The sequence below is a fragment of the Pinus tabuliformis genome, chromosome J, assembly GCF_031772625.1.
Source record: "Pinus tabuliformis cultivar Carrire ecotype Pingquan chromosome J, CPIR1, whole genome shotgun sequence".
Taxonomy (NCBI): domain Eukaryota; kingdom Viridiplantae; phylum Streptophyta; class Pinopsida; order Pinales; family Pinaceae; genus Pinus; species Pinus tabuliformis.
The window spans coordinates 1,332,327,589-1,332,397,911 of record NC_142295.1 but is presented as its reverse complement, the minus strand read 5'-3'; the positions used below and the strand labels follow the sequence as shown (position 1 = coordinate 1,332,397,911).

Here is a 70,323-nt window from a genome sequence, read left to right as displayed (position 1 = left end):
AACATCTTATCTAATGGTTTAGAGAAGTACACGGTGGCAATTAGGGGAGTTGATTTCAGAGGGAACACCTTACGGCATAAAAATTATTATTATGAATATTATATAAGTAAAATAAGCACCCTAGCTATTAAAGGGTAGAAAACAAAAATGTGTCTCGATAGAAAATTTTCGAATATTGACAAAAAAAAATGAAAGCATGTACAACTTGTCGGTGGGTGAAAAACGAAAAACGTATGGAAAAGGTGATTGTGAAGAGTTAGACCTCTCAATCTTGGTGTAGTCTGCTCTCTTCCAAGTATTGTTTTTTTTAGCAGTCTGCTCTCTTTATTTATCATATTTTTTATTTTTATTTTTATTTATTTATTTTTATTTATTTTTATTTTTTTTTCTGAAAAAAAAAAGATTGAAAATCATAAAAGCATTAATTTTCTACCTTTTATAAAGCCAGTAAAATAAACATCTGAAGAATAAAAAAGCATCTAAATTAGATTACAATATATGTTTATTTTTCAAATTATTTTTATTAATTTTAAATTTTAAAAAATAATAATTTTGTTTTTTAAAATTTAAAAAATTAATATTTTGTTAATATTATTGGATGAGGTTGAAATTTAAAATTAATTAATTATTATTATAATCTTAAAATTATTTTCAAAAACCTACCAATCAATATATAATAAGAAATTTATAATCTCTAAATTATTATAAAAACTCCACATATCAAACATATAATATCTGAGTTAAACAAGGTTGCCCTCTCTCCCCTACTCTATTTGGCATTTACGTCGACAAGATTGAAGGTTATTTAGAGGAAGCAGGATGTGCTGGCACGATCTTAGTTAGGATAGTCATCATCCTTCTTCTCTATGCTGACGATATTGTTCTTCTCGCAAGGTGCCCATCTAATCTTGATAAGCAACTTAGGTTTCTTAAGGATTTATGCTTTACCATGGGTATGACTGTTAACACTGACAAAACTAAAGTTATGATTATCAAATCCAAGAAGGACACTTACGCTAATTTTATGTATGACAATAATAACTTGGAGGAAGTGTATTCTTACAAGTACCTAGGAATTGATGTTCATCACAAGCTCAACTGGAACTATAGCATTGAGAAAAGGATTAATGTGGGGTGGAAAGCTTATTTTAGTCTTGAAAATAATTGTAAAACGACAAACCTCGTAATGTGGGATAAAAAGAAGTTCCTCTTTGAAACTTTAGCCACTCTTGTTATCTTATATGGATGTGAGGTTTGGGGTTACAACATCTCTAGAGAATCCTGGAAAAAGATTGAGCAAATCCATAAGCGTTTTATAACATATAACCTAAAAATTACAAGCAATACACCCTATCCTATTCTCCTTATAGAAGTAGGTCTTTCCCCTATTGAGATCCTAGCTATGACTAGGCTTTTGTTGTACAAGCACAAACTCAATAACATAGGAGATCATAGACTTCCTAAGCTAGCTTTAAATTCCAGCCAAAACTACCTAAGGCTCAAGCGGGGGTGGTATAAAGATAAGAGAGAATGATGCATTGCAAAACATTAATAACATTAAAAATATTGTTACTTTTAAGTTCAAAGAAAAAATGTGGTGTGAGAAAGATTTAGCAGCTAAAGGAAAATTAAGTTATTATAAGAAGGTCATCAACCCCACCCTAGAAGATCAAAAGTATCTCTCTGTTTTAACTAGCTCAAAGAAGAAAATTAATATATCGAAGATTAGAACAAACTCTCATGAGCTCCATTGTGAAACATGTCATTGGGCAATTCCTAAAACACCATGGATGGAAAGGATCTGCCATCTCTGCGAGAATAAGAACATCGAGGATGAAAACCACTTCCTCTTAGAGTGCCCCGCGTACAACCACATTAGATCTTAGTTTCATAATCTTTGTCGCAATACTGACCTTCCTAGCCTTTTAGGATGTCAAAATTATAGTGAGCTCAGGGGGCTTCTCTCCAAGATTTTAGAGCATAAGAATAAAATTTTAAATCAAACTAAATAATTTGTATTTTTAGATCCAATAAACCAAAGTTTAGTGTTAGTAGACGTTAACCATCATCATCATCAATAAACATATAATAAAAAATTATAAATTATTAAAAACTTAAAAATTACAAGCAACATGTCTTTTCAATAAAATTTAACTCAATAAACTTTAACTCAAGTAAAAAAAAAAGACCACCCTCATATTTACTCAAACTAAAACTAAAAATATATTTTTTTAATTTCACACATGTTCACCTATTTTCATTGGGTTGAAACTAGTCACATATTCCTTTTCTAATTTTAATTTCACAAACACTATCATCTATTTTCATTACCATGAAAGTAGTCACGTATTCCTTTTATATTTTACAAGCGCTTTCATATCTATTCATCAAGTCGTAACTATTTGTATATTTTCAAACATTATCTTTTCTTTCTTATTCTATGGAGTATGAAATTGTAACTAAATTATTAATTTGGTAAGTACTTTATCCTTTTACATAGGCTAAAACTAGACTCTTCGTTTTCGAATTTGGTTAGTGATATAGGTGTTTTTGGAATATCTTATCCATTACTTTTCTTTCTAATGAATGGTAAAAAAGATTAATTGGGACATCTTTAACTCTTATTATTATTATGGTTGTTATTTTTGTATATATTAAATTTACATTTTGAAATATAAGATTTAATTTTTTTATTTTGATTATTTAGATTGTATTTTTAAATATAAAAATGTATATAAAATTTTGGAAAATTTATGGGACGTTTTTTTTATATATTTAAGAACTTGAAATTATAATTAGGTCTTTCATTTAACACACTAGTTAAAAATCACTTTCAACTCAACCACGGATAGCATAAGGATGTCCAATCTTAACTAGACCATTGAGAGGCTAAAGGAGGGGATCCTTTTTCATAATAATAATAATAATACTTTAAAATATTATTGCATTAAATTTTAAGGAGAAGGGTGCTAAAGAGTTATAGAGAAAAGGAAACTAAGATATTATAAGGAGGTGATCAACTCAAGCCTAAAAAATTAAAAGTATCTCTATGCCTTTGACTAGTGTAAAGAAGAAAATATGCATGACTAAAATCAAAACAAATTCTCATGAGCTACATTCCAAAAATGTTATTAGATGAAAGTATCAATCATTTTTCACTTTAGTTGAATATGAAAAACATTTTCTCTTAAATTGTTAATCTTATACTGAGTTTAGATCTAAATTTCAAAATATTTTGACTCAACAAAACTATATTGATATTAGATCTTAGTGGACCAATACCATCATTTACATTATTACCATTTGAATTAAATATCATTAAAATTTAAATTTTCAAAAAATAATAATTTTTAAACTAATATAAAAAAATAATTTCATTTCATTTAAAATAATAAAATATACTAAATTTTTCCTTATTAATTAAAAAAATAAAGCAACAAGATAAGAAATATAAATTAATATTAATATTTAGTATAATTATTAATATATATTTAATTTTATTTATAATTAAAAAATATAATTTTTAATAATAATGTTTAATATAATTATTGAAAGAAATAAAGCAACCAGATAAGAAATATAAATTAATTTTAATATTTAGTATAATTATTAATATATATTTAATTTTATTTATAATTAAAAAATATAATTTTTTATAATAATGTTTAATATATTTATTGAAAGATTTTCTTGAATTTAATTAAGATTTGGTTTAATTATTTTAATTTATTTGGTTAGAATTTGTAGGATAATTTTTTATAATATTGTAATTTTTAGTTATTTAAAATGAGTTTTTAAATATATAAATAAATTTAATATTTTGAAAAATCTTCAAGATATTATTTACACAATTTAAATTTATTAATTTTATAAATTTCTATCACATTTTAAATAAAATTATCTTAAACTAAAAATTTAAAATTTTAATAAATGATATAAATATCTCAATAATAAGAGAATTATGATAACACTTACAAAGACTAATATATAGAATTCCATAACCCAAGACCCTTATGGAACAAAATAAACAATTTGAAATCTCCATTAATATATAAGATTAGATGGCAAAATGTAATCACTTAGTGACCACCAAACTAGTACCATTATACAATGTTAAGCATCTGCCAGGTCAAGTCACTACATGGAAGTTAGCATGCATCCTGTAAAATGGGGTTACAGAGAAATCTAAGGAACAGGGGTTGAAAATGTAATATTTAAGATGTCAAGAACTCAATGGAATGCTTTGAACGCTTTATTGAGCACTTAAATTCAATGGTAAATGCAATTCAGAGTCTTTGGCACTTTCCTTTACATAGGTTAGAACTACCTTTTGGGAAAACAGATCTCTGCATCCCTTGACGCCATTGAGGATTTTGATCTTTCGATTTAGGTTTTATTTTCAGTAGGTTTTGCCGTGGCCATCAGCGTGGTTTTTGGCATCAATTTTGCCACAGTGAGAGGGTTTCTCCTACTGCTGGCGAGGGTTTCTCCATTTTTACGGATCTTAGCTTCCACTACCTTTTGAAACACGGATCTCTGCGTCCCTTGACGCCATTGAGGATTTTGATCTTTTGGTTTAGGTTTTCTTTTCAGTAGGTTTTTCCACGGCTATCAGCGTTGTTTTTGGCACCGATTTTGCCACAGTGAGAGGGTTTCTCCTGCTGCTGTAGAGGGTTTCTCCTGCTTTTTGCAAATCAAATCTCTTTCTTTAAATTGCATTCTTCCGCAGGGGCATCGGCCTTGATCCAGATGACTCCCAGCTTCGCAAAGATAGTTGCTGGCTCAGTTCCATTCACCTCTGGGGGTCAAGCTCTTGCACATATCGTCAGTGAAGCCCCAACTCCCACTATCCAGGTGGTCCAGGCGTCACTCGATGAGGCTTTGAAGTTTTATGAAAGTGCCCTAATCTATCGATTCAATGGTTTTTGGTCGCGACTGATAACTCTCCACAGTTGGATCTCAGAGGTATGGAAGCCTGTCATTTCTGGTGAAATTAATATCTACCCTTATGTTAGAGGTTTCTTTATAGTAGATTTTGAAAACCCTGAAAGCAAACAATGCATTCTAGATTCCGGCCCCTGGTTTTGGGAAAACTCAGTGCTATTCATGAAGCCATGGAACCCATCATTCGATCCCTCAACAACAGTAATAACCTCAGCACCAGTTTGGGTGAGATTTCCAAACTTACCCTTGCATCTCTAGAATTTCTGCTCGGTAAAAGCCATTGGGAAATTTTACTACGGGTGCCCAAAAACAAAGGAATATGCTAGAACCACCTATGCACGCATCTGTGTGGAAATGGACTTCAGTGCTGAATTCCCAGCTGAAATAAACCTAACAAGTAAAGACTATGTGTGGAACCAGAAACTCGATTATGAAAGTGTCTTCTTCAAATGTCGATCCTGCTTTGAGACATGCCATCTAGCCAAAAATTGCCCGAAAGCCTCCCAGAAAAATTCTACTAGAAAGAATCACCACAGATCTACATAGTGGGAAGGAGCATAAAAAGAACATTACACTGTCATCAAGGAAGAATACTCTCCAGAAAACTCTGAATCGCAAGAAATCGGGCAAGAAAGAAACAACTCTCAAGACAAGCAGGGGGAAAGCCCTGCCCAACAGCAAAAAAGTGAACTCGACAATCACTCAAGCATCAACAATTATGAGGATTCGAATACCGTAAAAAATAAATCTTCATTTAACAGCAAAGCGAATCTCCTAGACCAAACTTCCTCTCCAACTATCTTCAAAAGGACGAACACAACAGATCGCGAAGCTAAGACACCAATGTCCTAAGAACCAGAAGAGATGAAGGAGATGCAAGATAAAGGAAGTTTGAAGACTTTAGAGAAAAAAAAGAAAGCTAGAGTACCAATCTCGCCAAGAAAGATGAGAAGCCAGACAATTGAGAACTAAGAAAATTATAGGTCCAATAGACCAATTTGGTCTCCGTGGACGTTAACCACCACCACCACCATCATCATCAACTAGACTCTTTCTTTTGGAATTTGGTTAGTGATATATCTATTAGTTATTAGTCTTTTTTCTAATGAATGTATTTCTTTATATTTTATTATTATTATTTTATCTACAACAAATTTGAAATTATTATCATTCTTCTATTAAATTTAAATTTGAAAAATACGATTTTATATCTTTAGTGAAATCATAATGTTTTATTATTTAGATTACATTTTTAAATATAAAAATGTATAACAGGTTTTGTGAAATTTATAAGGCATTCTTTTTTACATATTCAAGAGCTTTAAATTATAATTTAGGTTTTTTTTTACACATTAGCTAAAAACTACTTTCAACTCAACCATGGATGGCATAAGGATGTCCAATCTTAACTAGACCATTCAAAGAATAAAAGAAAGGATCATATTTCATAATAATAATAATATTTAAAATCTTATTACATCAAAATTTAAGGAGAAATTGTGGGGTGCTAAAGAGTTACAGAGAAAAGGAAACTAAGATATTATAAGGAGGTGATCAACTCAAATCTTGAAAATAAAAAGTATCTCTATGCCTTTGACTAGTGTAAAGAATAAAATATACATGGCTAAAATAAAAACAAATTCTCATGAGCTACGTTCCAAAAATTTTATTAGATAAAAGAATCGATCAGTTTTCTGACTTTAAGATGGTTGAATATGAAAAACACTTTCTCTTAGATTATTGATCTTATACTGAGTTTAAATCAACTTTCTTAATATTTTAACTCAACAAAACTATGTTAATATTAGATCTTTGTCCACCAACACCACCACTTACATTATTGTCATTTAAATTAAATATCATTAAAATTTAAATTTTTAAAAAATAATATTTTTAAACTAATAAAAAATAAAAAATCTTTTCATTTAAAATAATAAAATATACTAAAATTTTCCTTATATTAATTAAAAAATTAACTAGCCAAATAAGAAGTATAAGTAATGTCAATGCTCTTTTAAATATAACTTAATTTTAATATTTAGTATAATTAATAATATATATTTAATTTTATTTATAATTAAAAATACAAAAATTTATAATAATGTTTAATATATTTATTAAAAGGTTTTCTTGAATTTAATCAAGATTTAGTTTAATGATTTGAAATTTGATATTTATTTATTTGGAATTTGTAGTATATTTTTTTAGAGTGGTTTTTAGTGTGAATTTTTAGAAGCTTTTTTAAGGGTTTTTGGTTTAATTTCTATAAAATCGTGCAAAAACCATTTTAAATAACACAAATCAAGATTTCACCTCAAATTTCCCCACCATATTCGGACAAAAAAATCCAAAAATCACACCAAAAACAATTCCTATTTTTTTATAATATTATAATTTTAATTGTTTGAAATAAATTTTTAAATATATAAATAAATTTAACATTTTAAAAAATCTTTAAAATATTATTCTACACAACTTAAATTTATTAATTCTATAAATTTTATCCAATAAAATTAACTAAAAGACAACCAAAAAGAACTAACTACATACAAATTAGACTAGAACTTTGATAAAATTAACTAAAAAACTAACCATCACATATAAATTAGACTATAACTTTATCTGATGGTATAAATATCTCAATAATAACATAAATTGTGAGAACAATATTTTTTTTTCTCATTAAAACTATTCTATTATATACATAAACATAAAATAGTTACATCATTTCAAGACAGAAAGAACCAGTTGCCTGTAATGGCAACTTGGAACAGCTGATACTGCAATGTCCGAGGACTTAACCAGACCAAAAATCAACCAACCCTCGCAGGGGCGCCAGCAGAACAACAGATTAATCCCGCGCAGGGGAAACAAACACTTCCCAACCATAGAAAAAGATTCCAGAACCCAAGACCCAAACATAGACAGTTTTCCATCAGAACATAAACATAAAAACCAAAACATAATCAAAACAGCGAGAGAGGCCGAAAGTCCTAACAGATGTGCCGCAGAGACCTGGAACGAAGGCGCCGCTATTCTTCAGGTTCCTCCTCAACCACCCGGCACCACCCGTATTCCTCCACCTCCGCTGCAGTTGGAGCGGTTTCCATGTTGACATCTTCTCTTTTGCTGATCATCGCCTCCTGAGCCAGAGGGCGTTTTGAGACATTCTCTAGATCTGCAGTGGGCGTCTTCATGACTTTCTCTGAGCCGTCAGCTGGCTGCTTCCCCCGACTGTCTTGAGTATCACTGCAATCCAGGGATTCTTCGATGAAGAGAACCAACACATGGGTGCTGATCCAGGGGCAGTTCAAAGAACTGCTGAAATTGAAAATGGCAGAGCCGAAGGCGGGCGAGGAAGCAGAATCAGGAGCGCTTGAATCTAGGAATTGACTGGACTGAAGGGGGTTGGCTTCAAGGGTACGATGGCAATGGCAATGGCAGCAATGGGGAGAAGTATCATCTACAGGAGGGCGCGAAGACCCTCCACGGGAGGTGCCTCGACGGCTGAGCATTCGCTGTCGAGGCCTAACCATGATTGCAGGGTCCGAATGGATAAAGCGCAGAGCGAAATTGAAAATCAAACCAGTCCCGGGGAGACCACAAACAGACGGCGGATAGGCCCAGACGGAAAGACAGCCGCTTGGAGTTGCTCGCAGCTCTAGAGGTTGCATAAACATACCCTGAGGTTGAACCATGAACAGACCATAAACCGGCGCAGTGAAGCCCAACCCACCATTGCATTTATCATAAATGCCTGCTCCTCGAAACCCGTCCGCCATTACTGCAACCTCCATGCAAGCCAAGGCCCCGGACTCTGGCTTGCGTACAAGGGTGGACGGAGCATTTAAGCTCCTCTGGTAAATATCAAACAAAGCACTCCCGCGCGGCTGAAAACAGGCCTGCGCCCAAGTGTGTTCCTTGCGACTGTGCATGGCTGACATGTGGCCACATTTAAACGCGCATCCCATCCGTTCTATCACCCGCATACAGGGGAGCCGCATCATTTTGGACCAGACGAGTGCATTCCTGTGCCTGATCATGATTCGATATAATATCCAGATTTCCTGTGAGTAGATTATTCTCATTTTCCACCCCTATATTGGCCAGGAGGTCAACGACCTTGTTGCCTTCCCTTTTTATGTGATTGAAGGTGATGGCCCTGTTACTCTGGAGCGCTTGTTCTATGGCTTCCAGTCTTGCTTCGAGACTCCAACTGGTGGCTATTTTCCTTGCATGAGATCCATTTAGAAGATGCTTGGCCATATTTATAAGGATCTGGGAGTCTCCTTCCACCTCCAGGGGTTGGAAGTTGTGTTTCCATGAGAGAAGGAGTCCTTGCCATAGTCCCTCTAACTCAGCCGAGTTATTGGTATCCCACCCAATGTTTCCATAGTAGAGCAGCAGGGGTGTGCCTTCGTGATTCCTTAAAATTCCGCCAAAGCCTGCAATTCCAGGATTTCCTTTTGAGGCACCATCAAAGTTGAGCTTGAAGGTATGCTTTGGAGGGGCAGTCCAGGAGACCTTTTTTAGGTTGCTGCCTTTAGAAGGGCCTTTATTGTGAGATTCCTGAGGAAGATGCATTTGCCAGTTTTCTAAAATGGCTTTCTCATTGTCTAGAGTCGGAAAGTCCTCCTCAGTCCATGAGCGGAGCATCAACGTCTCTTTGAGATTCCCACAAAGCATGCTCCAGATACTATCTATCGGGGAGCATTGATCTTTGAATATGCGTTTGTTCCTTTCCTTCCATATGCTCCATAGGAGGAACCCGGGGATTATGTTCCATAAATGGTTGAGAATTTCACTTTTGTAAGGATTCTGTTGCCAATGACGTAAAGAGTTGGTTATGTCGTCCTCAAGTCTGCATCTTCTTTGACATCTGAAGCTTGCCTTTTCCCATAGCTGATTGGCTAAGGGGCAGGAGTCCAGGAGGAGTTGGAGAGTTTCCTCATGGGATTTGCAATTAATACAAATGGAGGGGCCATGAAAATTTTTGTGCCTAAGTTTATCCCATGTGAGGATTCTCTGATGTCCTACCAACCAAAGGAAGTAGGAGACTTTGGGCCAAGATCCTAACCCCCAGATTTTGCTCCAAATTGGGTCAGGGGGAGCAGGGTTATTGCACATGATTTTGTAGGCCTCAGATGTGGTGAAGGCGCCTTTAGGCTGGTACCCCCATCGTAGAATGTCTCTGCCTTCGTCATGTCTGATGCTTCTTTTGCGTAGCTCCCTTTCCAGCTCCTCAACGATTTGGTGATTTTCATTTGTGATTAACTGGTTACCCTGTTTCCACTTCCTGAAGCCTTGCTCTGTCTCCTGAGTCCAATATTGCCGAATCTTTTCTTGTTGCTGTTCCTCCCCAATGAAGTTCGGAGGTGGATTAAGAATGCGGCTGAGCTGTGGCATTTGGTTCCAGGCATCTGTCCAGAATCGTGCAGTTCTGCCATTTCTTACCTCCCAAAAACTATGCTGCTGTATCAACTGGAAGTGTTGTTTGGCCGTGTTCCAAATTAGCGAGCCTTTGTCATTGGGAGTGAACCTGATGAGCTCCTCCTGGGGTCTGTGATTGGTGTATTTGGCCGTCCAAATGGTGGCCCAAGGTTTTTCTGGGTTAGAGAGCCATTGCCACCAAATTTTTGCGCTCATGATGGCATTGCTGTGCGCGGGATCTCTCAGGCCAATGCCCCCTTTTTCTTTGGGCGTGCATACAGTGGTCCATTTTACCAGGGCCCATTTGCGGTTTGTAGCTGTGTTTCCCCAGAGGAATCCTTGCTAAAGATCCCTAATTCTTTTTAGAACCCATTTTGGCACCGCTAGGATTGAGAATAAGTAGAGCGGCATTGCCTGAAGAACTGACTTTATGAGCACTACACGACTGGCCAAGTTCAGAGCTCTGTGCGTCCAGAGGTTGAGGCGGGATTCGAGCTTCTCAATGAGAGTACGCCAGGAGGAATGCTTGATGGCTGAGGCAGAAAGGGGGGCTCCAAGGTATTTAGAGGGGAGAGTGGCAATGGGGAATCCCAGGATTCGAGCAACAACAGTCTTAACGACAGGAGGGGTGTGAAAGAAAAAGATCTGCGATTTGGAGCTATTGATGCTGGTTCCAGAGGCTTCAGAGAAGTCATTGAGCAGGGCTTTAAAGCAGGAGGCTTCCTGGACAGAAGGGTAGCCAAAGAGCATGGTGTCATCAACAAACTGCTGATGAGATATAGCTGGGGAGTGGTGAATGGAGAGACCTTTGAGCTGTTGAGAGAGGAGGGCTTGTTTAATGTGACGACCCAGGCCTTCAGCCATTAAAACAAAGAGGAAGGGGGAGAGGGGATCACCTTGCCTGATTCCTTGGGAGGGTTTGAAGGGGTGAGAAGGGATCCCGTTCACGAGAATGGAGAAGAAGGAGGAGGAGATAAGACTCATGATCCAATGGATCCACATGGGACAGAATCCAAAGGCAGTTAGCATTTGCTAAATGTAAGTCCAACTGAGCTTATCAAAAGCCTTAGAAAGATCAAGCTTTAGAATCATACCTGCCTGATTAGACTACTTGAGGGAGTCTCATGCAAGAGGATAATGCCATCCATGATCTGTCTCCCTTCCACATATCTAGATTGTTCCGGAGAGATGAGAAGTGGCAAGAGGGGCTTTAACCTGTTGGCGATAACTTTGGAGATAACTTTGTATATGACGTTGCAAAGAGAAATCGGCCTGAATTTGTCTGGGGTGATGGAATCCACCTCTTTTGGTATAAGGGAAATGAAAGTTGAATTGAGTGAGGGAAGCAGCCAATGAAGAGCTCTCGATTCCTCTACAACTTGCCAGACCTCCAATTTTATCAGCTCCCAGAAAGTGTGAAAGAAAGTTGTGGTGAAGCTGTCTGGGCCAGGGGCTTTTCCTTCCTTGAGCTGGGACATGGCCATATCCACCTCCTGAGTAAGTATAGGGCGAAGGAGAAGTTCATTGTGTTCCTCCGTGATTAACTTTGGCACATTATGTGTAATTCTATCTATTGCAGGTCGCCTGTCTACATCGGGCTCTAGATGAACTTGCTTGAAGTGATTTAGGAACTCCTCCTCAATTTCCTCATGTTGTTCTGCTTTTGCCCCTCCTTGTTTTTGAATGAAGGGGATGTTGTTGTGCATTCTTCATTGAACAGTGGTTCGGTGGAAGAATTTGGTGTTCCGTTCGCCCTCTTTCAGCCATCTGATCCTGGACTTTTGCTTCCAATATATCTCCTCCTGCTTTCTCCTCTCCTCCAGCTGGTTGTGGATGCGCTGCTCCTGCTCCAGGGTCCCCTCTGTGTGACCCCCTGTGCTTATTTTTTGCTGGAGTTCTGCCATTTCCTTATTTAAGTCATGTTGCGCCTTAAAGATGTTTCCAAAGGTCTCATTGTTCCAACGCTTTAGATGGTATTTTAAATATTTGAGTTTCTGTTGGAACTGGAACATCTTGGAGCCTTCTGGCAGAGTGAAGGTTGTCCAAGTTGTTTTGACAAAGTCTTTGAAAGTTGGATGGGTGAGCCAGAACTCTTCGAAGCGAAAGGGTCTTCTGGTGGAGTTGCCTGGTCGTTGCCACTGGAGGGCAATTGGCCAGTGATCCGAGCCTGAGTGGGGTAGAATGGCAGCAGTTATGTCTCCTCCTAAGTGAACCAAATTATCTGATATGAGGAAACAATCCAGTTTGGAAGCGATTTGATGCTTTCCTGCTCTTCGATTGCTCCAAGTGTAAGTGCCATTGCAAAAATGCAAGTCTATTAGAGAGGTGTTCTGGATGAAGTCTTTGAAGTGGGTGTTTTCCTGTTCCAATCTAGTTCTTCCCCCAATCTTTTCCTCCAACTTAGTGATCATGTTAAAATCTCCTCCAATAATCCATAGTGGATGCATTCTATTGTTATTCAGAGCTTCTATGGTGTTGATAAGAGCTATTTTGTTTCCTGCTTCCTGCGGGAAATAGACATTTGAGAGGTTTCCATGAATATTGGTGCCTAAGATGTGGAAGGCAGCCTGGATGAGGTGATGAGAAGCATGGAATTTTGAGAGAGTAAGCGCTTGTGTGTTCCATGCAATGGCCAGCCCCCCTGATGTTCCAGATGCATCCACTGCCACCGATTGACAACTTGGCCATGCTTTAAAGAGGATACTGCCTAGTGTAGAGCTGTTACACTTGGTTTCCTGGAGAAAGCATAGTTGCGACTTTTCCATTTTTATCATATTTTTTAACATTCTGAGTTTTCTTGGACTGTTGAGCCCCCTTAGGTTCCATGAAATGAGCTTCATGATTCACTATTAATAGAGGGTTTATAGTACTTCATCAATTTTGCATACCTGCTTGAGTCCACCAGGATTTTCCCTATTGCTATTCTTCGCTGGAGAACAATTCTTCTTCCCCTCTTTTTGGAGTCTTTTGGGGGAAGGCCTCCATCCCAATGACTTCCTGGCCGGATGCCTAGCTGTTGCTGCTGATAAGCCCGAGAGATGACCACTTCCAGTTTGTTGATCTGAAGCTCTCGGATACTGTCGTAGGCCTTCTTTTTGCATGCTAAATCTAGTTCTAAAATGTCTAGTCCGTGCAGATCTATACTTTCTGGTTCTTCATCCATCTGTTGCACCTGGTGTTGGAGAGGTAAATCCCCTCTACGGATAGAGGCGATCCCTACTAGCCCAGCAAGGGTCTAGCAACAATCAAACAATGCTGCTATGCATGTTCCTAATTACAATTAAACAAGAGTTAAGAGCACCTACTTGGATTCCAACGCTGTTGTTTGACGAAGAGATGCCGCCTTCGCTCCTTCGCTTTGGCTGGTCACGATCCTCCGCGATCTCCGCGGATAGATACCTGCACACACGAAGAGGAAACAAACACAAGTGTGAAATCTAATAAAAGTAACCATACATCAGTCAGAAAAGATGCAATTCACATTTAACCATCGCATAGACAAATGAGAATGGAACAATAATAGCAGTCATCTATTATTAATCAAACAGAGAAGAGTACAACCAAATGTTCTGACGTCGGTAACCTTCTCAGGAGGGGCCAGTCAGCAAGTGTCCCAAGCATTCACCTTTGGAAATGATTCTCCCAAGACAAGAAACTCTCTCTCTCTCACACAAGCAACACAAAACAACCTTCCCTAAGCAATCAATCACTTCCACACCTAGCACACCAAATACCTATAGTAGCAGCAATCTGAGCACTATAAGCTCTATACAATCCAAGCTATTCCAAACTAGCTGCTCATGGTAATGGTGGAAGTTTATATAGGAGAAGGAGCCTCCTAAAAGGGTGGAAGGATGAGCTTATCCTTAAGGGAAGTGGTTGCAAAGGGTCGAACAGTCATGCCATAGAAGGGAGTCGATACTCACAAAGCCAACAACCAAGCCTGGAGTTATCTGGAAGGCTGGCTGTTGGAACAAATTCGCCCAAACAGGATCAGCGCGGATTATAAGGTAACTGACGCGCTGACGTCGCGCCTCAATAACTGGGAAAGTCATGTCAGCGCGACCCAATACAAGGAGAAGTGCGCTGTCTCATGAAATGCGACTAGCGCGGAAAAGTGATTTGCTTCCGCGCTGGCAGCGCACGGAATACACTACGAGCCGCCAGTCATCGCGGATATTTTAGAAACAGACGCACTGATGAGGAAAACTTTGGAAAAATGGGTTTTGGGCCAGTTCAGAAGGCATGAACTTAATTACTGTGAATTCCTGACAGAGTAGGGTGACTGACAGGGAGACAGCGACAAATTACTGTGTAACAGATGCCCCCTAAAGCATGAAGACCGAGAGAGTGGGAGGGGTGAAATGCTTTACAACACTCGCCGAACTGGAACACCACCAGGAAGGACCGAATATCTCTGATAATCAAGTACATGCAGTCTAGGCATGGGCGCAGCCATCCGAAAGACATGCGAGAAGGTCTGTGGAATGGACGCAGCCACCCAGCTAAAGAGACCAAAATAATGATAAGGTATAGTCACAGCCATCCATGAAAACTCAGGTATGGGCGCAGCCATCCATCAATGAGTCATGTAATGATCATCCACAAAATCGCAACCTGGACCATAACAGACAGGGATCTAGGGTATTGCGCTCCGTCCCGACCCAAACAAAGTACAAGTTCAAGCATGTGAATACATGAGCTGGAGTCGAACATGCATGAACATCGTCTGATTACCAGTCAATAATGAAAACTGTTAACAAACGCGAGAGGTACCACCAATAATGACAATGGTCATCAAGGTACTATAGGTACAATCCGCGGCGTGCGAATCAATGAGCTGGTGTCGAACACCTGCAGAATCATCCGATCGGAGGCCAATGATGAAAGCCTCGCGTCGAACACGAAGAACCTGCCAGTGAGGCATGCAGGCTCTAAGGCACCTGAAGGGAGTCTCTAAGTCACCTTCCCGGATAATGAGCTGAAGTCGACAGGAAGTGACCTTGATCGAAGGTGGGCCATAATGTTTCCCACATCATCGACACGAGACAGAGGTAAAATGATTTGTGTGAGATAGCAGAGGAGGTTGTATTATTGCAGAGGTCAACTTCTCTTGAACATATCTGCGGCACTATAGCGGATTTGGCAGTATTTGACTTCAAATGAGCAAAGGGTATGGTGACGATGGCAATGAGCAGATGAGAGGTCAAATAGGATAACCCAAACCCACGGAGGTCAGTGAAAAACAAGATGAGATGAGCCCACCTAGACACGAAGCAGAGGAGTGCCATATTTAAGAGCGACATACTGCCGATGTAACAATTGTAGTTCCATTTTCCCCACCATTTCTGGCAGGTACCCCGGTTATTTTTGGATGACAAGCTTGACGGGGATATCATATGCTTGAAGAGTGTCATTTCGACAATGCCCGATGTCATCAAGTTTTTAACGATCCTGACAAAGGAAAAACTCGACGTCTTTTCTTGTTTAGAGAGTCTGAAAAGACAGCGGAAAAGGAGACTCCAGGGGGGTCCTTTTTCGTACAGTTGTGTCTCTCGAGCCCGAAAAAGTATAAAACTATGCTCGAAAGAACCGCCCGACCATTACAATCGAGGAGTAATTTTCGTAAATAGTGCTTTCGACCCGAAAAAGTAAAAAAGCGGTCGGAAACACGTCGTTTTAGCGCCAATAACGAGTGCGAAACGACAAACACCCGACAATCTTTTTAAGTTACACGGTCGGAAAAAGAGCTTAAAATGACCGCCTCTCGTTCCCTTTAACGAGCTGAAAGGAAGCTCGGCCATCTTTTCTTGTTTCATGTCGGAAAAGAGCTCAAAGACGACATTTTTTGGGACCAAGTGATTTTAGGATCATTACGATTTCACCGATTCGGAGGACCTGCACAATGAAAATACCCGCATAAATCCGTTCGACATGTTAAAATAATATTAAAACATGCATAAGACATTGACAGAAGTGTTAAATCCATGATAAAAGCATGACAAACACCCACATTTACTAAATCTATAGTTAATTGAGCCATTTTTACTATAAATAGGAGGGTAAATAGTCATTTTTACCATTGTTACCATATTGAGCCTCTGAGAACGTTGAGAAGCTGTGAAGTTGACGGAGCAAATTCTTCCCCGTGCGGACACCATTCGGCGAACGGCTTGATCTAGGTAGGTTCCCCTTGCCATGCGCTCCATTTTGATTATATTTAGCAAAATTTTAACGGTGGAATTCGCCCGTTTGGGCAAATTTTTTTAGTATGGGTGCGCTCTCGGTCAGCGCGGGTTTCCCGCTCGGGACCGCGCTGACCGATTTAAAATTACCAACTTTTGGGTCAGCGCAGAAAACCCGTGTTCTTCCGCGCTGACCCAATGAAAAAACAAAGGGGCGCCATTTTTAGCGCGACTGTTTTTAAAACAGTCGCGCTGGCGCGGAAAAATATGAATTTTAATAAATTGAATGTAAATTTTTCCACCAACAGCAATCTAATATTTTTTCATGGCTTTGCAGGGCACAATGACTTTCGTGTGGCAAGAGAGAGCTCACGATAACGAGGATATAGTTGCATATGGGCTTGCCGAATGCCGGAACGCAATGCGGGCATGCGGTTTCTTAAAGTTCTTCCTAACTCCGCGCCTGAGGGCGCAACCTGACTTGCTGGAGTTCCTGATCAGAGCTTGGAACCCGGTAGATGGGAAATTCACCATCCGCGGGCAAGATATCGAGTTTGATGCCTCGGATATCTATTTTTTGACTGGTTTGTCGCGCCGGGGCCAGAGACCCATCCTGGAGGGGCCGCGACCCAGCGGCGAGACTCTAGACCAGTTGATGGCTAGGGTATGCCCAGGAGCTGAAAAGACACGGAGTGGGAAGGTAGCTATCCCGACAGTGCGGGACATGCCTCTCCGCACGATACTCTTCCTGGTGACACGGGCAGCGGATTCTTTGGCCAACCATGAGGCCTCGAAGAACCAACTGCTTTTAGCTCTGGAGTGCCTCCAGCCTACCATCTTTGACTGGGCGACTGCTGTGACTGCTAGCATGAAGAGGCAACTAAGCAACTGCCGTCACGGTGAGACGAAGCAGTTCGCCTATGGGTCACTCCTTCTTCCGCTCATGCTGGAGCGGGTGCCAGTTCTACAGCTACAGACCATCGCTGTGGATCCACCTAGAGGTCCGCGGGAGACGAGGGCCAGTCGATGGGCCCGGGTCATGCCACGTGGAGGTGGTGGTCGCCCAGTATCTTGGGGAGTGTACTTCAGAGAGTGGCTGGAGCGCCAGGTTGTCATTGTGGAGGACTGGCCGTATGCCGGCATGGACTTCCGCAATGATCCAGACATGCCACTACCCGCAGGAGAGCATTGGGATGATGGAGGTATGTCACTTGATCTTATTTTAACATTTTTTAATGTTTTTGATTTTTCATGTACATGTCTTAATGAATGTCACTGTATGCAGATGTGGGACCTGTGAGACCTGTGGGCCTAGCCCTAACGGCACGGAGAGAGGGACCAGACGCTGGAGCCTTGGCCTTAGTTCCTCCAGGGGTGGATACATCGGAGACTGTGGCCCGCAACCTTGAGGGTTTGCTGGAGGGAGTGCCGGACTATCAAGGGGTTGAGGAGGTCCCCATAGAGCACCAGATCCACACAGTGGGGGTGGCACCCAGGCTGCACCGCCTTTTGAGGCGGGTGGCACGAGCGGCTGTATGCTACAGAGAGCATAACCCAGCCCACTAGTCGCCCGTCGCCTAGGTTTACTTCTATTGCTGTTTTTGAGAGACATATGTCTCGGATGTATGGAGAACAGTGACTCTTATTTTTGACACATACACTTATTTTTGAGCGCCTCAGTGTGCCACACGATATATATATATATATATACATACCGATTTTTGGATGGATCTTGTTACCTGTGATGATGTTTCGTTTATGTTGTGCAAGTGTTCAGTACAAATGTGATCTTATGAATTGCACAACACATGACCCATATATTTTTAATTTTTTTAATGCAAGCTTAAAAGCACACACGCACGCATGCAAACTATGCTTGAGAAAATATCTTATTTACATATGCTTTACTCTATTATGCTTTCTATGTCTTCTTGTATGATGTTATCTATTTCGCAAATGTCTGTCTAACACATGATTTTCCAATGCATCAGTCAACGTGTTTAATCGTCTCGGAATATGTTGATATGTGATATAGTCAAAATTCCTTTCTAACAATCTGACACGTAGATACAACCTTAGGATACGTTGGTCTCTGACGGAATATCGCCCGTTAAGTTGATGAACGACCAGCTGGGAGTCCAGGTTTACCATCATTGCTCGAATGCCGAGATCAACTGCTTCGGCTAGTAGCTCAATTACGGCACTGTATTCAGCAACATTATTAGTGGTACGACCGAGGCAGACTCCTTGAAGATCTAGCAACTCTCCGTGAGGATCATAGATCGCCCATGCCGCAGAAGACAAATTGCAAGTACTACGGCAGGCACCATCAGCGAAACCAACATAAGGTGCACTAGACATCTGCACAAGAAAGAGAAAACACAATAAGAGGCAAACACGCCTTCACACCAAAGCAAAACACAAAATCATGCACACAAAACACACTAAACACGCGTATGTACAAACTTGAGTGCACGAAGTCATGCATAATATTTCTTCAGATATAGCCCGTTGCGAGGCTTGTCAAGAGGATTTCCTTCGTAATCAATCAACTCATATGCGCCCTTTTGTAAAACTCTTTTCACGATATAGGGACCTAGCCACATGGACTCGAGTTTTCCTGCCCCCAGCTTATCTTTAGCTTGATCGTAGAGCAGTACTAGATCTCCCTCAACGAAGGAACGAGGATGAATGTTCTGGTCAAAGTGAGATTTGACTCTCTTCTTTTGCGCTTCGATAGCCAGAGAAGCTAAACGACGAGTCTCGTCTAACCGTTCTAGGTACAGAAGCTGTTCCTCCACCGGAGTGGTGTTGGGAAGCAACTCGACAACTAATTTCAACGAAGGAATCTCGCATTCGACAGGAAGGGTGGCCTCCAGTCCATAAACCAACTGAAATGGAGTGAAGCCGGTGGCGTCCTTCACAGATGTCCGGAAGGCCCATAAGGCTGGGAACAGCATCAGATGCCAATTAGACTTGTGCGTATTGACGGTGCGTTGAAGCATAGTGATCAAAACTTTGTTCACGGCCTCGACTTGACCATTAGATTGTGGATAGTACAGTGTGGAACTATCCTGACGCAAGCCTAATTGGGTCGTTAGTTCCGTCATCATGTGATTACGGAAATGCTTTCCGTGATCCGTGACAATAGCCTGAGGGACTCCGAACCGAGTAATGACATGATTGAATAAAAACTGCGCCGCTGTGTAACCATCTTCGTTTAATGTAGGCATCGCTTCGGCCCACTTGGTGAAATAATCCACGGCAACGATAATGTACCCATGCCCCCCGGCCGAACGAGGGTTACAGGACGTGTAATCGATGCCCCATTTGGCAAATGGACCTACGGTGACAACAGGGTGCAGTGGTGCAACAGGTGCACGCATCTTCCGGTGGTAAACCTTGCATTCATGACATGCACGGACAGCAAGGATGCAATCCTTGAAGATGGAAGGCCAGAAATAACCAGCACGGAGGATCTTTTGGGCGGTAGCATATCCGGACATATGGCCGCCACAAGCGCCGGAGTGGCAGTCATTCAACACCTGCTCAGCCTCCTCGAGAGTCAAGCATTGGCGGAGAACAGAATCAACGCCGAGGCGGTACAGGGTATCGCCCAAAATGCGATAGGGTTGAGCTTGGTGACGAATTCTCCGTCGAGCATCTTTCGATACATTTGGATGGAAGGAAGACGTCTGTAAATATACGATAATGTCCCCGTACCACGGGTCGAGGGTGCTGATGAGAAACAATGTTTCATCTGGGATATGCTCCTCCGAACAAGATGGTGCAGGGTGAGATGGTAAGGAACAGAGCAGTTCAGCAAAGACCAGAGATTTCTTAGACTTGGCCGCAGTGAATTCCAAGTCGAACTCTTGGAGGATTACAATCCACTTCAAGTATTTTCCCCCCAGCAGCTGACGCGACAAAATGTAGGTCATGGGGTTGCAATCAGAGATCACGGTCGTTGTGCGCAACAGGATATAATGTCGGAATCGTTGGACGGCGCAGACAGCTGCCAATGCCAACTTCTCGACATATGCGTAGCGAGTTTCCGTATCCAGAAGGTTGCGGCTAAGATAATAGATAACGTGCTCGGTGCCGGTATCATCATCCTGCACTAGAACCATGCCGATGGTGGTGTCAGCGGCAACAAGATAGAGAGTGTAGTCACGGTGATAGTTCGGAGGTCTTAAGAGCGGAGCTGAGACAAGGAGGTCTTTAAGGCGCTCGAAAGATTCCTGGGCGATAGCATCCCAACGAAATGGTGTGTCTCGCTTTAATAACCGTGTGAAACCCTTAGCCACCTCGGCATAATTCAGAATGAATCGTCTGAGAAAATTAGCTTTATCCTGCAGGCTCTGCAATTGCTGCAAAGAGGCAGGGGGAGGAAGATTCAAAATGGCCTCGACTTTAAGGGGATCCAGACGGATGCCTTCCCGGGAGATGATGAACCCGAGTAGTCGGCCAGATTCTACGCAGAAGACACACTTATGCGGATTGAGTCGAATACGGTAGTGTCGACAGCGGAGAAAAAATTCGCGTAAATGAGATGGATGGTCTTGACGTTTAGCTGAATGAGCTGGGAGGTCATCCAGGTAAGGCTGTACGATGTGTCGAATGTCATGAAAAGCATATGACATCGCACGCTGGAAAGTGGCACCGGCATTTTTGAGACCGAAAGGTAGCTTTTTATAAGCGAAGGTGCCCCAAGGACAAATGAAAGTTGTCTTATGCTGGTCTGCAGGGGCTATGTTGATCTGGTTATAACCAGAGAATCCGTCCATAAACGAATAAATCTCACTTCCTGCGCAGTCGTCGATAAGCTGATCAATAAAAGGCGTAGGAAAGTTATCTTTTGGACAGGCACGATTGATATCGCGGTAGTCAACACAGACCCGGATAGTACCCTGCTTTTTATTCACAGGGACTATATTGGATACCCATTCCGTGAGGGGAATGGCATAGATGAAACCAGCTCGAAGAAGCTTTTCAACTTCAGCCTTGATGGCTGCGGCCTTTCGAGGGTGCACTGGACGTAAGCGCTGACGAACAGGCTTAGCGCCTGGATAAGTGGGTATTTCGTGCACCACAATACTAGGGTCGATGCCGGGCATTTCCTCGTAAGACCATGCGAAGACATTACGGAATTCACGAAATAAAGCGGTATAAAGTTGAACTTCCTCAGGAGTGCATGTGACTCCAATGAAAATATTCTCGACAATCCCTGGTTTGACAGAGATGTCGATAGACTGGGTCTACGTGATGTTACCCATATTGCCTTCTGAAGACACTTGATATAGCTGAACAGGTGTTTGGAGAGGCGGAGATGGGACACATGAAGCAAACCGCTTGAGACATGCGACCATTTCCGAATGTGGGGGGAGGAACGAAGAGCGATGGTGGTGATCTAACCAAGGAAGCTCCTCGAGAGACATAGTCTCTATGATGGCCTCATCGGAGGGAAATGATTCCTTCAAGGGATCCGAAGTGGCCTCATCTCCCAACCAAGGGAAGTGATCATATGAATCGGGGACACTGCTTGGAAAAGCAGGTTCAGGAGGGGGAGCCGATGCAGCGACAATCTCGATGTAGTTGAGCTCGGCAGGACTCAACGGCATCATATCACCCCAAGAGTCTTCCTGATTCAAGGGAGGAAGGACCCATGGATCAGAACGTACTGAAATCATGTTAACCGGGGCGAGATTTGGAGGTGGGAGGGGAAAGACTCCCATCAAGGAGGGATCTTTGAATAATCCAGCACCCACACTCACTAACGACTTGGAGGTATGCTCCACGAATGGCACATTTCCTTCAGAAGAGGAAGCAAAAAAGGACAGCTGGTCCACCGTGACGATTCTTCCTTGATGGGGGAAGCGAACGACACGGAATAAGGAGGAAGCCACGGCCTGCATGGCGTATGTCCAGCTTCGTCCGAGGAGGAGGTTGTAAGTGAGATTAGCGTCAACAACTTCAACCTCTACCTCTACAGTTTTCCCTTCTAAAGAGATCGGCAATCGTGGGAGGATACCATATGGACGAGATTCTCTTCCATCGAAAGCTTCCAGGGTCGTAGGAGACTGGCTCAGAGCAGGAGAACCAATAGCCTTCCAGCAAGCAACTGACATGATGCAGGTTGAGGCACCTTCATCAATGACTGTACGATGGATCGTTTTGCCGTTGATGGGGACCTGTATAAGGAAAGCCACCTGATGAGGTAGTCTCTGTGTGAAACCCTCGAGATCAAAAGAAATTAAATCCGAATCTGCCGGGTCTATGCCACCAATCGCTGATAGCAAGGACTTCCTCTGGGAGGGGCAGCTCTGGAGGACTTCTAACGCGGACATAGCAGACGGAGCCTGAGCTAAGTCCTCGACAATGCTATAGTGCTGGGCAGCACGAGCATTGGGGTTATAAGATGACTTCCTGAGTACACCTTTAGGAGGGGGTCGGGGGATCGTCTCAGTGCTGGGCCGTTCAATGTGAAGAGGACCAGAACTGGATGGAGGAGCGCTGGAGGGAACCTCCGGCTCTTTCCCGGCTGGAGATGGATAATCTTTCGCTCGAGTTGAAATATGGATGGGGATCGTTCCAGCCATGAACACTTGAGAACCGAACGAGGAAGAGGATTGAGAGGGATCTGCCACCTGATGCGTCTGCTGGGAAGGGAAAGGCTCTTTTAGCGCAGCAGGAGGCCCCAGAGCACCTTTCAAAAGTCGACTAACCTCGGACCGCCTAGGGCAATCCTTGGTGTAGTGGTCCTCCTCACAGATGAGACAAGGATACTTAGGCTTTCGTTTGGCTCCTTCCTCGGAGGGAGGTTTAGGAGGGTTCTGCTTGGGCTGTCCAGATTTATCTTTAGCCTTCCCTTTCTTTTTGCCTTTCGAGGATTTATCTGCCGCGATGGACTGGACGGCGTTTACCTCGGAGGTAGTCCCAGAAATTGATTGGCCCTGAGAAGCATTTTCATTAGAGGCGTTCTGTTTCTGCTTCCCAGGGTTCGCGGATGATTTCTTAGATGACGAATTCACAGAACCAATGACTCCATCAACAGAAGGCTTCGGTGGAGCCTTGGGCTGTCCAGGCCTCGGCGCATCTGGCAAATACTCATACAAAGTACCCGACTGAGAGTACACTAAGTCGAGGTACTGAGCTCGCGCGATCGCTTGCTCTTCAGTTACACACGCTCCCATTGCGATGTCTTTTGCAATCTTAGGGAAAAAGGAAGTCGTGAACCAGTCGGTCAGGAGTTGATCAGGAATCCAGAATTTAATTAAGCGACGACGCCTTCTCGATTCATGTATATGATCAGAGATGTACGTAGTCGTATCCTGTTTGAGAGACGTGAGAAGGTGAGTCCCAGTCTCGTACCGAATGGGTAACTAAAAATGAGTCAAAAAGGCCATAGCCAATGAGTTGAAATCTTGAAACATGCCGCGATTGAGTTCGATGTACCACTTAGCAGCTAAACCAGTGAGAGTCCTCTGAAAGAGGCGAAGCCGGATAGAATCATCAAGCCATGAGTTGGATGAACACCAAAGGTGATAAGTCATTACATGGGCCTGAGGGTCTTCGCCAGCTTTGCCATCAAACTTTGGGCAATCACCTGGTATTTTGGTCGGAACTGGTGGCCAATACGAATTATGCAAAATAGGATCATTTGTTAACTTGGACACATCAGGCAGTTCCAACGTTGCTAAGAATGGTAACTGCGGGTTAAAGGACATCTGTGGCTGCAGATTCGAGGCGAAATTAGGGTTCCAACCAGATGGTGGTTGCCCCCACGAACTCTGTCCGGACAGACCTGGCCCAAAAGGGCCTGGTGCGTAAGAACTTTGTCCCGATGGACCTGGCCCAAAAGGGCCTGGCGCATAGGGAGCTTGCCCGTAGGGGTTCTGTCCATACGGATTCTGGCCATATGCGGGTGTCCCTGTGTCTGCCCCACAGCTCCCCATGTATTAGCAGCTTGCCCCACAGGTGCACCATACTGATAATTTTGGTAAGGAGTGACCTGTGGTTGTTGATAGTTTTGATAAGGAGCAAACTGATTTTGCCCCTGGGGTTGGTGGTAGCCATACGGTTGCTGGGCCCCATACTGAGCCTGATAGGGAGGCTGCGTCTGGTAAGAAGGTTGATAACCCGTTTGAGTTTGAGGCCCAGAGTAATGTCCTTGAACCGGCTGGGGTTGAACCATCTGTCCCGAAGGTTGACTTGGTTGGATTTGAGATGGACCTGGTTGGCCAGCAGGATGGACTTGCTGGGTACCAGGTTGTCCGTGCGCCACCAAGGATTGTCCTTGCGGAACGGATGACTGAGCTGGCTGGATAGCTGGTCGACGCTGAGGTTGGCCAACTTGTCCAGATGGACGATTAGGGCGGACAGCAGGTTGACCTTGCTGCATAGAAGGTTGGCCCGTTTGCCCCCCAGGGTGAACAGACTGAGCAGAGGGCTGGGCTTGCTGTATAGCGGGCTGCCCTCCTTGGTGCATAGGCTGAGCAGAGGGTTGGCCTTGTTGTATAGCAGGTTGCCCCCCTTGCCCAGAAGGATGCGTGGATTGAGCAGTGGGTTGACCCTGGTGAACATAGGGTTGCCCACCCTGCCCAGAAAGATGACCGGACTGGGCAGTAGGTTGGCCCTGCTGTAAGTAGGGTTGCCCCCCCTACCCAAGAGGATATCCCTGCTGGACTGCTGGTTGATTTTGAGGATTATAAACTGACCCAGTTTGTCCAAATGGGTACCCTTGCTGGAAACCGGGTTGGCCTTGTTGAATGTAAGGCTGCCCGGGTTGTCCAGTTGGGTAACCTTGCTGGGTACCAGGTTGCCCTGGATATCCAGTAGGTTGACCTTGATATGAGTACGACGGACCTCCAACGGCCGAGGGTTGTCCCTGGTAGGGTTGTCCCTGTGGGCCCCCAGATTGTCCTGGGTAAGGCGGGCCATAAAGTGGTTGCCCTTGAGGGGTTTGCACATAAGGCGGCTGGCCTTGATTGGGTGGTCCTTGAGGCTGTCCGGGAGGATCCCGGCTCCCATGGAAAACATGAGTAACGGGATCATACGTAACGTTCAACGGTTCCTGGTTCTCTTCGAAAGGACGATGAGGAAGGACCGAAATGTTCTCGAGGTACTCGCCGTTCGCATCATAATAAAAGAGTGGACCATTATAATCTAGGTCCACTATAGGTTGCCCGTGGGCATCATACGGCCCTGCTCCTGGAATGCCACCAGGAAAGGGCCCGGCTTCAGGGTTTACAGATGAAGAGGCTGGTACAGCACTGATGACCGGAGTCGAGCATGCTACACAAACGGTTGGATTGGTGGGAACTGAGGTAACGGGCGTGTTAAGCCCTGAAGTAAGAGGTGTACTAAGAGGTTGCGAAACAAAGGGTCCGGTGGTGGCAATAAGACTAGGATCCCATATAGTCGTAAAAGTAGTTCTAGCGGCTATCCTATCCCTCATTGATTGATATCATGGAGGGAGTGGAGAGGAAGCCGGGATTGGAGTCTCAATGTCCGTCACCACGGGCGTCTCACCTGTGCTGGAAGTTGTCTCATCCATGGGGGAAGTAGACATTGGAGACGACATACCGAGAGGAGTACGAGGGGTACGAGGGGTATAATCGCTGTCAGGCTCCCAGATAGGATTCCAATCTTCTATGTAATCTTTGTCGCCTGGGGCACGTATGTTGATAGGCTGGATACTCGAAACAATGGGAAGAGTACTGCTTACAACTGGTACCTCTGGAGCAACAGAAGATGGAGAACCTTGATCACTTGGATGGGGAGTTGACGGGTCAGCCAGGATGACAAGACCCCTTAGAAAACCTAAAGCAAACTAACGATAAAGACCCTACTCAAAACTAACGCACACAAGATCTAATCGGGTGATGTTATCGTGGCCGAATTAATTTTAAGACACAAGAACCAAACTTGACCTTTTCATGTTTCAAGAGTCGAGAAAAGGACGAAAAGATGACTCCAGTCTCCTTCGAATATTTAATGAGCACGAAGTGACAAGACGCTCACAGGCACCTTTTCATTTAGGGAGTCCGAAAAGGATCAAAAGTGACTGCTCTGGAGACTCTAGGTATAAGGTTTACCAAGCGACCCGTAAAACTGCTTATACACCTCAGCAATCGTATGAGAGCCAAGGACTTTCCGTACTGCAGTCAATCTTCCCGAATGCTGTGTTCGGTGCGTTACGGTTCACAAGGCGGCAGACTCGGCTTCCTACGGATAAAGGATAAAAGCCTAGTGGGGTCTCCCTATATACGCGACGGTACGTGGGAGCACAGTCCGTGTTAGACCACTATCGAGTCACAGAAGGAGGAATCACCCAACCATAATGTGAAACAACAGTGACTATGTTTAAAGACGCCGGAACACGTCTCTAACCTAGACCTCTAGATGTTTGCATTTAGTTCCAATGCGTTTTTAGATTCATTCGGTTCATTTTATAGTTGATCTTGAAATTAAGTTTCGATTTCAGGCTCTATCGTATGTTCTCTCACAATTACCTAGATGCAAACAACATGCCAAAGAATTTCATTTTGTTCGATGAATTCTAGCTATGAGAAGGTAGAGAATTTTTGATCAAACAAAACGAATACAAGCAAACAAACAACTTAATGCAGCTAAAAGCAAGGAAAGGAAACCTTTTCTTTTGAAAATGCAAATCAATGAAATGTTCTTTTCCTTTTCAATTCTCAAAAGCAAAGCTACTAGTTTGATTTTCTTTCAATGGCACAAAGCATCTAAATGAATTTGGAGGAACTGGAACACCAAGCAAATCACTTAATGAAAGCACACAAAGTTCCCAAAACGTCCAACAAAGATTTCCAAATCAAAAGGAAAACCAAGTTCGCACGAGCTATGTGATCTAAGCTCGGCAAGACAAGCAAGGATTCAAACAAGGAGGAAGCGAAAACCACTCGGAAACACGACCAAAAACACTTCAACAATCACTGAACGAGTGCAATAACAAATCTGAAGTTGGATGGTCAAACAGGAAAACAAGATCCCTACGGAAGGCTTGACACACACACGGCCACTAGATGCCCTAGGGCTAGAGTGCGAAATCAATGGAGAAAAGCAAACACCCGGAGGATGAGAGTTACAACCAGTCAATTAGAGACTCAATACAATGCAGCAACTGTAAAAGTGATGGCGGAAACACAAACCAAGCAGCGAAAGCAAAGAGGAAGGTATTTGCAAAACCAAAAAATGAGCAAAATGAAACCCTGCGGGACAAGACTTCGCAAGCAAGCAGCTCAGAGTTCAGATAATGAAAAAAAAGTCACAAACCAAGTGGAGAGAAGAGGGGAAAGCTAAAGCAACAGGTTCAGGAGGATAATCTGGACAAAAATGAATTCTACAGGATCAGCGCGGGTAGCCTTCAGCAACTCGGCGCTGACAGGAGGAGGCCTGTAGCAACTTTGCGACGTCAGCGCGGGAATACACGGATAAAGGGCGCTGTCTCAGAAAAACGAGGTCAGCGCGACTATTAATCACACAGGCGCGATGACAGGAAGAACAAAGAAGCAGGTGTGCGACGTCAGCGCGGAAGCACACGGATAAAGCGCGCTGTCTCAAAAAACGAGGTCAGCGCGACTATTAATTGTACAGGCGCGATGACAAGGATAACAAAGAAACAGGGGTGCGACGTCAGCGCGTCTTTTCTGAATTAAACTGCGATGAAGGTGAAAACGAGTAGAATCAAGGCAGAAAACTCCCAAACCAAAGGTAGAAAGTCTTTTAACAGTCAAGACACTTCCCAGATGGACCCAGGAAGGGTACAAGCAGAAAAACAATCCCCAAAACTCGAAAAGAGAGAAAAATCAAATTCAAGCACAAAGAGTGGACACAAGAGACAAAAAGGCCGATCCCCAGCGGAGTCGCCAAATTGTTGGAGAGGTAAATCCCCTCTACGGATAGAGGCGATCCCTACTAGCCCAGCAAGGGTCTAGCAACAATCAAACAATGCTGCTATGCATGTTCCTAATTACAATTAAACAAGAGGTAAGAGCACCTACTTGGATTCCAACGCTGTTGTTTGACGAAGAGATGCCGCCTTCGCTCCTTCGCTTTGGCTGGTCACGATCCTCCGCGATCTCCGCGGATAGATACCTGCACACACGAAGAGGAAACAAACACAAGCGTGAAATCTAATAAAAGTAACCATACATCATTCAGAAAAGATGCAATTCACATTTAACCATCGCATAGACAAATGAGAATGGAACAATAATAGCAGTCATCTATTATTAATCAAATAGAGAAGAGTACAACCAAATGTTCTGACGTCGGTAACCTTCTCAGGAGGGGCCAGTCAGCAAGTGTCCCAAGCATTCACCTTTGGAAATGATTCTCCCAAGACAAGCAACTCTCTCTCTCTCACACAAGCAACACAAAACAACCTTCCCTAAGCAATCAATCACTTCCACACCTAGCACACCAAATACCTATAGTAGCAGCAATCTGAGCACTATAAGCTCTATACAATCCAAGTTATTCCAAACTAGCTGCTCATGGTAATGGTGGAAGTTTATATAGGAGAAGGAGCCTCCTAAAAGGGTGGAAGGATGAGCTTATCCTTAAGGGAAGTGGTTGCAAAGGGTCGAACAGTCATGCCATAGAAGGGAGTCGATACTCACAAAGCCAACAACCAAGCCTGGAGTTATCTGGAAGGCTGGCTGTTGGAACAAATTCGCCCAAACAGGATCAGCGCAGATTATAAGGTAACTGACGCACTGACGTCGCGCCTCAATAACTGGGAAAGTCATGTCAGCGCGACCCAATACAAAGAGAAGCGCGCTGTCTCATGAAATGCGACCAGCGCGGAAAAGTGATGTGCTTCCGCGCTGGCAGCGCACGGAATACACTACGAGCCGCCAGTCATCGCGGATATTTTAGAAACAGACGCGCTGATGAGGAAAACTTTGGAAAAATGGGTTTTGGGCCAGTTCAGAAGGCATGAACTTAATTATTGTGAATTCCTGACACAATAGGGTGACTGACAGGGAGACAGTGACAAATTACTGTGTAACACCTGGCTATTTCCTTCAGTCGAAATATCTAAGCTTTGGGGGGGATCTGGATTTCCATCCACATCCATTTCATTATATTTTTCTGTAGGTTCCTTTCGACCGTCCTTGGGGTTTGCCATAGTAACTTTGGGGGTTTGATGTTCAGAGGGGGAGGCCAAAGGAGGAGGATGGGGGTGCGGAGCTAGGCTTGGAGAACAGGATTTGCTCTTCCGAGGTCTGAGCTAGAATTTCAAACCTGTTCCTTATAGCAGGGCCAGGGGCATTGTCTTGCTGGGGATTTTTCCCGGTTGAAGGTTTTTTGTGCGCTCGTTTGCTGCTAGGTGCTCTGGTGAAGCCATCATGGGTCAAGGAGTCTGAGGGTTCAGGAGCATTAGCTTTGGCATTTAGGGGACAATCCCTGAATAAATGCCCGAGAGCGTGGCATTTTCGGCAATGAAAAGGGACATGTTCATAATCCAAGGGTTGAATCCATTCATTGTCACGGTGAGAAAGACTTACCGATTATGGCAGGGCTTTGTCCAGGCGCATAAAGATGCGAATGCGAGCGTAGGATGTGTATCTACGCAGTTTTGTTTCTTCCGCCGCTTTTATGTATTCCCCTAATCCATTTCCTATGTCTTTGAGAATATCTTCATCCCAGTATTCATCTGGAAGTGAGTACATTCTGATCCAGACTGGCGCCCAGTTGAGGTCTTCCTTGTCCAGATTAAATCTAGCTATCCATTCCCTTAAATACAGACCAGCTGAGTTGAAAAAGTAAGGCCCTTCACCCAGGATTCTGTATTTGTCTTCAAGGAAAAAGAAAATCACAGTAAAGAACCCTTTCGGCCTTAGCTGCAGAGTTACGTCTCCTTTGGGTTTCCACTTCGCTACAATCCAACCATATAGGGCTTTTTCTGTCGGCCAAAACCCTATAAATTTCCCGATGAGGGCATGATCCCTCATGTATTGGATTCGTTCTTCAATCTTCTGTCCCGACAGCTCTATTCTGGGCCGTTCGGTTGCTATTGGTTTGCAGGTATTCGAAGAGATCTTCGAAACTTCCTCTGGTTTGTCCTTTCTTCCGGGTGTGACGCCTGTCTTGTCCCCCTGACTGCCTATCTCATTGTGCCCGTATCGTTGCGGGATCTCCTTGTTAATCACTTCCTCATCAACAGAACCAAACACAATCGTCCTTTCAGGTCCTGGCTGCGAAGTGTTTGCTTTGGGGGAGGGCATTGACGCCCCCCCTGGGGTGAATCCATATGCCCTACGATAAAACCCTGAACTGCTTAGTCGAAACAGAGCTAGAGGTCAGGCCCGTGATGGTAGCCTGATCTGTGCAGACTGCGCCGTCTGAGTTGTGGTCAGAACCCTAGCAGTCGATCCCTCCGTCACTCATCCCTAGCAATCATATTTCATCTATTAATTCCAATTGTGAGAACAATATTAGTAATACAAAGGCCAATAAATGGAATTCCATAACCCAACACCCTTATGGAACAAAATAAACAATTTGAGATCTCCAGTAATTATTTGTGGTATTAGACGATTGTCAACCTAAAGGAATAAGATAAGATAAGATTATATAGAATTTTGCAATCAAATTTGCTTTGCTCAACCACTTAAATATATTTCTGGAAATGGGTCGACTCATATACCATTTCCACTCATATAATTGTATGATGTCGTATGACTTTGGTAAAACGCTAACACACTCATATCTTTAATACAACCTTTTATTATCTTTTAGTTGGCAGAGGCGAAGCAAAATTGATAGCTCATGTGTAGATTTTCGTGTGGTCCCGTTGGTGGTCACTCAAGAATAGGAAGCCATGGAGTCACTCAACCTCTATTTCGATTTCAACCTCTATTTCGATTAAGTTAACAAAATGAAAATATATGATATTTAAAAATTAAAATTGGGCCAAAGGTTTTGAATTTTTAATGTTACGGAAGAAACTCATGTTTTTAGTCATTATGTTTATTCAAATTTACACATGATATTAAAAAAAAAAATTATGAGATATCAATAAAATATTTCAATATTTATGTTAATTAAAATATTAAATATTATATAGTTGATATTTAAATGTTTTAGTTAAGGTGGATATGGAATTTTTTTCTGTTAATGTCTCACATTAAAATAACTTTTCTTTTTAATATTTTGTTAAATGTAATGCACACTTTAGCGGGTTTGATGGTTAAGAACATGCATTTTTCCTTGAATATATATAAGCTATATATATATATATATATATATATATATATATAACACTTCAATCACGCGCTGAAGTGTTTTAATTGTGAACATGGAGTTAACACATGGTATTTTAAAAATTGTTTCAATGTATATTGTAAATAAATATTTGATTTTAAACTTAAGTAAAATAATTTTATATCAATTTTTGTTCAAATCCAAAGGGGGTTAGAGTATGTATTCTTTTGTAAATTTTATCCATCAAATTGTTGAATGGAGGTGGGTCCCTTTACCCACAAACAAAGGGGTCTCATACATACATAGTAAAGGCTATCAAAATCCCAAATATGAGATAATTATCAAAGTTGGTGAGTAGATCCAATATATGTGGGATCATGTAATTACTGAGAATTTCATGAGTATTTGGCCCACAAAAAGAGATAGATTTTGGAATAATAAATTCATCCCATACAAGGAATATTTCATAACTACCCATGTATGGATCCATATGTATTCTTTGTCACAAGAGTTTTGGGGTGTTGAAATTTTGGAGAGAAATGATAATGCCCTTGGATTCTTTTCCAAAATATATGAAGTTACCACGCAAGGATGGTATACATAAATGTTTCTCAATCCCTACAAAAATATATCAATGTCTCACATGCCAAGACTATGATTGGATTCAAACCATAGATAATGAACATATCCCTTTTCATTGTCATAAATGCAATGAACACGATAATCTCTTTAGGGTTTTTCCTTTAATCATGCCACCTATTCCTGCCAATATCCTTGTAGAGAGGGATCTCGAGGACTTTGCGAAGGTCGCAACCAAGTGAAAGCCAGCTAGAAGGACCAATGCTCAACATGATCCAAACTTAAACAAGAATGCAACAACTTACATATATAATCAAAAACACAGAGATGTGGAAGAAAAACACTTCATGTCATTAATGGAAAAATAATGAACTATGCTTACAAACAGAATGGAAATAAGATAGCTCAGGCGATGGTAGCTTGCCTTTGAGGAGAGATGTGGCAGCTATATGCCTCTGAACTATGTTACAATGAGGCTCAAAGGCTTATTTATTATTGAGAAACAATGAAAAACCCTAAACATCTGAAAACCTAACCCTAGGAGATGAAGCGCCAAAACTGTAGGCCCCGTTTGGGTAAATTGGTACATCAACTTCCTGGGGTCGTAACTTTGGCATACGATCTCCGTTTAGCTATCATAATACCTCGTTTCAATGATCTCAAAGAAAAGGTCAAAAATATAATAATAAGCCAATTTGTGATGTTTTTAGTCTCTTCGTTTTTCCTAAAAACGTAGTTTAGGGCCTCAAAACGGCTCCAGAAGTTCAGGACCTGAAAAACTACCGAAAATAGTAAACTGTGCTACAATTAAGGAAACCGAAAAACTGAAAGAGATAGTGTTAGGGCTCCAAGTGGAATAGGTAGGTGGCCACCAATATCCACCTAGATCATTCCTCCCCCCTTAGGAAGAAATGATCCCCATTGCATTAAGTGCCTCCATGAGATGGGGAAACTTCTGTTGAAGTTGGTCCCTGGTGAGCCAATTACCTTGGTGAAGGAGTTGGCCAGTGTTGACAACCTGATATAGTTGGATCTTCTGTTGACAATTGCTCTTGATCTGTGTGTCCATGATCCGATCAGTGGCGGCATATTCCATGCAGTCTGGGTTTAGCTCTGTGGGTGTGAGTTGCTCTGCAGTGTTAGATGTGTCCAACAATGGTGGGAAGTATGGCCGAAGGTGATCTACATTGAACACTGGGTGCATACCAAGGAACGGTGGGATGCTGAGCTCGAAGGCATTGTCACCGGCAACCTTGGTGATGGTGTATGGCCCATATCCGAGCGGGTGAAGCTTGCGGTGGGGCCCATCAAAGCGTTGTTTCTGCAAATGAAGCCAAACTTTGTCGCCCACCTCGAACTTGTGTGACACTCGATGTTGATCATGGCACTAGTTGTAACTAGCATTGGATCTGTCTAATATATCATGGACCTATTGGCAGATGTGTTGAATGCGCTCAATGAAGTTGTTAACCCTTTCATCTTTGGACTACACGTGAGCCGAATCTACTTGAGTGGTTGTAAATGATATGGCCACATCAATGGGGCATAATGGTTGGAATCTCAGCCCTACGAGAAAGGGGTTGTGGTCCGTTGAGCTGTGGAGAGCTCTATTGTAGCTGTGTTGGAAATAGGGAATACTTTCATCCCATGTGCATGGATGCTTTGAGTTGTACATGCGCAGAATGTGTACGATCATTCTGTTGACAACCTCTGCTTGGCCATCAGTTTGGGGATGAAAAGCCATGAACTTAGTGAGTTTTGTATCCAACATCAACCAGAGACCTGACCAAAATGCACTTAGGAATCTGTTGTCCCGATCTGAGATAATGGATTGTAGGATGCCAAATTGTACCAACACTCGCTCAAAGAAGAGCTTAGTAGTGGCATGATCTACTGATATACTCTTCTTGCAGGCCGCCATGATGGCCATTTTAGATAATGTGTCGATGACCACGAAAATGCAATCATTTCCATGCTTAGTAGAAGGAAGGTCTGACACATAATCCATGGAGACAGATTGCCAAGGTCGACTAGGAGTAGGTAGAGGAGTATATAGGCCTTGCTTCTTGATAGTTGGTTTGGAAATAGCGCAAGAGGTGCAGGATCTAATGTACTTCCCAACATCCTGACGAAGTTTCAACTAATAAAAATACTTTTGCAATACCGCCACTTGTTTCTCTACTCTGAAATGTCCAGTGACCCGACTGTAGTGTGCCTCCCAAATCATCTTGGCACACTCACTTGAAGGAACACATATGTGTCCCAACTGGCATAACAGTGCATCATGAAGGTGAAAATTTGGAACTTTCTTCCCTTCCAGGAGTGTCTGGTATATGTTGCTAAATTCTGGATCACTCTTGTAAACATACGACCACCCCGATGTCTCATGCCCACAGGAGTTGAGCATAATGATCAGCACCATGACTGGTGGTTTGTTGAGGCAATCAATGACATTATTGGTAATTCCCTTCTTATACTTAATGTTCAAATGGAACTGTTGCAGATAGGTGAACCATTTCTTATCGCGATTGTTCTGCAACTTCCCTTGTTTCTGTATGAACTGTAGAGGCTAGTGGTATGTGTGGATGTCTGTTTCCTTCCCCATAATGTAATGCTTCCCTTGACCACAGGCCTGCACAATGGAATACATTTATTTGTCATAAGTGGGGTACTTTTGGACTGTTTCTAAACGTGTCTCACTGTGGTAAGCCATTGGATGCCCATGTTGAGTAAGAATTGCCCCAATGGCATAGTTAGAGGCATTTGTCTCAATCTCAAATGGTTGTTGCAGGTCTGGTAATGTGAGCACTGGTGCAAAACAGAGGCGATTCTTCAACTCGGAGAACACTCGCTGCTAGGTTTCCGACCAAAAGAACTTTTCTTTCGCTCTGCCCTTGGTGACTTGAATTAAAGGCCAAGCGATATGAGAGAACCCCAACACAAACCTGAGATAGAAATTGGTAAGACCCAAAAAACTGCGGAGCTTTATTAGAGTGGTTGGGACTGGCCAATCTTGAATGACTTGTATCTTGGATGGGTCCACACGTACACCCTACTCATCAATGATGTACCCCAGATATTGAACCTGAGCTAGGCCAAAGGTGCATTTCTCCAAGTTAGCACACAACTTGTGTTGTCGAAGGGTTTGAAGGACCTGTTGAATATGGTGGAGGTGTTCTTCCCAACTCTAGTTGAAGATCAGGATGTCATCTAGATACACTACCACGAATGCATTGGTGAAGGGCTGCAAGATGTCGTCCATCAGTCTCATGAAGGTTGCAGGGGTGTTCATCAATCCGGATGGCATGACCAACCATTCGAAAAGTCCCCCCTTGGATTTGAAGGCAGTCTTCCACACATCGAAGGGCTCGATAGGCACTTGGTGATAACCTAACTTCAAGTCAATCTTGCTGAAATATTTGGCCCCCTTGAGCTGGTCCAGAAGCTCATCAATATGTGGGATTGGGTACTTATTTCGGACAGTGATCTTGTTCAGTGCCCAATAGTCAATACAGAGTCTCCAAGTCCCATCCTTCTTCTATACCAATACAATCGAGCTCCCATAGGGTGATGAGCTTGGCCTGGTGTGCCCTTTCTACAGTAGTTCTTGAATTTGCCTCTTGATCTCATCGTTCTCCAGAACAGGGCATCAATAAATCGGTCCATTGAGCAGCGGTGCGCCTGAGGTCAGATCGATGGAGTGCTTGACCTATCGACGACCTTGTCCATCTGTTTCTAATGTGCAGAGGAGCCTTTCCTGGAAGCCTTGGCCATAACCTTCTTCTTGCCTTGGGGGTGAATCATAAGGAAAACAAATTTCCTGGTCTAGGAAATGACCTTACTACATTGCTTTGCAATGATCAAAGAGATGGCGGTAGGCAGGGCTACCTCTGGTATCCTGTACAACTTATTAGACAAAGTAATAATCACAGACTGAGGTCTAGAATCATATACAACATGTCGATTCCACAAGTATGGTTGTCCTAATAATACATCAAAAACTTCAAGAGGATCAACGTCACACAATACCTCATCCGTGAAGGGCTTGATGCTATAGGGAAGGCGACACTACTGACTGACGTGAAGATCTCGTCCTTGGTGAAGCCACCCAATGGTGTACGACTATGGATGTGTCATAGTCTTTAGGCCCAAACACTTCACAACTTATGCTGAAATGAGGTTATTTTAGCTCCTGTTTTCGACAATGAACTGCAACGGAGAACCCTTCACCCACATCTGTGAGTGGAAGAGGCATTCCCCCTCCTCTGAATCTTTAGGCACAATTTTCTGGAACTTTGTGGTGGCCATGGTGGTACTAGGCTTTTCATCAATGATCTGCTTCCCTTTGTCAGTCCCCTTATCGGGTTTTGATTCAAAGTTAGAACCTACATCTGATTTAGAAGCCTTTAGCTTGGCCACCAGTGACTGCTTGGCCTAACACTCACTTGTATTGTGGGTGGAGCTCTTATGGAACTCACACCATTTTCCCATGTCCTTCTTCATCTTCGTGGTGTTGTTCTTTGCCCATGGCTTCTGCGGGTTGTCCCGAGTAGCACCGCCTTAGCTTGATCCCTTGCTATGTGGTTTGGGGGTGCCTTTTCCTTGCTTTGGATTCGCAGCTCCAAAGTCCCACTTCTTCTATTTAAACTTCTGTTCAATCTTCACAATGTACCGATACGTTGTGCCGAGCGAGGAAATGTCCAGGAACTCCATCTCATCCTAGATGTACTTATGTAGATGGCCGCGGTACTTGAGCACCAAATGCCGCTCAGTATCCTTGATACCCATCTTTGTGTGAAGGGTATGGAAAGTATTTGTGAACTCCGACACATCTTGGTCCCTTCCCTACCATAGCATGGTCCACTTTATGTATTTGTCTTCATAGCTCCCGACAGGGTAATACTGTTCCTTGATGGTGTCTCGGAAAGAATTCCAAGTGGGTGCAACTAAAACTAGCAAGGGTTCACTCTCATCCTTTTGTTCATAGTAGGTTTCCCACTAGTCCTTGACGTGTGGGGCGGCTTTGACAAGTGAAAATGTAATCTTTTCCCGATTGGAAAAGTCATGAACTAAAAAATATCCTTCCAATAGACTTAACCATTTATCTACGTCTACATCTATCAGGCCTTCAAATATGGGAATATCAAAGTTAACTTGTACCTTAAAAGGAGTGGAGCCTCCATAGTGGCTGTTGGATGAAGGTGCATCGCCTGGGGGTATCCGTCAAAGGATCGGGCAAAGTTATCCATCATCGCGTCCATCTTTCGCTCAAGAGCTTCTTCGAGCAACATTTTGAAAGGATCTCCTCCCCCTCGTCTTTCTTTTTTTTTGTCATGGGAGGTCATTAGGTTTTGCAAGGCTGATCCTACAATGGTTCAACTAGGTCGAGCCCTAATTCCTTATACCCTGACCTCATTGGGGACATGCAAAGAAAAACAGAGAAAGAGCAGACCGCTCTAATACCACCAATCCGAACTTAAACAATAATGCAACAACTTACAGATATAATCATAAACACTATTTTAATCTCTTCATGCAATTATTTCCTTTGTTATTAATCAAACATGTTTGCTAAGTTTTTCAGTAACAATTGTACAACATCTATTGTTGATTACCAGAGAAGCTGTCCAACTTGTTGTTAGGATCTCTGTATCATTTGTTTTTGTGACCTTCAAGAAGACCATCAACCTAGTGGTCATGAAGCAGAGTCTGCTCAACAACAATCTCACGGGAGAGCTAATGCTCTTGTTCAATACAATCTTAGTGCTTTAGCAAGAAGATCTGGTTGGGAAAGCTCATCCCATGCCTTAGATGTTGGCATCGAGGATCCATTGCATTTGTTACTTGATTGGAGAGAAAATAGTGATGGTACTATACCATTACCTCATAAGGAACGTGGTGGATGTGGCAGTCCTATATATGGTTCTTCCTGTGCTTAAGCAAATTCAAGTTGAGCAGTTGTTTGAATAGGAAGTGGAGGCCAAAATTCAAGGTAAATAAATTAATATGTTTGAAAGACAAGTGGGAGTCATAATATTGCTTTATAATTATGGAATTTAACAATCAATCATGTTGTAATTACATTTTTGGTCACGAGTAGCATCAATAATAGAATAGAGGAAATCCAGGGTTTTCTATGAGAAGACAGGTGTAATCTAGCTCAATGTGAATTAGGCAATTAAAATAATGTGAATGGTAATTAATGTGATTTTTCTATAATATTTATGCTTCTTAATGTGAATGGTAAATCTTCAGTATTCTACCCTTCTTTCTACCCTGTTTCCAAAGTTTTCATTCTACATATCCACAATTGTTTAAAATAGCATTCTCCTTATGATTAGATGTATTCCTCTGAGAATAAAATGCACTTAACTATGGCATCTTCGCTGAAGTAATTTGTGGGTCCCAATGACACTTATTTGAGATCTATGTTTTTCACTAGTCGTTCAGATTCTCTTTTCTGAGCACATATGTTGGTTTATCTTAGTGAGTGAAGACCTAAATCTATGCACATTGAGCTCCAATGCTCAAACAAATTTTTTGTAAAAGGTAATTGACTGGTTTGTGGATGAAACAAGAATTTCGAGCCTAATTCATGAATCTAATCCAAGAATTTAGGGTTGAACAGTTATTCCCTAATGTTGGGCATGGAATCCCCTCGACGCATGTTTTGGGGCTCAAAGCCAATGTTTTGATCGAATAATGTTGTAAAGCCCCACGAATTGCAGGCGCGAAAGTATGTTAGAGTCATAGGGTTGTTTGCCCTAGTTTGTTATGTAATTTCATCCGACCCATGGTCCGTAGACCATGGGTTTATATAAATAGAGCGAGGCTCTAAGTGTAAAAGGGAGAGCGAAGTATGAGGTAGAGAAGTAGAAGCATGGAGAATGTGTAAAGTGTGTCTTAGGTCGTAGAGTAGGAGAAGGCTCTACAGTTGAGTGCGCAGAGGCCTAGTTGTCTGCAACTGAGTGCGTAGAGTAGAGTCGAGTCTGTAGCCGAAGAAAGAGAATAATAAACAAAAGTTTTATCCAATTTTGTGTATCTATTCTTGAGTTATTACATGATTGATATCAATTGCAAATAAATTGTTTATTTACTGCGCGCACTTGTATGAATGATTTATATTTCTAAGTATACTTTACACATGCAAGTAAGCTAAGTTAATCAACTAACAGTGAAATACTATTAAGGACTTGGGTAATAACAACGTTCGGCCCCCGAGTAGGGCTGAGTAAAGGCAACATCACAGGTTGCAAGGTACAAGTAAGTGTGCGTAGCGACGTGCGCACAAGGTTGAACCGCGGACTACTTGAACTCATCAAACATCTCCAGGGTGCGAAAACCTGGTTCTAGCACCCTCCCATACTACTTCAGCTGAGACCTCAGTCCACACTCCACATACTGTTGCCAAAAGGTGTTGGGTTGTGTTATATTCTTTCCATGACTAGCCCACGTAGTTAACTGGGGGGTTAGAAGGGTGGCGGAGCCCCCCCTTTGTTGGACTGATTGCGTAGCGGGGGGATTCACAGGGGGTTTGAGTGGTGCAAGTAACCCCACCCTATGGGATCCGGGGCATTGCCTCGGAAATTTTGTTTTTGGACCCTATATTAAGGTTGGGCAGACCTACCTATGGTTTTGTGCATGATTTTTTGCACATGGTTTTGGACGCAATGGTTTTCGGTCCATGGTATTGGATGCTTTGGAATGTATAAATATGTATTGTAACATTGAAAGGAACATAATGAAAAATCAAGCTGGTAGTCTTGGTTTTGGGATCCAAGGGAAAATCTATGTGTATATGTGTTTTATGTGTTATGCTCTCGCATTGTTTATTTTTTGTGTTTTAGAATTCATATGCAGGTAATTTCTGTACGGGGTTAAAACCTACATTTGGTATCAAAGAAGTTTTGGCTTCAAGGGGACGCCTTTGTTGTTGAGGGGTTTCGCTTAGGCCTGTGGTAGACCTTGTTCAGTGGGAGATTTGTGAGATCGATTCTGGTGGTGAAAGAAGATGCTGAGTTGTGGAAATATAGAGATCGAGAAATTTAATGGTTAGAGTTTTCAGTTGTGGAAACTCAATATGGAGGATCTGTTGGTCGATAAATATTAGTGGATCGCGGTAGATCCGGGTACTAAACCAACAGGAGTGTCCGATGAAGAATGGAAGAAGTTAGATCGGAAGGCAAATAGCACAATATGATTGTGTGTCTCAGATTCAGTGTTGCTGAATGTATCAGGGGAAGCTACAGCTAAGGCTTTGTGGGACAAGTTAGGGACTTTGTACCAATCTAAGTCTCTAGTGAATAAACTGTTCCTACGGAAAAAGCTGTATAACCTGAGGATGAAAGATGGAGACTCGGTGACAGAGAATCTAAATGCATTTAACACTGTGGTAAGCTAGTTATTATCTGTTGATATTAAAATTTTAGATGAAGATAAGTGCATCAGTTTGTTGTGTTATCTACCAGATTTGTGGGATAGTATGGTTATTGCAATAGGTAGCAATACAACTACCTTGCAGTTTGATGAAATAGTCTAATCCTTGCAGAGGAGATGAGACAGAAAAATATATGGAGAGCCTGAATGGTGATGCCTTGTCTGTACAAGGACGGTCCTAGAATAGAAACAAAAATAAGTCATCGAGTGGGAGACCTAAATCTCCATGAAAACCTATAAAGGTGGTGTGCTAGAAATGTGGAAAGGAAGGGCACTACAAAAGGGACTGTAAATCTAAAGCTCCTAATAAAGGAAAGGGATCTCATGATGCTCCTTCTGCAGAGGCGAAAACCACCTCAGATAAAGGTGGAGATGTGTAATTGGCTTCTTCAAGTACACATGTAGATCATGAGGTATGGTTGATTGACTCAGGTGCATCCTTTCACTTCACTCCCCATAGAGAGTGGTTCTGTGAGTATGAGAAATATGATGGTGCTGATTTCTTCTTGGGGGATGAAAGGAAGGAAAGAATCATTGGTCGCAGAAAAGTAAAGTTGAAGTTGCATGGTGGAAGGGTTAGTACACTTCTTGGTGTTCTGCATATTCCTGCATTAGCCAGAAATCTGATTTCTGTAAGCAAGTTGGATGATGCAGGTGTAAAAACAGTGTTCGAGAAGGATACCTGCAAGATGGTTTGGGGGGCACTGGTATTGATGCGGGGAGTTCGAATTGGAACTCTGTACAAGCTACAAGGTAGCACTGTTGTTGATGGGTGCAACAGTTCTATGGTTCCTGAAAGTGGAGTAGAAAATCTAGTGGTCTCTGGAGAGAAGACCATGCTGTGGCATCAAAGGCTTGGACATATTGGAGAAAAGGGCCTTCGAATACTTCATGGTAAAGGTATCATAGAAGGTATGAGTATTAGCTCTTTGGATTTTGATTTCTATGAAAATTGTGTATATGGGAAGCAGAATCACGTGAGTTTCCCATCTGGTGGTAAGAGGGTGAAATAGAAATTAAAGCTTGTGCATAGTGATGTGTTTGGACCTATGAAGGTTCCATCACTAGGTAATTTTGTGTACTATGTATCATTTATAGATGACTTCTCAAGAAATACAAGGATATATTTCCTTAAGAAGAAATCTGAACCCTTTGACAGGTTTAAATAATTTAAGGCTCTGGTGGAAAACCAGACAGAGAAGAAGATAAAGGTGCTGAGGACAGATAACGGTTGAGAGTTTTGTCGTAAGGAATTTGAAGAATTCTGTAAGAAGTGTGGTATAGCATGGCAGAGGACTACTCCATATACACCTCAACAAAATGGAGTTGCAGAAAGAATGAACAAGGCGTTGATGGAAAGGGCAAGAATCATGCTCAATGGTGCCGGGTTAGGACAGGAATTCTGGGCAGAGGCGGTGGAGACAGCATGCTACCTGGTCAACAGATCACCTTCATCATCATTGGAGGATAAGACTCCACAAGAGGTATGGACTGGTAAGAAACCCTCTCTTTCACATCTGAGGGTATTTGGATGTGATGCATATGTACATGTTTCAAAGGAGAAACGAACCAAGTTGGATAGTAAATCTGAAAGGTGCATCTTTATTGGATATATGAATGGTTTAAAGGGTTATAAGCTTTGGAACCCAGTAACAAAGAAGGTTGTGTAAAAATGAGATCTGGTGTTCAGAGAGGTGAAAGATGTTATTGAACATGAAGTCCAACCAAAGGAACATGAGAAGATAGAGTTTGAGCTAAAGGAGGAAAAATCAGACTCTATAGCAGAGGAGGAATCAGAAGATGAAGAGCAACAAACTCCGGGTGTAAGAAGATCAGTTCGAGAAAGGAGGCAGCCAGAAAGGTATAGTCCATCTATTTTCTATTCAAATTTTGCTTTATCTATTACTGATGATGATCCTAGAACTGTGAAGGAAGCAATAGATTCAGAGGATGGAAAACTCTAGAAAGAGGACATAGTTGATGAAATGGCATCTTTGCACAAAAATGAGGCTTGGGATCTAATGGAGTTGTCGGCTAGAAGGAAACCCATTGGCAGCAAATGGGTGGTCAAGAAGAAGACAAATGTAGAAGGAAAGGTGGAGAAATACAAAGCTTGATTGGTAGCAAAAGCTTATTCCCAGGTGTCAGGAATTGAATTTGGTGATATTTTTTCTCCTGTTACCAAGGTGACTTCTATTAGATTACTTTTATCTGTTGCCGTTGCTTTTGATTTTCAGGTAGAACATATGGATGTGAAGACAACATTTCTTCACAGGGATTTGGAAGAGGAGATATACATGAAGCAACCTAAAGGCTTTGCGGTGAAGGGTAAGAAAGAACTGGTATGCAAGTTAAAGAAGTCTCTGTATGGGTTAAAACAGTCACCAAGGATGTGGTATCAGAAATTTGATACATTTATACAGGGACTTGGCTTCACCATAAGCAAAGAAAATCACCGTGTGTCTTTTAAATTGATTGGTGACAGTGTTATTTATCTGGTCTTGTATGTGAATGATATGTTGCTGTTTGGAAATGACAAAGAAATTATCCAGGATTTGAAGACCCATTTGTCCTCCAAATTCGACATGAAAGATCTTGGTGTTCCAAACTATATTTTGGGCATGGAAATTAAAAGAGATTGGACAAAGAGGAAGCTCTGGTTAAACCAGAGGAAGTATGTCGAGATAATATTGCAGAGGTTTAATATGCAAAATAGTAAACCGGTGAAGGTTCCTATTCCTGTAGGTGTAAAGTTATCTGCTGAACAGTGTTCCAAGACACAAGAAGAGGAAGAGGACATGTCTCGTGTCCCATATGTAAGTGCGGTCGGCAGCCTGATGTATGTGATGGTCTGTACTAGACCAGAAATTGCACATGCAGTGGAAGTATTGAGCAGGTTTATGTCAAAACTAGGGAAGGAGCACCGGGCAATAGTGAAGTGGGTTTTCAAGAATTTGCGTGGAACTAGTGATTATGGTTTGTGCTACCAAGGAAGACTAGGATTGGACAAAGTGTTGGATATTCATGGCTTTGTTTATGCAGAATGGGTTGGAGATCTGGATCATATAGATCTACAAGTGGGTATCTGTTTAACCTATTTGGAGGTGCAGTCAGTTGGATGAGTAAGAAACAATCTATAGTGGCACGATCAACTATAGAGGTAGAATGCATGGCAGCCACTCATGCAAGCAAGGAAGCAGTTTGGTTGCAAAGATTGTGTTCAAGTATGGGGTTAGTATAGGGAGCTATAAGGATAGATTGTGACAGGCAAAGTGAAATTTTCTTGGCAAAGAACCCTGCATATCATTCAAAGACAAAGCACATTGATGTTTAATATCACTTTGTGAGGGATATGATAGAAGACAAAAAGGTGTTGCTAGTAAAGGTGGACACTTTGAAGAATATTGCAGATGCATTGACAAAATCTATGAGCTCTGAGAAGTTCTCTTGGTGTAGAGAAACAATGGGCGTTGCAGGGTTGGATAAATGACTAAGCTCTCTTGTGGCCCCCTATGGAAAGAAAACAACAAGTGGGAGAATGTTGGGTTGTGTTATATTCTTTCCATGACTAGCCCATGTAGTTAACCAAGGGGTTAGAAGGGGGGCGGAGCCCCCCTTCGTTGCGCCGATTATATAGCAGGGTCAGTCACAAGGGGTTTGAGGGGTGCAGGTAACCCCACCTTATGGGGTCTAGGGAGCGCCCTAGAAAATTTTGTTTTTGGACCCTATATTAAGGTTGGGCAGACCTACCTATCATTTTGTGCATGATTTTTCGCACATGGTTTTGGACGCGATGATTTTTGGTCCATGGTTTTTGATGCGATGGTTTTCGATCCATGGTATTAGATGCTTCAGCATGTATACATATGTATTGTAACATTGAAAGGAACATAATGAAAAATCAAGTTGGTACTCCCGGTTTTGGGATCCAGGGGAAAATCTTTGTGTATATGTGTTTTATGTGTTATGCTCTCGCATTGTTTATTTTTTGTGTTTTAGAATTCGTATGTAGGTAATTTTTGTATGGGGTTAAAACATACAAAAGGGCTAGTAGTATCGGGATTTGTTTGGCTAAATCACCTCCGAACCTGGGTCAGGCCCCAACAAGCCAACAAATGGTTCCATCGCTGGGACCAAGATCTGCATAAAGGATGTCCGATGTCATGTCATTGGAATCTGACAAAGAAAGAAATTAAAGGGTGGGTGGACATAAAAATTCACGAGTTCGCGGCGCAGGAAAATAGGAATCCACGAGTATCGAAGGAATAGGGGTTAAAGCGCTACTTACATATGGAAATCCATGAAATTTTCATTGCATCCTTCCCCTTTGAGTTGTATGAGTGGATCGCGAAGGTAGTAGATAGTCAGGAAAGGTGTAGGCTCAACAAACCGATTGTGTGGACTCTAGAATTGGTGCGCAGACTAGAAGCATCAGAAGATAAGATTGTGCGTGCTATGGACCATTGGCTCGATTGAATCATAGGAGGTTTTATCACCAAGTTTGCGGTAGATACTTCAGTCAGCTACAGCGAGGCGGAATGACACTTCCTCAAAGGACCGCGAGGTAAGTACTTTAAATCTTTGAACACTTGGATTGAAATGCTACTGTCTGAAAAGTGGTTTATGAGAATAAATTGATGTTTGATGCTACATGAAGTGGGAGGATCTATAGAAACAAAGGTAGTACAGAGATAGAAAATAGCCCCTTGATTTCACCTCGGCAAGAAAGCGAGAAAGAGCTCGCGAAAGTTTCACCAAGAAGTGCTGTCAGTCTGATAAGGCAACAAATTCCGCGCATACCACCTCCACCTACACCACCACCAGTCCAACCATATTCACCCCCATCTCTGCCCACACCACTTCCACCACCACCACAGTTTAATATGGCGAGCGCGATAAAATTGTCAGTGTTCATAGTAGGGAACGAAGATCCGGACCAATTTTGGTTCGTGGTAAAGGCCGCATGGGAAGCACAAGGAGTCGTGGATGACAATATAAAGAAGGAAACACTAGTAAGCGCGTTGCAGGATTGCACACTGACATGGTACATCAAGCATTATAATGACCATCTAAACGTGGGGATCACAGATATCCAGGATGCTCTGAACAGGGAATTTAGCAGGCCAAAATCAAAAACACAGTCGATTATCGGGTTTAAGGAAATCACGATGCTTCCAGGCGAGACCCCTTGGGAACTGGATCAGAGACTAAAGAGCATGATTCATGAAGCCAACATGACCTTGATAGATGGGAAACACCAGGCATGGTTTATAGCATCACTAACACCGCATCTAAGGACGACGTTGTCGCAACAGAAGTATTCCACCCAGGCCGAAGCTTTGGAGATTGCAATGAGACTGCATGAGACCCCAATACAAGATCCTGGCCTGGGAGTCCAACAAATCCACACGCAACTGAAAAATTTGTGTCTAGAAATGTAGAGTTTGAAACAGGACAGGACAACTCGCCCAGAAGCGCACGAGGAGATATGGTGCATAAAATGCAAAGGCTAGGGGCATGACAAGGACCATTGTCTAATCTTCGCGAACTACCTAGCGGCAGGAGAGCCAATGCCATTGAGACCAGAGGCACAAGAAGGGCTGACCACTGCGCCTGCATTATGGTCCGTGATTTTTCAGATAGGAGGGAAGCACGCTATAGATAACTGTCACCTATTACAAAAGTATACGCAGACATCCCAGCAGTTGTTATGTAATTTCTTTAGGTCAGTAGGCCATGATGAACGCACCTGTAGAAGTTATGAACTAGTGATGGCTCTGACTCCTCCCTACAGAGTTCAGACTGAAACACGAGCCCTTTATCAAAATACAGGGATGGTGCACATTGGATTTCAAGGGCGCAGACGAGGTCGAGGTGGAATGGGACCAGGAAGGGGTCGCTGAAAGCTGAGTTTTTACAATTGCAGAGGGCTAGGGCATTATGCTTGTGATTGTACAAATCCAACAAGAGCATCATGTTTATATTGTACGGAGTTTGATCATGAGACAGAGGACTGCCCCACACTGATAGCGAGGTTATGCGATAAAGGAATACTCCAGCCTCCCCCGCCTTAGAATATGCAAATGATGAGGTCTGAGCTGCGCGAAGAGGACCTGAATGTAAACATCATGCTTCGAAGCGGTATTACGATAGGAGATGACAAGGGCAAGCAACCTAAAGAAAGCGCTTGGGTTCACAAGGCTCCTACAAAGGAACCAGAGTTTGATTTGGAGCGCACAAAGGAGACATTCATGGAAGCTAAGAAGAGCTTCACGGAGGCCTCCACTTCAGGTAGTAAGGACAAACTAGAACCGGAGATGGACCCATCAATGCTTACTACCTTTCTGGAGACATGCATGAAGCTGCTATGCGACAGCAAGGCTGTGAAGGGACTGCAGGAACTCATCACTAGGTGCGCTGGGTCAGGAGAACCGCATGTAGTCTGGAAGCTCGAGAAGCATACAACACGAACAGGAAGGGAGATGAGATTGATTGCGAAAATCGAGGAATATGAAATGGATCAAGTGATTATGGATTTAGGATCGGACGCGAATGTACTGCCAAAGCAGACATGGGAGCACATGGGTAGGCCCGCATTGCAATGGTCCCCTATTCAATTGCGAATGGTGAACCAACAGAAGATCCTACCAATGGGAAGATTGCAGGGAATAACGTAGACATCGAAGGTGCGAGCGTGCTTGCAGATTTCGAAGTGATAGATATTGTTGATGACAACAACCCCTATCCTGCGCTACTGGGAATAGATTGGGCCACTGATATGAACGGAGTGATAAATTTGAAGAAGCGCAAAATGATTTTTTAGAAAAATTCACTGCGCATAGTGGTATCTTTAAACCCTGCAGAAGGATTGTGCTACATAGAGCCAGTGTGCTACGATGAAAGTGATGATGATTTAGACTGTATCTACAATATAACTGCTCGGGAACAGGATTGGATGAATCCTACAATGGATGGCAGGATTACGTGGGAGCGCGAAAGCTCTTGTACATAGGATTCATGTGAGAAAATAGAACGATGGCAGAACTAGTTACACGAGGTAACCAAGCTCAATTGCAACATGATGGTAAGATCACTACGCTGCGTGACAACAGAGGAAAGGGATCTGCGTATGTATGATGGGTTGACAGCAGCAGATGAATTCCTGAACAAATTTGAAAGAGAGGTTCTAGAACAACAACGTTTTGACGCTCTGAAATGGGCACTGCGCGCTACAGCCGTAAGATGGTGGGGTACGCATCAAGGAATTTTTGAGAACTTGTGTGACTACAGAAGAATGATGGTTATCCAGTTTAGAAAGCCTCAGCTATGGATGGAAGTTGGGTATGATGGATGAAACAGCCTGCATGCCCACCTCTCCAGATGGGTACAAGCGTATGGCACGCAACCTGCACGAACGCACACCGTCCTCATGATAGGAAACAGGAACAACAAGCAGGAGTGGGCAAGACGAGGGCGTGATCAACGAAGTATGATAAGACCAAGTGCACCAAAGATTATACACGGGGAAGCCTTTGACAATGTGTGCGAAGTGCTAAACACGGTCCACCATGTGAGACACACTGACTGGGACCTGTGTGCCCCAGCAGTTCTATGGGCTTATAGGACCATGTGCAAAACCTTGACCACACAAGCACTTCCGAAGCTGAAGTATGAAGTAGGGACTGTGATCCCTATGGAGCATGCGAAGCCTAGTTCGCACATAACAACACCGTAGATACGACAGTCTGGAAAGCTTGGAACGAAGGAATCACACAACCACGAGAAACTAAACACATAAGACTCGAGGAAGAAATCCAACAGGGAAACCTTAGACTCCACGAACTTGAAAAATATCGAGTATGGATGAGGGAGAAAAGTGCTTTGATGGTCGCAGGGGTCTAGAAGATGGAAGACGAAATAAAGGAAGAATTTTTCATCGAAAAACTGAGGGTGGTAAGGCAAGGTGCGTACAATCATACTGACAAGTTGGAGAACTATCGCCGTGAACTAGTTAGCCTGATGCCTTGGCTTGGACCAGATATCGCCAAACGTAGTGACCAAGGTAGTGCATTCTAAGTAGTAAAGGGTGCGAGGCCAACCACAACTATGTAAGGTGGGGATTCTCTGCGAACTATGGTGGAGGATGGGATGGACCCCCACATGGGTGGTGTGCCCACCTGACTAGTCAGTCGAAGCACAGTCTTCGTGCTTCGAGGAGCTAGACAAAGGCGCAGGACTATAAACATATGCAGTAGATGCCGGTACAGATGTAGGGAAACAATTCAGAGACGGAGGTCTCAGAACAGAGGATGCAATAAATCCAGCAAGCAGCAGCGCAGTGCGCTGCCGACATCAGCACAACACGAGGATAGTTGGAGGAACTTCATGTCAATATCGATGCGCCGATAGAGTGACTTGAGGGTGAGTTGCGATGTTTGTGTTGGGGGCCTGTTGGGCATGGAATCCCCCTGAGGCATGTTTTGGGGCTCAAAGCCAATGTTTTAACCGAATAATGTTGTAAAGCCCCACGAATTGCGAGCATAGAAGTATGTTAGAGTCATAAGGTTGTCCACCCTAGTTTGTAATGTAATGTTAGTCTACCCATGCTTGGCGAACCATGGGATTGTATAAATAGAGTGAGGCTCTAAGTGTAAAAGGGAGAGCGAAGTATGAGGTAGAGAAGTAGAAGCATGGAGCAAGTGTAAAGTGTGTCTTGGGTTGTAGAGTAGGAGAAGGCTCTGCAGCTGAGTGCGCAGAGGCCTAGTTGTCCGCAGCTGAGTGCGCGGACCCCTACAACTGAGTGCGCGGGGCAGAGTTGAGTCTCTAGCTGAGGAAAGAGAATAATAAAGAGAATTTTTATCCAAATTCTGTGTATCTATTCTTGAATTATTACATGTTTGATATCAATTGCAAATATACTATTTATTTACTGCGCGCACTTGTATGAATGATTTATATTGCTAAGTATACTTTACACATGCAAGTAAGCTAAGTTAATCAACTAACGGTGAAATACTAGTAAGGACTTGGGTAATAACAATGTTCAGCCCCCGAGTAGGGCTGTGCGAAGGTAGCATCATAGGCTGCGAGGTACGGGTAAGTGCGCATAGCGATGTGTGCGCAGGGTCGAACCGCGGACCACTTGAACTCATCACACATCTCCAAGGTGTGTAAACCCGGTTCTAGCACCATTCCATACTACTTCGAGTGAGACCTCAGTCCACGCTCCACGGACTGTTGCTGAAAGGGATAGTAGTACCTAGATTCATTAGGCTAAATCACCTCTGAACCTCGGTCAGGCCCCATCAAGCCAACACCTAACCAGACACCGACTAGGGCACAAGCGATGGGTTTAATTTGAATCCTCTTAAGGACATTTTGAAGGTAGATTTGTGAGAATTCTTGGCACATTTGGTTGGTCATACACTCGCAGTATGTAAGGGTCACATTTTTTTGGTGGGTTGCTTTCAAAAAATGTGACCACTTGTGTTTGTGTGTGGGAGCTTGAGAAGATTACACTCTTATGGAATGAGATAGACAGAATGCAAGATATGATGTGCTAGGAATTTAATGGAAAATAGGTGCAGATGTGCTTCCTTGGAAATAAGGGTTTTGGTTTGCTATCCTTAAGGTCTATGCAACTGAACCTCTTAGTACTTTATGATTTGTCTAAGTTGTGGTTGAAGGTACCAAGTTGTATTTTTCCATGTAGTCAGAATTTTTGATGGATTTCTTGTCGGACCTCTTTTCAGCCTTGTGTAAATGCTTCAGTTGGGTAGCTTTTATGTAGCTCAAACTCCAAGGCATACACTCGAACTACATATGTGTTTTTGTTGTTTTCATGTATGTATGTGCCTACAAGACTCAACGTCAAGATGAAGTTGGGATGAAGCACATCTGTTATAATAACTTGTTTTCTTTGCTTTTAATTCCATTTTTCTTTGTTTGAATTTTAAATTTGATTAAGAGAATTGCTAGTTTTTATATGGTAGCAATTGTTCACAAGTTGCCATTTATTACTACATTCTGCAAATTATTTTTCTGCTTTATTTAAATTTATTAGTCAATTATTTGAATGTGCATTATTTTGTTAATTTATCAATATAATTGGCTAAAATGTGATAGGAAATGAATGCACTAATCTCTTCCAGGATATTTTCAGAGATGGAGGATATGTTTTATGGTCATTTAGTTAAGAATGATTTTCTCATATTTAACATAGAGGAGCTAGAGGGAGTTTCAAATTGTTATGTTCTGTTATGAAACCAGCTCACAAAAAGATAGAAAAGAAATATAAAAACCTTAGAATTCAGCGTCTTCGAGGGGGAAACCTCCTTTACATTACAAAAATGAACAATTCTTGAATAATACAAATGACAAGACCTCCTTTCTATATATAGGAGTCTAACGGGTCATAATATAATCAGAGCCGACATAACACTAATAATATAAGGGCACAACAATAACAATAGTGGGCTTCTATGGGGTAGAATAATAAAAATATGGAGACTACATGGGCGCAACAATATAATAAGGGGGTTGCATTAATAACAATAGGCGTTACACTAGTAGTATAGGGACCTAACATGCCCCTCTCCTTCAAAAAATGTTGTCCTCAACACTTGAGTAGTTCTGGATTCTTCTATATAAAGTTATCATCCATCCATGTGGAATATTCAGCAGGAAAGTTCTTCCACTTGATAAGATACTTTGAAATTGATCAATTTCGTAGCTGTTGATTTCTTGATTTTGTGACTGTTTCAAGTTCCAATATGATTTTTCCTTCCTTACCAAGTTCTGGAAATATTGTTTGAACTGGGATCTTCTGCAACTTTTGAATGAGTTCTCACCCTACTTCGTCATTCTTCCATTCACCCTTTGCTTCGTCTATTGAATTTGGTTGGATACTTATACCAACCTCTAGCATTTCTGTAACCATATGTTCAATTTCACTCCTTTGGGCATATGGATATCTGTAAGGCCTGATTTTTGGAGGAACACTTCCTGGAATCAAATGAATAGCATGATCATGATCACGAATAGATTAGAGGCATTTGGGAGTCTCAAATACCTTGGAATGATTGTCCAAGAATTTTTGGAGATCTGGAGAAATAGATGATTTTGATGTGGGGACCTCTAGCAAACATAATTGTGCAATTACGCCTCTTTGTTCTTTCTTTAGAAGGTTTGTCATTCCATTAGAGCTGATTATCTTTCTTGGTTTCCCTGTGCTACCCATTAATTCAACTTCCTTTCCCTTCGAAGAAAATTTCATGAAAAGTTCTTGAAAATTAAAAGCTATTGTACCCAAGGATTGTAGCCATTGGACTCCTAGTACAACATCAACACCACCCATTGGAATGGAAAGCATTGGGATATTCAATACATATTCTTCCATGGATAACTTGATATTATGGCACTTTCCAGAGCAATTTATGGTTCCTCCACTTGCAACCATCACTTGACACTCTAGTGTTGGATACAGGAAGCAATTCAATTCCTTGGCTATCTTACAATGAATAAAATTATGGGTATTGCCTGAATCAATCAACACTATTACCTTTTTCTTCTTGATATGTCCTTCTATCTTGATAGTTTGAGGAGTGGTAATTCTGGCCAATGCATTACAAGATATGGTCAGATTCATTTCTTATTTATCTATGGTTTGTTCCTGGTGTATATCCTCTTCTTTTGACGTTTCTTATTCCTCTTCTTCCTCCTCTTCACAACCTATGTAAATTAATTTCTTCTCAGCACACTTATGACCTTTAGTGTATTTTCTATCACAACTATAACAAATCCCTTTTTCTCTTTTTTCTTCTAATTGTTGTGGTGCCGACCTTGTAGTTTGTGGAAGGCTAGGGGAAACAACACTTCCATAGTTGTGAGTGGTAGGCTTCCTTGTTTCCATAATTTTGCTTTCCATTTTTCTTGCCAACCTAAATGCCTTCTCCAATTAATTAGGTTCCCAAAGGCGAACCTCATGTTGGATGTTATCCTTCAAAGTCCCTTTGAACACATTAATCCTATCCTCCTCTAGAATATCTTTTACCCTTATACTCCATTTTTGGAAGTCCTCAATATGCTCCATCATTGTACCCTTTTGTTTGAGATTTATTAATTGGCTAAAAAATGTGTTTCTTTTTGTATCCTCATAATGTGCTATCATTTCTTCCATAAAAATTTCCCAAGTGACAATTTGCTTATGAGAGCAAAGCCATCGATACCATACAAACTGATTTGGTTCCAAATATAAAGTTACAATATGTACCTTTTGTGTGTTTTGCACATTATGGAGATCAAGAAATTGCTCCATCTGTAGTATCCATGTTCCGGGATCCTTGCCATCAAACTTCCTCATATCGATCTTTGGAACATGGTGGGTCTTCAATCCAACGTTAGAGTCTATGAAATCATGATTAACATTTATTTTGTTCTCATCATGAGTTTCCTTTACTACCTTTTCTCCGTTTGTAAACATTTCTTGTAGCAACTTTGTCAAATCTGTCTTCAAATCGTCCATTTTGTCTTCCATCTTAGCTTTCAAACCATCCATCTTAGCTTCCACGGAATTCATATTAGCTTCCATGTCTTTCTTTAAACCATCCATTTTATCTTCCACATCTTTCTTTAAACCATCCATCTTAGCTTCTGTTACTTTTTGTGAGAGTGAATTTTGTTGCACTTGGTCTCGTAATTTTGATATATCATGTTGCATTTCTTCCTCTTTTTTCACTTTGTAAGAGCTTGATATTGAATCTGTTGTATCTCTGTAATTGTAGCTCTCCAGGATATGAAATTACTTCCTACAGTAGTCCTCTTTACAATGCCATCAATCTGATCAAAATTGGATTCTCCAAGGAAGAGTTATTCCCAATCTCCTAAGATGACCTGATTATATAATGTTTCAGTGGATCGAAATTGTACGACATGCCACGTGTCACTGTTTCGACCTTCAGATCTAAAAAATATACACTGAAAACTACATTCTGTCCTCTTTCTGCAATGCCTTATGAAATTTCAATCTGATGCTCAGAGAGAAAGTTATGATGATTTTCCCAAGGTCACCTGTTTAGAATGTAATTTGGGATTCTACAAACATGCTAACTTCCTCAGATTATATCTCCAAAAATGTAGTGACACAAGCTCTGAAATTCGGACCCAAGTTTCAACACGATTTCGGCTCAAATGGGTTTTAATTTCCGAGTTTGACCCTTCGTAGAAAAAAATTATAGCTAAAATTTCACGATGACCTGTTTGAGATGAAATTATGGAGCTTCCAAAAACCCTAACTTCCTTAGATCATATCTCCAAAAATATAGTGAAATAAGATCTGGAATTCAGACCCGAGGTTCAAACCGATTTCTTCTCAAATGAGTTTTTTTTGAGCTTCTGAAACTTTATAGCGAAAACGTTATAACAAAAATTCCATGATGACCTGTTTGAAGCAGTGAAACCCTAGAATCCAAAGCTCTGATACCAAATGTTATGAAACCAACACACAAAAAGATAGAAAAGAAATATAAACGCCTTAGAATTCAGCCTCTTCGAGGGGGAAACCTCCTTTACATTACACAAATGAACAATTCTTGGATAATACAGATTACAAGACCTCCTTTCTATATATAGAAGTGTAAGGGGTCATACATAACAATAATAATATAAGGGCACAACAATAACAATAGTGGGATTCTATGGGGCACAATAATAACAATATGGATACTACATGGGCACAACAATATAATAAGGGGGTTGCACTAATAACAATAGGGGTTATGCGAGTAGCATAGGGACCTAACACATTCATGTGAAATTTGTCACCTGTAGAGATTTTTCTATGTTGCATAATTCTTGGATGTTTACACTGTCATCTTAATAAGGGAATTATTATTTATTGGTATGTTTATGACTCGTTTTCACTATTGATATTGAATATTTTAATAAAATTTTAATGGGCTACCACTAAGCTCAACATTTTAAGGCAAGGTCAACATGGTTATTACTTTTAATGCTTGTACATGTTCTCTCGAATTGTCATTGGTTGTGACCTGAATATATGAGATTAACCATCCTTGCAAAGATTTCCTCTAGCTATACTCTCTTAGGTATCTTAAGTTGTCTTCATTGTATGATTTTAACCCATAGGAAAAAGTAATTGGTTAGCTTCCTAAATTTTGTAGTTTAGTTGGTTATGGGTGAAAAAATGTACAATTTCCCTCTGGATTATTATTTCATTTAAAGTTTTTGTATCAATTTTTTTGGCAGTTTCAATTTCACATTTAAATTTTGTTCATTATTTGATAGCCTTTCATGGAAAATGAATATTGTTTCAGAGTCATGGATCTTATCTATCTCCCATTGTAAATGTAATTTAATCCTTTAACATAGACAACAAGTGGATGGGAGTTAATATCATTCCAATTGCCACTACGTCAATAGTAATGATTCAATTGAAGAATTTTTATAACTATTATTTTTTCTCAGGGAAAAAATCTTATATATTCTGCCACAAAACCACTGATTTTTTGCAATGGAAGAGGAGCCATTTCTAAACTACTCGACGTGGTTTTAGATATTAAGAATACAAATATCTAAACTTACAAATCTGAGGTAGCTTCTGTGAGTTGGCAATGTCTAAGCTTTCAACTATCCCTTGGTATGAGTGAATAATGTAGACTATCCCTTGGTATGAGTGAATTTTTTATGCACAATTTAAGCTTATCCAAGACAAATAGTCCATCACCAATATGCATCCTTTCTTAAGGCTACTGTGGAAGATTTGTTCTACAAAACTACATTATACTTACATATTGTGGTCGAGGTGTTAATAGTGAGCATTAAAGTTATTCTAGTCAGAATGAGTAATGATAGGACATATGACATTGTATAGAAATTTCAATGAGATTCTGCTTAAAGCTGACTTAATTGTATCACATTGATTTTGACATGACAACATCAATAAAATTATATAAGTCGTTGCAGCAGGTACACCTCTTTTGAGCCTTATATAAATGCTTCAGTTGGGTAGCTTTTATGTAGCTCAAACTCTAGGGAATACAATTGAACTGCAAATGAGTTTTTGTTATATTCATGTATGTATGTGCCTACCAGCTTCAACTTCAAGATGAAGTTGGCATGAAGCACATCTGTTATAAGAAATTTTTTCTTTGCTTTTAATTCCATTTTTCTTTCTTTGAGTTTTAAATTTTATTATGAGAATTGCTAGTTTTTAAATGGTAGCAATTGTTTACAAGTTGCGACTTGTTTCTACATTCTACAAATTATGTTTCTTCTCTATTTAAATTTATTAATCAATTATTTGAGTGTGCATTATTTTGTTAATTTATCAATATAATTGGCTAAAATGTGATAGGCAAATTAAAAATAGTTATTTTCTGTTAAAAATGAAGATGTTTCTCTTCCAGTATATTTCAGAGATGGAAGATATGTTTTATGGTCATTTAGTTAAGAATGATTTTATCATAATTAACGATCTTTTATGATTTTTATCATAATTTTATCATATTCAATTTATGCCTTACAACCTTTCTTTACAACATCTGGTACAAAAACTAATTAACATTATTAATATAGAGAAAAAAATATATTATTATCTTTATGGTAATATTTAGAATTAAATATTCTTTAATATATGTGTTTTAATTATAACATTTAGAATAAATTTAAATTAATAACCATATTTTAAATAAAGTTTACGAGAAATTGAGTTTATACTAGTTATTATCGATCAAACTTTTAATTAACAAAATTAATTAACTATTCTATTGTTCAGATATATTACATATCTGAATAACCTTATCGTAATAGTAAAACAAATACCATCCCTTCCACTTTATTGAGAGCCTTATGAGAGCACGTACACGTACATATTTATATCCTATGCATTCTATAGTCACCACCATGGATACATGACTCATACCGTGATTCTCAACCCTAAACAAACACCTTTAAAAAAGCTATGACATTTCTGAACCCTAAACAAACAACTTAAAACTAAACAAACACCTTAAAACGACGAGGGAAGGGGTGAAGCCACTACTGGCGAACGGTTTCTGCACCAAAAGACTTCTCTGTCCACAGATTCCACTAGAATCGAAGTCCTACTTCAGGTGCGCAACGCATTCAAGGCGTGGGGTTGGAATAGCACAGAGTTCATCAGCCTTGGGCAATGAGAATCCATTATGCTTTTCAGTCATCTCCATTTCTTGATTTTTCCCGTTCATGTCATCAAAGGGAAGCCTCCAGTTGAAGCAGTGAAGGAGTTGCGCCACCCCAAGCTCTAGAGCAAGCATTCCCAACTGCTCTCCCGGGCATCTTCTCCTGCCTGTTCCGAAGGCAAGCCACCCGAGGTTTTGATGTCCATTTGCATCTACCACCGAGCCAACTCTTTCCATGAATCTTTCTGGCTTGAAAGTTTCGGCGTCCTCCCATGACTTTGGGTCCCTCCCAATCGCCCAAAGATTGACGAGAACGCAGGTATTCTGGGGGATTTGATAGCCCAATATATTGCAAGACTCAGCATGTAAGCGGCGGTACAAGAAAGGCCCGCCTGGGTGGAGTCGAAGCGTTTCTTTCACCATAGCTTGTAAATAAACGAGCTGAGGAAGATCAGATTCGCATACCATGCGACCCAATCCTACAACGCGTTCCAGCTCGTCCTGAAGCTTTTTCATCACTGGAGGGTTTCTCAGCGCTTCCGCCATTGCCCATTCTATCATTGTAGGCGCCGTCTCCAAGCCGCCAAGCAATATATCCTGCCAACATCAACATCACACAATTAAATTTGGATTATTTTTAACTTACAAAGAGGATTCCTGAATCTAATCTGATATAATATTCATCAATTTGGGTTAATTTTAACTTACAAAGAGGATTCCTTTTACACCATCTCGTGAAATTTGGAGCTCTCTATCTTTATCCGCAGAGGCTGCAAGTAAGGCATCCACAAGATCATGCGTCATGTTGCTCCGATTCTGGGCAGAATGTTCCTCTATTACTTTCTCTAGCAACTGGTCTTGTGTTGTACGTAGCTTCTTCAACCGACGGTTGAGACCTTGCAAATCCATCCAGTTCAAGTAAGGTATGTATTCTCCAATATTAAAGGAGCCGAGTAACAGTAAACTTTCTTTGATCATTGAACTGAATGCTCCTGAATCCCGGTCCGAATACTTTTTACCGAAGGTCATCCTCAAGACTATAGCTGTCACAAGGGACGACGCAAGTTGCTTGACGTTGACAGGACGAGAGTCCTTGTGGGCATCTGAATTAACAATAGAGCGAATCATAGCGGAGACTTCATCTTCTCTAATAAAACGGGAGTAATCTAAGCGCTTGGAGTTGAGCATCTCCATAGCGCAGAGCTTACGCATTTGCGTCCAGTAAACCTTATACGGAGAAAAGATGATGTCCGTAAAATTAAAAGACAAATGTTTAGAAGTGGCCGACGAACATTTGTATGCGAAAAGCTCATCGTGGGTCTTTAGAACCTCCCTGGCCATTTCTGGAGACGAGACGACTAAGATGAGGGCGGAGCCGAAGCTGAGAGACATGAGAGGTCCGTATTTTATAGAGAGAGCAGCCAGCGCTCGGTGGGGAAGCTTTCCCAGCATGTGAAGGTTGCCGATAATGGGCAACGGGAAAGGCCCTGGAGGTAGCCTCCCCTTTCTTCTGCTGGAGAAGAAGCTCCATACCGCTGCCAATACAACAAAAATAAGAGCAGTGGCGAATTTAGCGTAAACCTCTCCACTCTCTGAAACTGACCGCTGCAGGAATCCCAACTCCGTCGTCATTCTTTTTCTGGACTAGGCACCGGAAATGCAATTGGTGATACCAAATACAAACCGGTGAGGGTTTCTTATAGCTGCGTCCAGCATTAAAAAAATGCTATATTTCCACATCACTTGTCATTTCACCTTTACAACCACTTTTGATCCGTTTACATACGGAGGTTTTATTTTGCAATATTACACATTTGCATATACAAAACTGTGAATAGAAAATAAATCAATAAATAAATAAAAGCAGGAAAATTAAGAAAAATAAAACGTGTCTCCGTGGACAGGTATTTATAACGCACTTTGATTGAAAAGTTATGATTATCGGGAGCAGTAAAAAAATTAAAATAAGCTGAAAAAAAAACCAAACAAACAAAATAAAAAGCAGTTGTCTATAATGCGATTTTTTGAATGTTTTTCTGGTGGATTCAGCGCCTGGAAAACCCTTGGGAGGCTTTGATTGTGCAGAAACTAGCTATCAAACTTGCGATTCCAATAAATTGCTGCCGGATTTTGACCGGAAAAACCGACTAGAAAGGCTTCCAAAAAGTCGCATTATAGACAATTGCTAAGTAAAATAAGCACCCTAGCTTTTAAAGGGTAGAAAACAAAAACGTGTCTCCATTGAAAATTTTCTAATATTGAAAAAAAAAAAATTTAACCATCTATCAAGAGTTAGTTTGAAAGTTTCCCAATCTAACCCCATATATCTTTCAATCTTGGTGCAGCATGCTCTGTTTCAAGTATCGGTTTTTTGCCTAGTTTAATGACGCGGATGAGATGCTAAGAAAGTTATGGAAATTCTGGTTATATTTAGAAAAAATCCAACAAGGATTTTTGTAAATCCAAGTTATAGTTGTTAAACTTCAAAATTTTAGGTGTCTTAGACGTTTTTCATGGTGCTGAATCCATTTCCACTATCAAAAACATGATTCAAACACTACCTCTACCAGATTTTTTGAAATTTTTTTACCCGGATTCTAGCTACTTTTGGCCATCTGAGCAATTCCTCTGCCTCGTTAGAGGACTCCTTTGTTTTTTAGCAATCTGAAATGGGTTATTGGATCTTGCTCCATCTTAGAAATTGGTCTGGACTTTTTCGCTGGATAGTATAAAGATGTCCAATCTTAACTAGACTATTGAGAAGATCAAGGAAAGTATCATTTTTCATAATAAAAATAATATTTATAATATTATGACATTAAAATTTAAGGAAAAATTGTGGGGTTCTAAAGAGTCATAAAGAAAAAGGAAACTAAGATATAAAGAGGTGATCAACTCAAGTCTTGAAAATCAAAAGTATCTCTAGACCTTTGACTAGTGTAAAGAAAAAAATAAGCATGGCTAAAATAAGAACAAATTCTCATGAGCTACATTCCAAAAATTCTATTAAATGAAAGAATCTATCACTTCTGTGACTTTAAGATGGTTGAATATGAAAATCACTTTCTTTTAGGTTGTTGATCTTATATTAAATTTATTAATTTTGTAACTCAACAAAACTATGTTGATATTAGTCGATCAACACCACCACTTACATTATTATCATTTAAATTAAATATCATTAAAATTAAAATTTTTAAATTATTATAAAAAATAAAAAATAAATCATTTCATTTAAAATAATAAAATTTTCCTTATATTAATTAAAAAAGTAAACCAGCAAAATAAGACGTATAAGTAATGTCATAGTCTTTTAAATATAACCTAATTTTAATATTTAGTATAATTATTAATATATATTTAGTTTTATTTAATACCTAAAAATATATAAAAAAAAAATTAATATTTATTGTAATTATTAGTATATATTTAATTTTATTTAATAATTAAAAAAATATAATAATTATATAATAATGTTTAATATATTTATTGAAAAGTTTTCTTAGATTTAATTAAGATTTAGGTTAAATATTTTAAGTTTTTTTTTAAGATTTGGTTTAAATATTTTAAGTTTTTAATTTATTTGATTGAAATTTGTAATATTTTTTTATAATATTGGAATTTTTAGTTATTTAAAATAACTTTTTAAATATATAAATAAATTTAACATTTTGGAAAAAAATTAAGATATTATTTACACAAACTTAAATTTATTAATTTTATAAATTTCTATCTTATTTTAAATAAAATTAACAAAAAAAACTAACCATAATATATAAATTAAACTAAATATTTAATATTTAATATATAGTGATGATGATGATGATGATGGTTAACGTCCACTGAGACCAAATTGGTCTATCGGACCTATAATTTAGTTTTTAATTATCTGGCTCCTTGTCTTTCTTGGCGAGATTAACATTTAGTTTTTAATTATCTGGCTCCTTGTCTTTCTTGGCGAGATTAGCGCTGTAGCTTTCTTTTTTTTCTCTACGGTCTTCCAACTTCCTTTATCTTGCATCTCCTTCATCTCTTCTGGTTCTTGGGACATTGGTGTCTTAGCTTTGCGATCTATTGTGTTCGTCCTTTTGAAGGTAGTCGGAGAAGAAGTTTGGTCTAGGAGATTTGTATATGTCACTTAACTTACTGTTCTGATATCCATATATGACAATGGGATGATCTACCTTCTGCATATTTTTGGCAAAATGAGGTTCTCTCTTTTGGCTCTGAGTATTAGGAAAATCTTGTCACCTATGATGTGATTTTCTTTGCTGGGTTATGTATTGTTCAGTCATATGACACATTTCTTCTAGTGTGAGATTGAGAGAACTATGTTCTTATACATCCTATGAATGATGATATAATGTCAACTATTTTGTATATTTTCCCTAATAATATAATATACTGCGTTTTCCTTCCTGAAAAAATAAATAAATAAAAATAAAAATGATCTCAAAATTTACAATCAAATTGGCTTGGTTCAACTACTTAAATATATTTCTGGAAATGGGTCGACTCATATATTGTCTGATGTCTTATGACTGGTAACACACTCATATCTTTAATCCAACCTTTTAATTATCTTTTAGTTGGCAGAGGCGAAGCAATATTGATAGCTCATGTGTAGATTTTCGTGTGGTCCCGTCGGTGGTGAATGCAAGAATAGGCAGCCATGGAGTTACTCAACCTGTATATCGATTCAGTTAACAAAATAAGTATAACAGCACCGAACCACGTCATCATCGTGCGAGATAAGATGCTTCATTGTGTGAAACATCACTTCATATAATTTCATATGAAACACAGATATAATCGTTTTCTTATATGATATAGAGTGGAGTTTGACGTTATATAAATTTTATATTAATTATATTTAAAATATTATATATTGATTTAAATTTTAATGGAGATGTACCATTTTTTCAATTAAAAATTAAAATTGGGCGAAAGGTTTTGAATCTATGATGTTCAAGGAAGAAACTCATGTTTTTAATTATGTCCACTTAAATTTACATATGTTATTTAAAAAAAATATATATATTTTAATATAAGATATCAATAAAATATTTTAATATAAGATATCAATAAAATATTTTAATATTTATATTAATTAAAATATAAAAATATTATATAGTTGGTATTTATTATAATAAAATATTTCAATATTTATATTAATTAAAATATGAAAATATTATAGAGTTGATATTTAAATATTAAATATTATAGAGTTGATATTTAAATATTAAATATTATATAGTTAATATTTAAATGTTCTAGTTAAGATGGATAATTTTTTTTTGTTAAAGTCTTATATTAAAATAAGAATTTTCTTTTAAATATTTTGTTAAATGTGATGTAAACTTGAGTGGGTTTGATAGTTCATAGCATGTGGTTTGCCTTGAATATATATAAAGTAATGGAAATTATATATATATATATATATATATATATATATATATATATATATATATATATATATATATAATTTTAATCATGAGTTGGAGTGTCTAGGTTATGAACATAGAGTTAATACATGATATTTTAAAAAAATGTTTCAATGTTTATGGTAAATAAAAATATTTGATTTTTAACTTAAGTAGAATAATTTTCTATCAATTTTTGTTCAATTCCAAAGGGGTTTAGAGTATGTATTCCATTGTAGACTTTATCAATCAAATTGTTGAATGGAGGTGGGTCCCTTGTCCCACAAATAAGGGGGTCCCATAAACCAATTTGACGTCTGTGGCCTTAAAATTGGATTATTATTATTATTATACTAAAAATATGTTTTCTATTAAGGGAGATGTATAATTCCTTTGGCATTTAAAAAATAGAGGGTTTGCAATCTGTATGTGATTAGTGTTTGCAACAAGTTTCAAAGATGGAAGTCATTGGAATGGGGAGCATAGCTCCTTCCCGCCAAAATGTTGTTATTAGATATTAGTCTACATGACACCAAAATTTTACGACCAATAGTGACCATAATAAAGATGAGTAAAATAAAACAAGCAAAGGAAAATCTAGGAACTTTGGCATTGTTGACTTGGATTTAAGAAGGGAATGAAATGAAATACAAATTTATAACAAAGATACGGTAAAACTTGACTTATATTAATAAATGGAGTGTTTTAAAACTATAATAATGTGGAATGAAACAAACTCGCTTGCATGGTGGTAGTTTATCTCTAACAAGAGATGTGACAGCTACACACCTTCAACAAAGTGCATTATAATGAGGTTGAAAAACTGTTTTTAACATAAAGCAACAATGAGGAAACCCTAAACATCCAAAAACATAACCATAGGAGATGAAAAACCAAAAGGGTTGTGTGCCCTCATGGGGTTAATTTATACATCAACTTCCCAGGGTTGTAACTTTTTGCATATTATATTTGTTTGGTGCACTTGGTAGCTTGTTGGAAAGGTCTACCCTAGAAGTACACATTCCAACTTGGCGTAGACTAGAGCCTCGCGCTATTTCCTGGGCACCTTTCCACATCATAAAAACATTGGTTAGGGTCTCAAAATGGCCCTCGAAGTTCAAGACATCAAAAATTGTAGAAAACTACCATGATGGAGAATTATGCTTTCAACCAGTGGAATAGGTGGGTGGTCATTGATATCCACCTAAATCAATTGTTGATGAACATAAATCAACAAAGGGAAAGACTACATAAGCAATGAAATGCCTACGTGGATTAGGGAAATGCATAATAAAGGTTATCAAAATCCCAAATTTGAGATAACTATCAAAGTTGGTGAGTAGATTCAATATATGTGGGATCATGTAATTACTGGGAAGTTCTTGAGTATTTGGCCCACTAAAAAATTAGATTTTGGAATAATGAATTCATCCCTTACAAGGAGGATTTCACAAATACACATGTATGGATCCATATGTATTCTTTGTCACCGAAGTTTTGGGATGTTGAAGTTTTGGAGAGGAATGGTAATTCCCTTCGATTATTTTCCAAAATATATGAAGCTACCAAGCAAGGATGTTATACTTCTTATGTTCAATTTTTTGTATACATAAATTTCTCTCAACCCCTACAAAAATCTATGTGCCTCACATGCCAAGACTCTGACTGGATCCAAACCATAGATAATGAACATATCCATTTTCATTTTCATAAATGCAATGAAAATGATAATCTCTTTAGGGTTTTCCCTTTAATCATGCCACATATTCCTCCCAATATTCTTGTAGAGAGGTATCTTGAGGATTTTGAGAAGGTCACAACCAAGTGAAAGCTAACTAGAAGGACCAGTGCTCAGCATGAAACCAAAGATGTAAAAAATCATAATAGTTTTGAAATATTCTATCCATCCAATTGCTCCTTAATACCATTATTATATATATTTTAAGAGGTTTTATGATTTTTGCCGATTTTTTCACTAATTTTTGGGCATGGAAATTAAAAAAGATCAGACAAAGAGGAAGCTCTGGTTAAACTAGAGGAAGTATGTCAAGACAATATTGCAGAGGTTTAATATGCAAGATAGTAAAGTAGTGAAGGTTCCTATTTCTGTAAGTATAAAGTTATCTTCTAAACAGTCTCCCAAGACATAAGAAGAGGAAGAGGACATGTCTCATGTTCCATATGTAAGTGCAATTGGTAGCCTGATGTATTTGATGGTCTATACTAGACCAGACATTGCACATGCAATGGGAGTATTGAGCAGGTTTATGTCAAAACCAGGGAAGGAGCACTGGATAGCAGTGAAGTGGGTTTTCAGGTATTTGCATGGCACTAGTGATTATGGTTTGTGCTACCAAGGAAGACCAGGATTGGACAAAGTGTTGGATATTCGTGGCTTTGTTGATGCAGATTGGGTTGGAGATCTGGACCTGAGAAGATCTACAAATGGGTATGTGTTTAACATAGTTGGAGGTGCAGTCAGTTGGATGAGTAAGAAAGAATCCGTAGTGGAACTATCAACTACAAAGCCAGAATACATGGCAGCCACTCATGCAAGCAAGGAAGCAGTTTGGTTGCAGAGATTGTGTTCAAGTATGGGGTTAGTATAGGGAGCTATAAGGATAGATGGTGACAGCCAAAGTGAAATTTTCTTGGCAAATAACCCTGCATATCATTCAAAGACAAATCACATTGATGTTCAGTATCACTTTGTGAGGGATATGATAGAAGACAAAAAGGTGTTGCTAGTAAAGGTGGACACTTTGAAGAATACTGTAGATGCATTGATAAAATATGTGAGCTCTGAGAATTTCTCTTGGTGTAGAGAAACAATGGGCGTTGTAGGGATGGATAAATGACTAAGCTCTCTTGTGGCCCCCTGTGGAAAGAAAACAAAAAGTGGGAGAAAGTTGGGTTGTGTTATATTCTTTCCATGACTTTCCCATGTAGTTAATCAGGGGGTTAGAAGGGGGGGGGGGCCTTTTTTGAGCCGATTGCGTAGCAAGGGGAGTCACAGGGGGTTTGAGGGGTGAAGGTAACCCCACCCTATGGGGTCTGGGGTAGCTCCCCGGAAAATTTTGTTTTTGGACCCTATTTTAAGGTTGGGCGGACCTACCTATGGTTTTGTGCATGATTTTCACACATGGTTTTGGACGCGATGGTTTTCGGTCCATGGTATTGGATGCTTCGGCCTGTATAAATATGTATTGTAACATTGAAAGGAACATAATGAAAAATCGAGCTGGTAGTCCCGGTTTTGGGATCTAGGGGAAAATATCTGTGTATATGTGTTCTATGTGTTATGCTCTCGCATTATTTATTTTCTGTGTTTTAGAATTCATATTCAGGTAACTTTTGTATGGGGTTAAAACCTACAAAAGGGCCAGTAGTACTGGGATTTGTTTGGCTAAATCACCTCTGAACCTAGGTCAGGCCCCAACAAGCCAACAAATGGTTTCGTTGCCAGGACCAGGATCTACATAAGGGATGTCTTATGTCGTGTCATTGGAATTCGACAAAAAAAGAAATTGAAGGGTGACTGGACAGATAAATTCACGAGTTCGCGGCGCAGGAAAATAGGAATCTGTGAGTATTGAAGGAACAGTGGTTAGAGCGTTACTTATATATGGAAATCCACAAAATTTTCTTTTCATCCTTCCCCTCTGAGTTGTATGAGTGGATTGCGAAGCTAGCAGATAGTCAGGGAAGGTGTAGGCTCGACAAACCGATTGTGTGGACTCTAGAATTGGTGTGCAGACTAGAAGCATTGGAAGATACGATTGCGCATGCTGTGGACCATTAGCTTGATCGAATCATAGGAGGGTTTATCACTGAGTTCATGGTAGATACTTCAGTTAGCTACATCGAGGCGGAATGACGCTTCCTGAAAGGACCGCGAGGTAAGTACATTAAATCTTTGAACACTTGGATTAAAATGCTACTGTGTGAAAAGTGGGTTATGCAAATAAATTGATGTTTGAGGCTACGTGAAGTGGGAGGATCTATAGAAACAAAGGTAGCGTAGAGATAGAAAATAGCCCCTTGATTTCACCTTCGCGAGAAAGTGAGGAAGAGCCTGCAAAAGTTTCACACCACCTCCGCCACCACCACAGTTCAATATGGTGAGCGTGATAAAATTGTCGGTGTTCAAAGGAGTAGGGAACGAAGATTTGGACCAATTTTGGTTCGTGGTAAAGGCTGTATGGGAAGCACAAGGAGTCATGGATGACAATATAAAGAATGAAACGTTGGTAAGCGCATTGCAGGATCGCGCACTGACATGGTATATCAAGCATTCTAATGACCATCCAAACGCGGGGATTATAGATATCCAGGCTGCATTGAACAGGGAATTTAGTAGGACAAAATCAGAAACACAGTCAATTATCAGGTTTAAGTAAATCGCGATACTTCTAGGCGAGACCCCCTTGGAACTAGATCAGAGACTGAAGAGCATGATTTGTGAAGCCAACATGACCTTGACAGATGGGAAACACCACACATGGTTTATAGCATCACTAACACTGCATCTAAGGATGACATTGTCACAGTAGAAGTAATCCACTCAGGCCGAAGCTCTATAGATTGCAATGAGACTGCACGAGGCCCCAATACAAGATCCTAGCCTGGGAGTCCAACAAATCCACGCGCAACTGAAAAATTTGTGTTTGGAAATGTAGAGTTTGAAACAGGACATGACAACTCGCCCAGAAGCACGTGAGGAGATATGGTGCGTAAAATGTAAACTCCAGGGGCATGACAAGGACCATTATCCAGTCTTTGCGAACTACCTAGCGGCAGGAGGGCCAATGCCATTCAGACCAGAGGCACAAGCAGGGCCAAGCGCAACACCTGCATTATGGTGCACAATTTGTCAGATAGGAGGGAAGCACACTACAGATAACTGTCACCTATTACAAAAGTATATGCAGACATCCCAACAATTGTTATGTAATTTCTGTAGGTCAGTAGTCCATGATGAATGCACCTATAGAAGTTATGAACTAATGATGGATCGAACTCCTGCCTATAGAGTTCAGACTGAAACACGAGCCCTCGATCAAAATACAGGGATGGCGTGCATTGGATTTCAGGGGCACGGATGAGGTTGAGGTAAAATGGGACTAGGAAGGGGTCGTGGACAACTGATTTTTTACAATTGTGGAGGGCTAGGGAATTATGCCCGCAATTGTACAAATCCGACGAGAGAATCATGTTTATATTGTACACAGTCTGATCATGAGACAGAGGACTGCCCCACACAGATAGCGAGGTTGTGCGATAAAGGAATACTCCAACCTCCCCCAACTCAAAATCTGCAAATGATGAGGTTTGAGCCGTGCGAAGAGGACCCAAATGTAAACATTGTGCTTCGAAGAAGTATTACGATAGGAGATGACAAGGGCAAGAAACCTAAAGAAAGTGCTTGGGTTCACAAGGCTCCTAGAAAGGAACCACAATTTGATTTGGAGCATGCAAAGGAGACATTCATGGAAGCTAAGACGAGCTTCACGGAGGCCTCCACTTCAAGTAGTAAGGACAAACTAGAACCGAAGATGGACCCATCAATGCTTACTACCTTTCTGGAGACATGCATGAAGCTGTTGCGCGATAGCAAGGCTATGAAAGGACTGCAGGAACTCATCACTAAGTGTGCTGGGCCAGGAGAACCGCGTGTAGTCCGGAAGCTCGGGAAGCATACAATGTGAACAGGAAGGGAGATGAGATTGACTGCGCAAATTAGGGAATATGAAATGGATCAAGTGATTCTGGATTTAGGATCGGATGCAAACGTACTGCCAAAGCAGACATGGGAGTGCATGAGTAGGCCCTCGTTGCAATGGTCCCCTATTCAATTGCGAATGGCGAACCAACAGAAGATCCTACCGATGGGAAGATTGCAGGGAATAATGGTAGACATCGAAGGTGTGAGCGCGCTTGTAGATTTCGAAGTGATAGAGATTATCGATGACAACAATCCCTATCCTGCGCTACTGGGAATAGATTAGGCCACTGATATTAACAGAATGATAAATCTGAAGAAGCGTAAAATGATTTTTGAGAAAAATTCACTGCGTGTAGTGGTACCTTTAGACCCTGTGAAAGGATCGTGCTACACAGAGCCAATGCACGACGATGATCTAGAATGTATCTACAAGATAAATGCTCAGGAACAGGATTGTTTGAACCCTACAGTGGATGGTAGGATTTCATGGGAGCACGAAAGCTCCTGCACATCGGATTCAGATGAGGAAATAGAACGATGGTAGAACCAGTTACGTGAGGTAACCACGCTCAATTGTAACATGATAGTTAGATCACTGCACTGCGTGAAAACAGAGGAAAGGGATCTACTTGTGTATGATGGTTTGACAGCGGTGGATGAATTCCTGAACAAATTTGAAAGAAAGGTGCCAGAACAACAACGTTTTGTCACTCTGAAATGGGCACTGCACGCTACGCCCGCTAGATGGTGGGGTATGCATCAAGGAAGTTTTGAGAATTGGCGCAACTGCAGAAGAATGATGGTTATACAGTTTGGAAAGCCTCAGCTATGGATGGAAGCCGGGTATGATGGACGAAATAGCCTGTGCACCCACCTCTCAAGATGGGTACAGGCATATGGTACGCAACCTACACGAACGCACACCATCCTCACAATAGGAAACAGGAACAATAAGCAGGAGCAAGCAAGACGAGGACACGATCAATGAAGTATGATAAGACCAAGCGTGCTGAGATTATACATGGGGAGGTCTCTGACAAAATGTGCAAAGTGCTGAACACGGTCCACCGTGTGAGACGCACTAACTGGGACCTGTGCGTACGAGTAGTTTTATGGGCTTATAGGACCATGTACAAAACCCTGACCATGAAAGCACTTCCAAAGCTGAAGTATGAGGCAGGGGTTGTGATCCCTATGGAGCATGTGAAGCCTAGTTCGAGCATAGCATCACCCGTAGATACGACACTCCGCCAAGCCCGGAATGAAGGAATCACATAGCCACGAGAAACAGAACACATAAGACTCGAGGAAGAAATCCAATAGGGAAACCTTAGACTTCGCGAACTTGAAAAAGATTGGGTATGGCTAAGGGAGAAAAGCACTTCGATGGGCACAGAGGTTAAGAAGATGGAAGACAAAATAAAGGAATCATTTCTCGATGAAAAACCGAGGGTGGTAAGGAAAGGTGCGTACGATCATACTGACAAGTTGGAGAACTATCGTCTTGAACTAGTTAGCATGTTGCCTTTTCTTGGACCGCATATCACCAAACGTAGTGACCAGGCTAGCACGTTCCAAGTAGTAAAGGGCGCGAGGCTGACCACAACTATGGAAGCTAGGGATTCTCCGCGAACCATGGCGGAGGACGGGATGGAGCCCCACATGGTTGGTGTGCCCACTTGACTAGTTGGCTGAAGCACAGTCTTCACACTCCGAGGAGCTAGACAAAGGTGTGAGACTATAAACATATGCAGTAGATGCTGGTACAGATGTAGGGAAACAATTCAGACACGGAGGTCTCAGAACAAAGGATGCAACAGATCCAGTAAGTAGCGGTGCAGTGCATTGCGGATATCAGCACAGTTCAAGGATATTTGGAGGACATTTGTGCCAAGATCGCCGCACCGACAGAGTGACTCGAGGGCGAGTCACGATGTTTGTGTTGGGGGCCTGTTGGGCATGGAATCCCCCCGAGGCATGTTTTGGGGCTCAAATCCAATGTTTTAACCGAACAATGTTGTAAAGCCCCGCGAATTGTGGCACGGAAGTATGTTAGAGTCATAGGGTTGTCCGCCCTAGTTTGTAATGTAATGTTGGCCTACCCATGGTCCACAGACCATGGGATTGTATAAATAGAGTGAGGCTCTAAGTGTAAAATGGAGAGCGAAGTATTATGTAGAGAA

The 70,323-nt window shown here is 40.9% G+C and overlaps 1 protein-coding gene across 1 annotated transcript; it reads right to left on the bottom strand.

The window, feature by feature from the left end:
• Positions 1–56,636: 56,636 nt before the first annotated feature.
• LOC149232264 (cytochrome P450 71AU50-like) lies at positions 56,637–58,664 on the bottom strand. The gene is made up of 2 exons (XM_089379383.1): positions 57,701–58,664; positions 56,637–57,589 (listed from the first exon to the last, which is right to left on the bottom strand). The coding sequence occupies exons 1-2, from the start codon at positions 58,622–58,624 to the stop codon at positions 56,936–56,938; spliced, it is 1,578 nt and encodes a 525-aa protein (XP_089235509.1). The 5' UTR covers positions 58,625–58,664; the 3' UTR covers positions 56,637–56,935.
• Positions 58,665–70,323: the final 11,659 nt, after the last annotated feature.

Coding starts and splice junctions, on each gene's coding strand:
- LOC149232264 (XM_089379383.1), bottom strand. CDS start 58,624: ATGACGACGGAGTTGGGATTCCTGCAGCGGTCAGTTTCAGAGAGTGGA. Junction 57,590..57,700: donor GTGTAAAAGGAATCCTCTTT/GTAAGTTAAAAT, acceptor TGATGTTGGCAG/GATATATTGCTTGGCGGCTT.